This window comes from Prunus avium, chromosome 8, assembly GCF_965620075.1.
Source record: "Prunus avium chromosome 8, drPruAviu1.hap1.1, whole genome shotgun sequence".
NCBI lineage: Eukaryota > Viridiplantae > Streptophyta > Magnoliopsida > Rosales > Rosaceae > Prunus > Prunus avium.
This window is the reverse complement of record NC_142291.1, coordinates 31818805-31889693: the sequence shown is the minus strand read 5'-3', so window position 1 is coordinate 31889693 and position 70889 is coordinate 31818805. Positions and strand designations below refer to the sequence as shown.

The 70889-nt window shown below is 37.8% G+C and overlaps 5 protein-coding genes, 2 long non-coding RNA genes and 1 pseudogene across 8 annotated transcripts; 5 read left to right on the top strand and 3 right to left on the bottom strand.

The window, feature by feature from the left end:
• Nucleotides 1-13: 13 nt before the first annotated feature.
• LOC148292545 (uncharacterized) lies at nt 14-432 on the bottom strand. Of its 2 annotated transcripts, none has more exons than XR_015826627.1 (2): nt 213-432; nt 14-139 (listed from the first exon to the last, which is right to left on the bottom strand). It is a non-coding gene; the product is annotated as an uncharacterized LOC148292545 (long non-coding RNA). The 2 variants fall into 2 exon arrangements; XR_015826628.1 differs by having other exon boundaries at nt 14-61.
• A 23899-nt stretch (nt 433-24331) lies between these two features.
• LOC110772632 (sorbitol dehydrogenase-like) lies at nt 24332-26591 on the bottom strand. The gene is made up of 6 exons (XM_021977089.2): nt 26257-26591; nt 26038-26105; nt 25666-25902; nt 25124-25414; nt 24855-25042; nt 24332-24711 (listed from the first exon to the last, which is right to left on the bottom strand). Exons 1-6 carry the CDS (start codon nt 26393-26395, stop codon nt 24519-24521), a joined length of 1116 nt encoding a protein of 371 aa, XP_021832781.2. The 5' UTR covers nt 26396-26591; the 3' UTR covers nt 24332-24518.
• Nucleotides 26592-30097: 3506 nt separating this feature from the next.
• On the top strand, nt 30098-34393 carry LOC148292544 (uncharacterized; annotated as a pseudogene).
• On the top strand, nt 31099-33123 carry LOC110772642 (uncharacterized). The gene is made up of 2 exons (XR_002529130.2): nt 31099-31314; nt 32739-33123. It is a non-coding gene; the product is annotated as an uncharacterized LOC110772642 (long non-coding RNA).
• Nucleotides 34394-38263: 3870 nt separating the features above from the next.
• On the bottom strand, nt 38264-39829 carry LHCA1 (chlorophyll a-b binding protein 6). Its single transcript, XM_021977079.2, has 4 exons — nt 39528-39829; nt 39174-39276; nt 38724-39012; nt 38264-38620 (listed from the first exon to the last, which is right to left on the bottom strand). Exons 1-4 carry the CDS (start codon nt 39725-39727, stop codon nt 38469-38471), a joined length of 744 nt encoding a protein of 247 aa, XP_021832771.1. The 5' UTR covers nt 39728-39829; the 3' UTR covers nt 38264-38468.
• Nucleotides 39830-41743: 1914 nt separating this feature from the next.
• On the top strand, nt 41744-50674 carry ATATH8 (Protein kinase superfamily protein). The gene is made up of 16 exons (XM_021977078.2): nt 41744-42287; nt 42924-43099; nt 43801-43966; nt 44163-44215; nt 44702-44845; nt 44953-45057; nt 45155-45280; nt 45992-46192; nt 46600-46706; nt 46815-46977; nt 47136-47201; nt 47416-47509; nt 47982-48094; nt 48456-48526; nt 48925-49078; nt 49626-50674. The coding sequence occupies exons 1-16, from the start codon at nt 41957-41959 to the stop codon at nt 50055-50057; spliced, it is 2502 nt and encodes an 833-aa protein (XP_021832770.2). The 5' UTR covers nt 41744-41956; the 3' UTR covers nt 50058-50674.
• Nucleotides 50675-51437: 763 nt separating this feature from the next.
• Nucleotides 51438-54776, top strand: LOC110772636 (rhomboid protein-like protein). The gene is made up of 8 exons (XM_021977093.2): nt 51438-51664; nt 51757-51881; nt 52631-52691; nt 52819-52985; nt 53399-53504; nt 53605-53807; nt 53894-54031; nt 54305-54776. The coding sequence occupies exons 1-8, from the start codon at nt 51641-51643 to the stop codon at nt 54405-54407; spliced, it is 927 nt and encodes a 308-aa protein (XP_021832785.1). The 5' UTR covers nt 51438-51640; the 3' UTR covers nt 54408-54776.
• An 11117-nt stretch (nt 54777-65893) lies between these two features.
• On the top strand, nt 65894-67014 carry LOC110772620 (zinc finger protein ZAT10). Its single transcript, XM_021977074.2, has one exon. The coding sequence runs from the start codon at nt 66073-66075 to the stop codon at nt 66796-66798; it is 726 nt and encodes a 241-aa protein (XP_021832766.1). The 5' UTR covers nt 65894-66072; the 3' UTR covers nt 66799-67014.
• The last annotated feature ends 3875 nt before the right edge of the window (nt 67015-70889 follow it).

The following is a 70889-nucleotide window of genomic DNA, read 5'->3' as shown; positions in this document are numbered from 1 at the left end:
CTGTTGACATCACTGCCGCATATGCCAACAGCCTTGAGTCGAACTAAAACATCATGGGGTCCTAAAGAAATCCGAAGAGAACAAGGAGCACAGGAAATCAATTAGGCAAAAAGGATAACAGCACAAATAATAATTTGACCTGAAATGTGAAAGAAGTTGAGTTAAAAAACAATGATCCAATTAAAGCTTGAGAAAAAAAAACAAATTGGTACCGAGATTAGGGAGCTTGAAAGGTTGGATTTTGAGGGTGTTAACCCCAAGAAGCCAAGCAGCCATGTTCTCTTGTTCAACACCATCTCTGCTTGCATCTCCAATTCCATCACCTTAATCAGGCTTTCCTCCCTTACCCATTTGCTATCTTTGTTTTTCTGTTTTTGCTGCTTTGGATTAATTTATGCCAGTCTTTGAAGCCTGTGTTGAGAGATATAGATGGAGAAATGTGATGGCCTGCAGCTTTATTAAATCTTTACTATGGTCATAGGAACAAGCTTTGCTCTAGACCAGAACAGTCAATGGTATTGTTTTTGACTACGTACGTAAGTGGGTGGCTTGTTCTTATCTCATGCAAGGGTTTTCCTTTCCACATTCAACCATCATCAATTACGTCACTTTTGGCTAGATTTTTTCAAACACACCTAGATTAGTCAAACACACAGTACAAGAAAAATAACATGAGATAACACATTATTAACAAACAACGTGCGTAAGTTATGCGTTGTGGAATTAGACTTTCTACAACGTTCGGAGTGCGCGTGTTGTGTTATACCGCTTTCAACAACATGTATTTAGTGCGCATTGTAAAAATGGAATTTCGGGGATATTTTAACAACGCATCTTTGCGTGTTGTTGTAACTGAAGTTCAACAACACGCAATGCATGTTGTCAAAATTATATCACTTTACTACAATAAAATTTGGTTGAAAAACTATCCGAAATTTTTTGCGGGTGTTGTGAAACGTGTGTGTGGATGTAGCAAGAAAGACTTTCTGCGCATGCAATAGTAGATTGATGTAAGTGAAATATCATTTTTGGTGGGTGAAATGTTTTCACCTCCAATTCTTACACAAAGCATTAACTGCTTTGCTCTTGTAACTTTCCCTATAAAAGGGATCCTCAGCTGAAGAAGAAGATACACCAATCCGAAGAGAAAAGTGAGAGAAATTTTAGAGTTAGAAACTTTTATCCGAGAGAGAAAATTTTATCAATGTAATACCACAAGAGCAAATACAATCCCACCTTAATATTCAGCGGTACTTTCATACTCTGTCTATTTTATAACACGTTATCAGCACGATATTCTCTCTTCTTTACCTCTATATTTTCCCAACTAAACGCTATGTGGTTATTTCTTTGTCTCCTATCTGTCATATGTCTACTCTCACTTTACTACTACTACGACGACATGCAAACTTTCTTTTTTGTATTCTAACAATTTTTATATTGTTTCATGCAGGTTTGTTTAATTTATTTTTTTCGTATTGTAATTTGGAATGACGAAGTTTTATCACCCATCCTATTATTTTATGGGGCTGTAGTTCCATTGCCCATCACATTGTAACATATATTATTGTAATAAAAATGGTGGTGTGATTTTAAAACCCATCTTATTATACCTTGAATAGTGGCGCATTTATAAACATACCCAAAACTCATCATTACACACACTCAAAACCCATTTATAAACATACCCAAAACCCATCATTACACACATACCCAAAACCCATTTTGGGTATGTTTCTATGTTTAAATAGTGCTTGGGTATTTTTATAAATACATGTCTAGGATTGGGTATTTTTATAAATATCTATAATAACTATTACTAACCACTAACCCTTAGTAAGACATATATATATATATATATGATTTCTTTTATCCTACTAACATTTATATTCATTTATTTTAATAACTTATTATATATTGGATATATAAATGCCACAATGATATACATAACTTGGATGATGCAATTAAGCATTTGTAAATACCAGTGTGTAATGTGGTAAACCCAATATATAATATTTTATTAATATGCCATTTAATTTTGTTATTTTATTGCATTTTATTTTTATGAAAGAAATCATCAGTTAATATACATGAATAATGGGGGCTTGAAGTTCCTCAAACAATTAAAGGACTTGAAGTTCCTGTTTAGAAATGGCTTAATGTCCCAGATCTCTAATATGAAGTTTCGAGTAAATATGCAAAATATTTTTGGCCTAAAGTTCTAACAATGTGCAAACAGATTATTGCAAATTCTTATACATCTCATTTTCTTTTGAAGATGGCAAACTTAGCAAAGTTGGAATTTGCTTCTTTGGATATATTTGGGAACTATCTATCATGGGTCCTAGATGCCAAGATCCACCTGCAAGCCAATAGCCTTGGAAAAACCATTGTGGATGGAAGTGATGCATCCGCAAAAGAAAATACAAATGCCATGATCTTTCTTCACCGTCACATCCATGAAGCGTTGAAAAGCAAATACGTGGCGGTCAATAACCCACTGGTTTTGTGGAAAGCCTTATGTAAAAGATGGTGATCCTCCCGAGATCCAGATATGAGTGGACACACTTGAGATTCCAAGATTTTAAGTCAGTGTTTGAGTACAACTCGGCGATGCACAGAATCACCTCCCTGATGAAGTTATGTGGGGAGAATATCTCTGAGGATATGTTTGAAAAAAAAACCTCAGTACTTTTCATGTTTCAAATGTGCTCCTACAACAGCAATATAGGCATGGTGGTTTTACTAAGTACTCAGAGCTGGTATCCTGTCTTTTATTGGCCGAGCAGAACAATGAGCTTTTGTTGAAAAATCATCAATCTTGCCCAATAGGCTCAGCACCATTCCCTGAAATGAATGATGCGTCTTAGGAAGTGAATGCCACCTCCTCTCGTAGCAGTACTCACAGACGTGGGCGAGGAGGCAGGCGTGGCTACTGGCAAGGGAATATAAAAGATCATGGTGCCCATTCATATGGCTTGGGTCCAAGGAGCAATCCAGCCACAAGCGGAAAAAATACATCTCGGAAGAAAAAGAAAGCTCAGACAAGCCATGCGCCTAGAAAAGCACACCTTATTTTATATACCAGAACAATCCAGCATTTAATGGTATTTGCCTAGGTATGTCGGTGGCTAGTACTCATCTCATGCAAGGTTTTCCATGCCACATTCAACCACCATCCCTTATATCACTTTTGGCTAGATTGTTCCAAGCACATCAAGATTAGTCAAACACATTGGCTTCAGGAATTTTCATGTTTATCAAATACACAATTTAATATATATATATATACACACGTATTATAATTTGAGTGTGTTGGCACTAAAACTAGACAGGTAGTAAGTAGGCCAACTTAAAGATGAGGTGGATGTTGAAGGTGAGAACCCTCAGTATGTAGGAGCATTCGGTAAATAAATGGACATGCATACAGAAGACAAATGTACGTGGTTCACCCGAATAATGGGTTACGTTCACGAAGAAGTATGTTCTCATTATGATAATGTGTGTATACATTATACATAAGGTTAGACCCAAGGGGAAGAGGAAGAATGCCGAAGGCTGAAGGCCGAAGGTCGATGCCTGATGGCCGAAGGCCGAAGGTCGAAGGCTGATGGCTGATGGTCGAAGGCTGAGGATCTGGCTGAAGGCCAATGATCCGTGGGCTTATAAATGGGCTCGTGGGTAAACCCATGAAGCCACAGTAGCCTGCCCCAACTCTCCTCTTCTTGAAGGGGAGAGATCTCCTTTTATAAAAAAGGGAGAGTCCCCTCCTCTTGTGTTTTGTCGATGTGGGACTCCCTTCCTTTTGACTTGGGAGTGTTTGGGAGTGCTTGGCCAGATATTGTACAAACAGGAGTCCCCCAAGTTCCCGATTTAAGGAGGTACTTCTTGATTAGGGACTTGTAGTCATCAATGCACTGGCCAAGTAATGCTTCAACTCATTCTTTGCTTTCTCTTGTATGCAGCATCGGTGCGGAGTTAATGAATCAGTTGGCATAAGTGCTGGAAGTTTGGAGGATTCTCCATTAGTGCCGTTCGGCAGGTGGCATAGGCGTTGGAATGAAAATATGTCTCTTGGGAGGTGCCGTTCGGCAGGTGGCCTTGGCGCCGTAAGAGAGAGGATTCTTCATGAGGTGCCGAATCATTTGGGGGGATGTGAAGACATCGCACACGCCGAATGATGCAAGGGTGCTGTTCGGTTCATTTTTACACATGATTTTTCATGTTATTCACCCACTATTTTGAGTTAGTTCTTGACATTTTATAGCTTTTTACTTCTTTTTTGTGTTTTAATAGGTTTTACCTTGGTTTGTATGAAAATGAGCTAAAAGTGCATTATTTGATATAAATTCTGTTTTTGTTCATTTTCGTAGGTCAACTTCGTGGCCTTGGATCAGCATGTTCCGGTCCTTGGATGAGGTGATGATCTTCATAAGACTTGTTCCAATGGATGTTAACTACAACATATCCAAATTTGAGCTCCATTGGGCAAGTGTAGCCTATCCAGCTGATCGGACAATTGACGCTGGCTCTGGATGTTTGTTTTGGCCCAGTTTTCACCCCCACTTAATAGCATTTTATTTCTACTTGTTACCACACCTTTTGGTAACAATGGATTGCATTTGAGTGGCATTTCCTGAGTCAATTGGAGCCTTGGATTATACCTTAAAACAAGGTTTCATCATTTGCAAGGGGACAATGGGCAATAGCTTTAGAGAAAGAATAAGTTTTATACTAAAAGAAAAGCTGGAAAGGAGGAGAGAGAGAAGTCAAAAGGGATTGCAATCAGATTTGGGGGAGTTTTTGCAACGGGAGAGAGGGATTCCACCATTCTACACAATTGAGAGCAGATTTTGGAGCTTGGAGCTAGGAGAAAGCCAAGGTGCAGTCAAGAAAAGTGGAGAAGAAGACTTCCACCATTGATGATCTTGAAGCTTTCATCATTTTCTGAAAATCTGTAAACTCTTTCTAATTTCATTTTGAATTTGTGTTTGAAATGATTATGAGGAACTAAACTCCATAGCTAGGGCTTAGGTTGAAGCCCTAAACATGATTACCTTTTTGTTTTGATGCTTGAGTGTATGAATTTCTAGATATTGTTGATGAATTCCAATTCACCAAATTAATCTATCCTTGATGTATGTTCTTCTTTGATTGATCACCTTTGAAAGCATGCTTCTTGAGATTGTTGGGATTATGTGTATCTTCATGTTCTCCTAAGCAATAAATGGATGAAGTAAGAATCATCCATGTGAATTGGTTTCTTGAATACCTAATGTAAACACCATGCTATTAGGATTCTTGTGATGTTCATATTCTCTTTGAACTTAATGGGTTCTCCTTGTAATTGAATCGAAGTACGAACCATACCTAGGTTCGGTTATGGGGAGGGCACAAGTATTGTAGCACGAACCATGCACTTTACGTATATTAGAGAGAATCAATGCGTCTTGAGCCACGACCCATGGTCTTGATTGCGAACATCTTCATCAACACGTTTAGAGTTCATTACTTGAGTATTCATGAACTTGGGTAGAATTGTTTAGGGTGGATTCCGAAACCCTAGTGTTTGTTACATTTTGATTTCACATCTTGATAATTCATCTCCGCCATTCTCATTTAATTTCAAAGTCCATTTACTTTCATGCAATAGAAATAGGTTACTTCAAACAAATCAAACCCCCCCCCCCCCCCAATGTGTGTGTGAGTTGCGTGTTTGACACGTTACGTGTCTTTGTTACTAAATTCTATTTGTTTCCGTAATTGTTTTGGACTTTTGGTCCGCGTTGTGTTCTTCCATTTTCTGTGCTGAATTCAACCGTATAAAGAACGTGAATTTTGGACGTACGGTTGGAAAGTTATAGGCAAAACACTGGATAGAGGTCGAAACTGGAAAAACAGAGAAAACGACTCTGCCCACCGGTCGCTAGTGTCTCACGACCGGTCGCTCAGCACACAATTCTGAAGTTTCGACTCTGTACTAAAACGACCGGTCGCTTTTACCTCACGACCGGTCGCCAGACAAAAAAACGACCGGTCGCTCTTAACAAACGACCGGTCGCTGGTCACTGTTCACAGCACAATTCTTTTTTTTGTTTTTTTTTGTTTGTTTCTTTTATATTTCTTTTTAGTTTCAAATTTTCATTTGTGCATTGTGGTGTGTTAGTTAAGTGTTCTTTTTGTACTCGAATTAGAACTTATAGACAACCGACAAGTTCTTCGTGGGATCGACCCCGTACTTATACAATCTATACTTCGATAGATTCGTGCACTTGCGGGTATTTTTAATTGGTTGTTTGCACATTAAATTGTGTCCTTTTAGGAATGCAACAATTTTTGGCGCCGTTGCCGGGGAACTGGCACGGTTGCTTATATGTTTTGTTTGAGTATATTTAGAGTACTTAATTTTTTTTTCATTTTTTTTTCTTTGTTTGTCATTTCATTTTATTTGAGTTTGTTTTTGTTTTCTTCTTATTGCAGGAACATTTTGCTTATGTCCCTTCTGAATTTGGATATTTCATTAGATTGCACTGTAGAAGATATCCAAGCTCAAGCTTTGAGAGAAAGGAACATCCAACTAGCTGTGTCTACTCCATTGCCTTTTTCACTCTCGCCATTTTCATCATCACCAAGCTCACCAAAAGTCGAGTCACCTCCACCTTCACCAATGGCGGCAGCAGCTGCAAATGCGGAACTTACTATGCAAGAATACTCTTCACCGCCAACAACTGGACAACCATCTTGCATAGTATATCCCGCAAGCACTTTGGAAAACTTTGAGTTGAGATCGGGCATGATACATATATTGCCTAAGTTCTTGGGAAATCCTGGAGAAAATCCTAATGCACATATCCTAGACTTCGAGGAAGTGTGTTCCACAATAAAGATCGAAGGCATGAGTAGTGATGAGATAAGAATGAGACTTTTCTCATTTAGTTTAAAGGATACAGCAAAGGAATGGCTTCACTATCTACCTCCAAATTCCATCACAACATGGACGGATCTTGCTTCAAAGTTCTTGCAACATTTTTTCCCAGCACAAAGGACAAATGAACTCCGAAGTCAAATTACAGGAATTCTGCAAAGGCCGGGAGAAAGCTTCCAGGATTATTGGGACCGTTTCAAGAAACTTCTAATCACTTGTCCGCATCATAACATACAAGCTTGGCTTCTAATGCAACACTTCTATGAAGGACTTTTTGAAGCGGACCAAAACAATGTGAATGCAGCTGCAGGAGGAACTATAATGACCAAGACTCCAACAGAACTGCGAGCAATATTTGATCTTGTTGCTGCAAATGCTCGCCAATATAATTCAAGGCAAAGACCAGTCAGAAAAGGGGAATCCTATGATGTAAGTACCCTTTCTAGTATGGAAGCTCAGATTGCAAACCTAACCAACATGGTGAAGAAATTGGCACCGGGATCATCCAAGGTTTGTGCATTTTGCTCCACAATTGGTCATGACACTGAGGATTGTCCCTTGGCACATGAGGAAGCAAATGCAGTGGGTTCATTTCAGAGAAATCAGTGGCCTAAGAATGATCCTTTCTCACAAACATACAATCCGGGGTGGAGAAATCATCCAAATTTCAGGTGGAGTGACAATTCGAATGTTCAACAAGGGCCAACTCAACCACCTCAAGGTCAACAACATACTCGCCCACCTCATGGTCAAATGCACTACTACAATCCACCACAACCACCACCTCAACCACAATCTACAGGAAAATCTTTGGAAGAACTTGTTGCTTCCATGGCTAGAAACACAGATAGTTTCATCACTGAGACAAAAAGCTACATGCAGAGGAATGACACCCACATGCAGAAAACGGATAAGGCCATTTCCAATCTAGAAAATCAAGTGGGGCAAATTGCTCAAGCTTTGAGTCAAAGGGAACCTGGTATGATGCCTAGCCAACCAGAGATTAATCCAACTGGGCGTGAGCATGTTCAAGCAGTTACCTTGAGAACTGGTAAGGTAATTGGTGAAATTGATGGTTCTAAAGATTTGATTCACAATGTTGATGACATGCAGGTTGAACAAGTGGCTGAGCCTAAAGAAAAGGATGAAAGCAACAAAGAGAAAGATAAGCAAGCAGCTTCTTCATCCGAGTGGATCCCAAAGCATGAACTTGCAAGAAGGGCAAGAAAGGAGAAGGTAAGTCGTGAACCTACTGACGAAGAAATCTTACGTGCTCCTTTTCCTCACAGGCTTATGAGTTCCAAAAAAATTCAACAAGCCAAGGAAATATTGGAAACCTTCAGAAAAGTGCAAGTCAATATTCCTCTCTTGGATGCAATCAAGCAAATTCCGAGTTATGCAAAGTTTTTGAAGGACCTTTGTACCACCAAGAGGAGATTCCAAGATCATGAAACGGTTGCACTAACGGAAAAAGCTTCTGCTGTTTTGCAAAGGAAGCTCCCTCCCAAATTGAAAGATCCAGGAAGTTTTACAATTCCTTGCATAATTGGAGATAAATTGTTTGACAAAGCTTTACTTGATTTAGGTGCTTCAATTAATCTGATGCCTTATTCTGTTTTTGAAGCCCTTAACTTAGGTGATCTTAAACCAACTTCTGTCAGCATTCAATTGGCGGACCGATCAGTGAGATATCCAAGAGGAATTTTGGAAGATGTACTTGTGAAAGTAAATGATCTCATCTTACCAGCTGACTTTTTGGTGCTAGAGATGGAAGAAGCTCCTATTCCGGGTGCGGATCTTCCATTGATTCTTGGCCGCCCTTTCATGGCCACTGCAGATACTGTGATCAATGTTCGACAAGGAACATTGACAATGACAGTTCAAGGGGAAACAATAAAGTTCAAAGTATATGATGCCTTCAAACTCCCCAATGATGAACATGAATGTTTTCGTATTGATACATTGTGTCATATTGTGCAAAATACATTTAATAGTACTCATGGTACAGATTCATTAGAAAAGGTGTTGACACAAAATCCTCAAGTTGCTGAAATTGTTGATAATGAGTTACTTGAGGCTGTGAAATTCCTTGATGCATGTCCAGCCATACCACGTAAGTACACTCCAAATTTTATACCTTTGCCAGTCAATACTGAAAAACTTGTTCCTTCTCTTGACAGGGCACCCGAGTTAGAGCTCAAACCATTGCCATCCCACTTGAAGTATGTTTATTTAGGTAAAACAGAGACATTGCCCGTGATTATTGCTAGCAATCTCAATGTGGAAAATGAACAGAAGTTGATGCAAGTGTTAAGAGAACACAAGGGAGCAATTGGTTGGAGTATTGCGGACATCAAGGGAATAAGCCCAACAAGATGCATGCATAGAATTTTACTGGAAATTGATTCCAAACCCACAAAGGATGCTCAACGCAGGTTAAACCCAATCATGACAGAGGTAGTCCGAAAAGAAATTCTGAAGCTATTGGATGTGGGTATAATTTATCCTATTTCCGATAGCAAGTGGGTAAGCCCGGTCCAAGTGGTTCCTAAAAAGTCAGGAATAACTGTTGTAAGAAATGAGGGAAATGAACTTATTCCTTCTCGTGTCAAAACGGGATGGCGTGTTTGTATTGATTATAGAAAATTAAATACCGCCACCCGAAAAGATCATTTTCCATTACCATTTATTGACCAAATGCTTGAACGTCTTGCAGGTCACAGTTACTACTGCTTCTTGGATGGCTATTCAGGATACAATCAAATTGCCATCGCTCCTGAAGACCAACACAAGACGACATTCACATGTCCTTATGGTACCTTCGCCTACCGGCGTATGCCATTTGGATTGTGTAATGCCCCGGCCACCTTCCAACGATGCATGATGAGTATTTTCTCCGATATGGTAGAAAAATTTATTGAAGTATTCATGGATGATTTTAGTGTGTTTGGTCATTCATTTGATTCATGCCTTAACAACTTGTCTTTAGTTTTGCAAAGATGCCGGGAATGCAACTTAATTCTCAATTGGGAAAAGTGTCATTTCATGGTACAACAGGGAATCGTTTTAGGTCATGTGATTTCCAGTCAAGGCATTGAGGTTGACAGAGCCAAAGTAGATGTGATAAGCGGGTTGTCACCTCCCACATCAGTGAAAGAGATCCGATCCTTCTTAGGACATGCCGGGTTCTATAGAAGATTCATAAAAGATTTTTCTAAGATCTCTCGACCATTGTGTAGCTTGCTTGCCAAAGATGCAAATTTTGATCTTAATGATGAATGTTTGGCAGCTTTTCAAAGGCTCAAAACTCTTCTCACAACTGCACCTATCATTATGCCTCCAAATTGGAATTTACCTTTTGAATTAATGTGTGATGCATCTGATTTTGCAGTTGGAGCTGTATTAGGACAAAGAGTTGAGAAGAGATTGCATGCAATATATTATGCAAGCCGTACCCTTAATGATGCTCAGTTGAACTATTCAACTACTGAGAAAGAGCTGTTAGCTGTAATTTTTGCTTTAGAGAAATTTCGTTCGTACTTGATAGGCTCTAAAGTAATTGTTTTCACTGATCATGCAGCTTTGAAATATCTCTTGGCAAAGAAGGAAGCAAAACCAAGATTGATACGATGGATTTTGTTGCTCCAAGAGTTTGATATTGAAATCAGAGATAAGAAGGGATCGGAGAATGTGGTAGCTGACCACCTTAGCCGATTGATCACTAACTCCAATACCGAAGAAGACACTCTTCCTCTTCGTGAATCCTTTCCTGATGAGCAACTTTTTGCATTACAAATTTCTGACCCATGGTATGCTGACATTATCAACTTTCTCGCTACAGGAAATATACCAAGGGATTTGTCAAGAGGTCAAAAGGACAAATTGCTGAAAACCACCAAGTCATATGTGTGGGATGACCCATATTTGTGGAAGTATTGTTCGGACTCCGTGATTAGGCGATGTGTTCCCGAGACCGAATCTCAGTCCATACTCACATTCTGTCATTCGAACGCATGTGGTGGCCACTTTGGAGCCAAGAAGACAGCTTTAAAAGTTTTGCAAAGTGGATTCTATTGGCCAAGCTTGTTCAAAGATGCATCACAATTCTGTCTATCTTGTGATAGGTGTCAACGAATGGGTAACATTTCATCTCGAAATCAAATGCCTTTAAACCCAATTCTAATTGTTGAAATATTTGATGTTTGGGGAATAGATTTCATGGGTCCATTTCCTTCATCTTTTGGAAATCTATTTATTCTACTTGCGGTTGATTATGTTTCAAAATGGGTGGAAGCAATTCCAACCAAGACTAATGATGCGAAAGTTGTTCTTAGCTTCCTTCGAGCCAATATCTTTTGTAGGTTTGGAACACCGAGGGCCATCATTAGTGATGGGGGATCCCATTTTTGCAACCGATCATTTGAGACCCTACTCAAGAAGTATGGCATAACTCACAAGGTGTCCACCCCCTATCACCCTCAGACTAGTGGACAAGTGGAGATTTCTAACAGAGAGGTGAAGCATATATTAGAGAAGACTGTTGGTCCTACTCGAAAGGATTGGTCTTTGCGCCTTAACGATGCTCTCTGGGCCTACCGAACTGCTTACAAAACTCCAATCGGTATGTCTCCATTTCGCTTAATCTTTGGTAAACCTTGTCATCTACCTGTTGAGCTTGAACACAGGGCCCTTTGGGCAATTAAGAAGTACAACTTCGACATGAAGGAAGCAGGAGATATCAGAAGGTTACAACTGAGCGAACTGGATGAGCTTCGCAATGATGCTTATGAGAACGCAAAAATTTACAAAGAAAAAACAAAGGCGTTTCATGATAAGCATATCATTAGAAGGTCGTTTGAAGTAGGGCAAAGAGTATTACTCTTTAACTCTAGGTTCAAACTCTTTCCAGGTAAGCTTCGTTCCCACTGGACTGGCCCATTTGTTGTTACTAATGTCTTTTCCTATGGTGCAGTTGAAATCCGACCAATAGGCATAGGAAAGGAATTCAAAGTTAATGGGCATAGGTTGAAAATCTACCACGAAAATACTTTGCATCAAGAAGATGAAGTGCTTCACTTCATTGATATACATTCGGGGATGCAAAACTGAGTTGGGAAGGTAAGTCCTTAATAAAGTTTTCAACCCAAAAAAAAAAAAAAAAGAAAAAAAAAAAAAAAGAGAGAGAGAGAGAGAGAGAACGACCGGTCGTACATGCCTCGCGACCGGTCGCTCGTTTGGAGTTTCAGAAAAAATTGAATCTGCTTCGAAACGACCGGTCGCTTTTCACTCGCGACCGGTCGCTCGTTGTTTTTCTTAAAAAAAAAAAAAAAAAATTGAATCTGCTTCGAAACGACCGGTCGCTTTTCACTCGCGACCGGTCGCTCGTTGTTTTTCTTAAAATTGAATCTGCTTCGAAACGACCGGTCGCTTTTCACTCGCGACCGGTCGCTCGTTGTTTTTCTTAAAAATTGAATCTGCTTCGAAACGACCGGTCGCTTTTCACTCGCGACCGGTCGCTCGTTGTTTTTCTTAAAAATTGAATCTGCTTCAAAGCGACCGGTCGCTTTTCACTCGCGACCGGTCGCTCGTCGCGATTTTTTTTAAAAACCGTCTTTTTCTTTCCTTTCTCTCTTCTCTCTCCTCACTTCCTCTTCTTCCCAGCGACAGACTCACCCCCCTTCGACTTCTCTCTTCTCCCTCCCTCTACCTCCCTCACAACCCACCCTAATCCTAACCCAAATCACACTTTTCTCACTTAATTTTTCGAGTAGAATCCGTTTTTGGCATCTATTCCTTGAAATTTCAAGTGTTTTCTTCAATTTGAGGTGATTTTCAGTTAGGGTTACTGTAGCACCAAGGTAATTTTCGAATTTTTCTTGGTGTTTTCTCTTTGATTTTCTTACTCTAATGCATTCCTATAGTTGTTTTGTTTCTAATTTGTTGTTTCTCTTGTTTTTGTTTTGGGTTTGGCTTGTGTTTATCATTTGGTGTGATTTTCCTCAATTGGGTATGTTTTTCTCACTCTCAATCTCTTATTTGATTATTGTTGTTGTTATTTGTGTTTATTATTGGAATTTTGTCATTTTGGTTGAATGTTGGGAATGTTGTTTACATTTTGGAATTTTGGCTTAATTGTGCATTGTGATTAATATTGTGGCATTGTGATTAATTGTGATTAAATTGTCGACTCGTTCGAATTGGTGTATATTTGTATTGTGGCAAATTTTGGCTATGTGCATGCATTTTGGTTTTGATATTGGTATAATTGTGGCGTATTGCATGTTTGGGAATTGTGGCATGAATTTTGTTGTTGATTTGTTTTGTGCATATTGGTTTTTTTTCTCCTTAGATGTCTAGAGCTAGACAGGGTACCAGAGGGGGTGCATCTTCTTCACGAAGTGCACCTCAACCGGAAGAGGCAATGCTCACTGCCACTGTGGTTACTGAGCGTAACTTAGATCTTAGTCCCTCCATCCAAACCGCTGGACTTATTCAAGTCCGGCACCTTATTAGGGACCGAAACCTCCTACCCTTAGCTCACATCTATGCAAAATATAATGAATCAATTGTGCGTGAGTTTTATGCCGCTTTCCCTAGGGAAGAACTTAGACGTAATGCAGAGGTGCCCCTTAAGGTTCGGGGCAAAAATATTGTACTATCCACCTCCATTATCTCTGAGGTTCTTCAAATAAGTGACAGAGAGAATACTGTTAATTGGAGACAATTTTTGGGTGAGGATTTTGACATGCAAAGGGCAGCTGAAACACTTTTTTATGCTGACCCTGCTGCCTTTGCATCTCAAACTAAAAAGACTGTCCTCATTCAGGGTAAGTTGACACCCTACTTTGCCATCCTGTGGAGCTTTGTGCGCCACAACATTTATCCATCCGGCCAACAGTCGGAAATTCCATCAGTAGGGGTCAAGATCCTGCAAATTTTGCATGAGGGAACTTTTATCCTACCAGTTGTTGACATCATTTTTGAACGCCTGAAGGCTTGTGCACGTAAGAAAAGCATAATTTATTATCCTTGCCTTGTTAGCATGATTTGTGACCGCTCAGGTGTTCGGGCTCGCCCCACTGATATATATGTTGAGCCCATGGGTCCCATTTCGGACACTTCTGTGTCCAAGAGTATCTCTCAGAGGCGCCATGCACATGCATCTGCACCCGCACCTGCTCCAGTGCCGCCTCATATGCCACCACCACCACCACACGGGCCGGCCTCATTCCAGCCATTCCCGCCTGCTCCCACTGTCGACACTTCTGCTTGGGAGCCCTCTCTCCAAGCCATTTGGGACTTGCAGATGCTCCAGTATCAGCAGATGCAGCATATGAGCACTTCCATTGACGCCATTTGGACGCACCTCCAGATGCCAGGTCATCCCGGGACCTCTGCACATGTTGATGGTGATGATGTTGATGGTGATGATGATGATGAGACTGATGATGATCAGTAGTACTTTGAGCTTTGTACCCTTTTGAACTTTTAATTTATTTTGTTTTTGGGTTTTATTTTGAGACGGTTATTAGTTTGTTTGTTTCAACTTTTACTGTTAGTTCAACTTTTAATTGTTTACTATTTCTTTTATTTTGTGATTATCCATCCCAATTTTTCTATATGGCATTGTTTAGTATTAAATCTCCATCATTTATAAACATTGTTTCATATAAGTTTGGGAAGTAGGTTGCTTTATGATTTTGCACTCAGAATTTTGGCTCAAATGCTTATTTCATTCCAAAACATGTGATTCTACACACACACACACACACACACACACACACAAAAAAAAAAAAACAATAAATTTATGAATCACTTGTTTCTTTTGCATTTTGAGCTAGCTGAGGCTTCTGCTAATTGCCTCTGTCTGTTCTTGCTTGTAGAATCTGCAGCAGCTCTACATGATCTTCGTTCCTTTTCTGCAGCATCTCTACATGCTGGTTGGCGCTGTAGAGCCGCTTCTGCAGGTCCGCCACCAGAGCTTTCAGGGCCGCCACCTCCTCACTCAGTGCCCCGCACTCTCGTGTTCTCGCCAGTAGGCGCATGCCCAAATTTGTGGCCGAGACCGCGTTGAGCACGGTTAGATTGTGGGACTCGTCCACTGCCATCTGGTCAGACCTCTGCGCCACATGCAGGTGATCTGCAACTGTCAGTCTGCTGACAGTCATGCCCTCCGGCATTACTGCCCTTCGCGGCACCACCTCAGAGAAGTTTGAGGCCGAGCCATGGTGGTATGAGGAGTTTGGGAAGATAGGGTTTGGAGGAGCCCTTATCTGGGAATTTGGTGGTGCTAGTGACAGCTCAAGGTTGAGATCATCAAGGTGAGTACATGTGGATGCCATTGTTTTGTTTTTGGATGTTTTTGATGGTTTTCCTTGAGTTTGCAGAAAGAATTGCAGGGTACTCTTCCGCTTGCAGAGGCGTGGCTTAAATAGACATATGCAGATGAGAGGGAGAGCCAACGCCATTTCGGATTTCCCGGGCATGCTCGACCTAATCGCTTCAAGGGGGAGCACATTAACTTTCACTTTACTTTTCTTTTTTCCGTGTTTTTCTAGTGTTTTGTGTTTTTGCCTTTCCCTTTCGGCTATCACCTTTGTCTTATTTTAGTTAGGGAAGTGTGTTTTCCCTTTCGGCTGTCGTCTTTGTTTTGTTTGGGAAGTGTGCTTCTTTTTCTTTTGCAACTTCATTTCTTTTATTTCTGACAAAAAAAAAAAAAAAAAACAACAAACAAATACACGGAAAGGGCAAAGACAACCAGGCACACCACTAATACATTAGAAATTATTCTTTCACAGTGCTCGGTGTCTCGGCCATTGGACCTTTGAGTTTAGCCCTATGGCTATCCTCTTCCGGGGCTTCACGCACAGCCTCTTGGGGCTCATCACTCGAGCTCCCAAAGATCGCACTCTTAGCTTGAGCATACCTACTCTCGCGATCGGTTTTCTTGCGTTTACCCGGTTGGTCCAGGTCCTCCAGCTGCTTTCTCATGTCATGGGCGTAAACACTTACCATCTTTGAGAGATTTTGGTTCTCTTCCCGCAACGCCTCTAGCTGGTGTCGATTCACCTCCACTATCCTTGCCCTTTCCCTTTTTAAACTTTTAATAATACTCTGGCACTCTTCCACCATACTTCGCTCCGCCGCCAACTGACCTCTTAGCACCTCCACTTCATGGGACTTCGCAAGTAGGCGATGACCCACACTTGCGACTGTTGCGGTGCTTTGCACGCTTAGTGCCAGAGCATCGCTCACGACCCGGTTGTCATCCCTTGATCCCAGCACCCGTATATCCTTGGGAGTTACTAGATTTCTAGCAACTCCAAGGGCAACATCGTTGTCCAGCAGTATCGAGTCATTCACTGTCACGTGCCCCCGTGCAGAGGCAAAGTAGGGCATCCACACTGGTGCCACTGCTTGGCCCCGAGTCTGAGTCGGTGGAGCTAGGTTGAGATCCAGCGAGAATGGGTAGGAAGAAGCCATTTGAACTTTCTTTTCTTTTGTTCTTTCTTTTCTCTGTTGTGTGTTTCTGCGTTTGTGTGTTTTTCCCCAACTCTTTCTCTTCTTCTTTTATAGAGTTAGTTTCTACGTAACCCTAGACACGGCGCTTCTGCGTTTTGCGCGGCCCTTACGGCCTATCCCCTTAGGTCACCTCACCTGGTCCCCAACCCCTTTAATTACAGTTCTGCCTTTCAGCACTTTTGAGAAACAAAAGTCGTCACACCTTCCTATGAAGCCAATAATTCTGGCTTGGGACCGAGAGAGAGACCGCTGCTTGTCGACACGTCTCTCACTTTGTTTCCCGTGACTCACAGGTGCCGAGACTTCAGGGCCCACTTTTTTCTATTTTACTGAGTCCTCGCTCTTTGTGCTTCTGACTTGGTTTCTCTGTTTTATTTACTTTCTTCGCTTTTGGGCTTTCGTTTGGGTTGGGCTTTCATTTGGTTTGTGCATTTCATTGGGCTGGATTTCTGCATGTGTACGATTGTTGTTAGGGCTTACTGTTTGGTTTTGTTTGGTGTTGTTTTGTTTTGTTTCGTTTTGCAACCGTGTTGTAGTTGTTTTTCTTATTTGTTTTTGTATTTACTTGCTCTTTCCCTTTATTTCTTGTTATAACGTTGTTAATGCCTGAATTCTTTAACATTGAGGACAATGTTTATTTCTAAGTTTGGGAAGGGATAGCAAGTCTTTTTCGTTTCGCTTAAATTCTTGCTTTAATTTGTTCTGTTTTCTTTTCAGTTTTGAGTTTTTTTTGTTTTCAAGTCACTTTCCGGACATATATGATGAGATTGTGATGAATGTTTACATGACTTGATTGAAGATGTTAAAAAAAAAAAATATATATATATATATATATATATATATATATATATATAATTTGTTATTCACTAAATGGCATCGTTCTAGCATGATATGTTTGAAACCCTCTATGCACTTGCCATTTGTTTCATAATTCTCCAGTTGAGGGACTTGCATGATCCAAAGAATTGTATCAAGCATGAATTAGACTTGTATAACCATATAATGTGAGCTTTGAGCCTTGTGCTTCAATTCATGAGTGTTATACACATATTCTTACTTTTCTTGTCATCTGAGTTGTTGTCTGATCTCATTATTCATTGATTTGGTTGAGCACTTAAAAGTTACTCATTCTTGTGCAATTTGATTACATGACATTTGAGAAATGATATTAAGGCCCTCTTTGGACCGTTTGTGCCTTTCAAGCTAACCTTATGCATGCTTAAGCATGATTTTCCATTGTAACCACTTTGAGCCTACATGTATGCCTTTTCTTTCAAGTAACCAATTATTACTTCTAGCCTTAGCCTGAAAAACAAGAATTTACCTTTCTAAGGAACTCGTGAGCTTTAATTTAGATGTGTTTTTCATGCTAAGTTTGGGAAGGGTTATTACACCTAATTGAAAAAAAAAAAAAAAAAAAAAAAAAAAAAAAAAAAAAAAAAAAAGAGTACTTCACTAAAAGGGTGAAAGAAAAGAGAAAAGTTGTGGTTAAGTGGCAATGGTTTCAAATTCAATTCCATGTTTCTTGGTTGTTCGAATGGAAGGAAGGAGTGTGAATCATAATTAGTGGAGGTATAAGGCTTTGTGGTCTATTTGATCACCAAAAACTGAGTGAAAATCTCAAGCGTGATGTTTCAAAGTCTTTTAGTCAACGATTATATGCTCTTACATTGTGAGTTCCTTGGACTTTGTTGTATCCATATCCTTCATTTCTTACTCACCTTACACCCTTAGCCCCATTACAACCTATAATAAAGACCTAAATTGATCCTAAATGTCATGTGGTTGATTTGCACACATTTTTCAGCTTTTAAGTGTTTAGCATCCTTCTTGAGATCATATTCATGCATGTTTTTCATCTTGCTAATTTTGAGTTAAGTCCCGTATGGTTTAACTCTATTCTCATATTTATTATTGAGTGATGCATTGTAACCCTCTTCCGAGTGATTCATTTGTGAGAGGACAACTTTGGTGAGATTTGAAGTTACATTTGTGCTTGGTATGATTTTTGAAGTTGTGTGAAAACTGAAATTGGAGAATGAGTTCCATTTGGCCATCACACTACTACACTTGAGCATGTTGTGTTATGAATTTTGCCGCCTTGTGAATAATGTGTAAACTGAGTTTTTCTTGTGAAAACTTTTGAGTCGTTTGCATGAGTTGCTCTCTCCTTAGAAAGTGTTCGGAAAGTTTTGTTTCGAGTCTTGTTTTAATTTCTGTTTTGCTCGAGGACTAGCAAAAGATAAGTTTGCGAAGTTTGTTCGGTTCATTTTTACACATGATTTTTCATGTTATTCACCCACTATTTTGAGTTAGTTCTTGACATTTTATAGCTTTTTACTTCTTTTTTGTGTTTTAATAGGTTTTACCTTGGTTTGTATGAAAATGAGCTAAAAGTGCATTATTTGATATAAATTCTGTTTTTGTTCATTTTCGTAGGTCAACTTCGTGGCCTTGGATCAGCATGTTCCGGTCCTTGGATGAGGTGATGATCTTCATAAGACTTGTTCCAATGGATGTTAACTACAACATATCCAAATTTGAGCTCCATTGGGCAAGTGTAGCCTATCCAGCTGATCGGACAATTGACGCTGGCTCTGGATGTTTGTTTTGGCCCAGTTTTCACCCCCACTTAATAGCATTTTATTTCTACTTGTTACCACACCTTTTGGTAACAATGGATTGCATTTGAGTGGCATTTCCTGAGTCAATTGGAGCCTTGGATTATACCTTAAAACAAGGTTTCATCATTTGCAAGGGGACAATGGGCAATAGCTTTAGAGAAAGAATAAGTTTTATACTAAAAGAAAAGCTGGAAAGGAGGAGAGAGAGAAGTCAAAAGGGATTGCAATCAGATTTGGGGGAGTTTTTGCAACGGGAGAGAGGGATTCCACCATTCTACACAATTGAGAGCAGATTTTGGAGCTTGGAGCTAGGAGAAAGCCAAGGTGCAGTCAAGAAAAGTGGAGAAGAAGACTTCCACCATTGATGATCTTGAAGCTTTCATCATTTTCTGAAAATCTGTAAACTCTTTCTAATTTCATTTTGAATTTGTGTTTGAAATGATTATGAGGAACTAAACTCCATAGCTAGGGCTTAGGTTGAAGCCCTAAACATGATTACCTTTTTGTTTTGATGCTTGAGTGTATGAATTTCTAGATATTGTTGATGAATTCCAATTCACCAAATTAATCTATCCTTGATGTATGTTCTTCTTTGATTGATCACCTTTGAAAGCATGCTTCTTGAGATTGTTGGGATTATGTGTATCTTCATGTTCTCCTAAGCAATAAATGGATGAAGTAAGAATCATCCATGTGAATTGGTTTCTTGAATACCTAATGTAAACACCATGCTATTAGGATTCTTGTGATGTTCATATTCTCTTTGAACTTAATGGGTTCTCCTTGTAATTGAATCGAAGTACGAACCATACCTAGGTTCGGTTATGGGGAGGGCACAAGTATTGTAGCACGAACCATGCACTTTACGTATATTAGAGAGAATCAATGCGTCTTGAGCCACGACCCATGGTCTTGATTGCGAACATCTTCATCAACACGTTTAGAGTTCATTACTTGAGTATTCATGAACTTGGGTAGAATTGTTTAGGGTGGATTCCGAAACCCTAGTGTTTGTTACATTTTGATTTCACATCTTGATAATTCATCTCCGCCATTCTCATTTAATTTCAAAGTCCATTTACTTTCATGCAATAGAAATAGGTTACTTCAAACAAATCAAACCCCCCCCCCCCCAAATGTGTGTGTGAGTTGCGTGTTTGACACGTTACGTGTCTTTGTTACTAAATTCTATTTGTTTCCGTAATTGTTTTGGACTTTTGGTCCGCGTTGTGTTCTTCCATTTTCTGTGCTGAATTCAACCGTATAAAGAACGTGAATTTTGGACGTACGGTTGGAAAGTTATAGGCAAAACACTGGATAGAGGTCGAAACTGGAAAAACAGAGAAAACGACTCTGCCCAAGAACGACCGGTCGCTAGTGTCTCACGACCGGTCGCTCAGCACACAATTCTGAAGTTTCGACTCTGTACTAAAACGACCGGTCGCTTTTACCTCACGACCGGTCGCCAGACAAAAAAACGACCGGTCGCTCTTAACAAACGACCGGTCGCTGGTCACTGTTCACAGCACAATTCTTTTTTTTTGTTTTGTTTTGTTTGTTTCTTTTATATTTCTTTTTAGTTTCAAATTTTCATTTGTGCATTGTGGTGTGTTAGTTAAGTGTTCTTTTTGTACTCGAATTAGAACTTATAGACAACCGACAAGTTCTTCGTGGGATCGACCCCGTACTTATACAATCTATACTTCGATAGATTCGTGCACTTGCGGGTATTTTTAATTGGTTGTTTGCACATTAAATTGTGTCCTTTTAGGAATGCAACAGGTGCCGAAGGCCGAAGGCTGATGCCGAATCATTTGGGGGGGATGTGAAGACATCGCGCGCACCGAATGATGCAAGGGTGCCGAAGGCCGATGCCGAATCATTGGGGGGATGTGAAGACATCGCACACGCCGAATGATGCAAGGGTGCCGAAGGCCGAAGGCCAAATCATTGGGGGGATGTGAAGACATCGCACACGCCGAATGATGCAAGGGTGTCGAAGGCCGAAGGCCGAAGGCAGAAGCCGAATCATATGGGGGGATATGAAGACATCGCACACGCCGAATGATGCAAGGGTGCCGAAGGCCGATGCCGAATTATTTGGGGGAATGTGAAGACATCGCACACGCCGAATGATGCAAGGGTGCCGATGGCGAATCATTTGGGGGGGATGTGAAGACATCGCGTGCGCCGAATGACGCAAGGGTGTCGAAGGTCGATGCCGAATCATTGGGGGGATGTGAAGACATCGCACACGCCGAATGATGCAAGGGTGTCGAAGGCCGAAGGCCGATGCCGAATCATTTGGGGGGGATGTGAAGACATCGCGCGCGCCGAATGATGCAAGGGTGCCGAATCATTTGGGGGGATGTGAAGACATCGCACACGCCGAATGATGCAAGGGTGCCGAAGGCCGAATCATTGGGGGAATGTGAAGACATCGCACACACCGAATGATGCAAGGGTGCCGAAGGCCGAAGGCCGATGCCGAATCATTTAGGGGGATGTGAAGACATCGCGCGCGCTGAATGATGCAAGTGTGCCGAAAGCCGATGCCGAATCATTGGGAGGATGTGAAGACATCGCACACGCTGAATGATGCAAAGGTGCCGAAGGCCGATGCCGAATCATTTGGGGGGATGTGAAGACATCGCGCGTGCCGAATGATGCAAGGGTGCCGAAGGCCGAAGGCCGATGGCGCCGTAAGGGAGAAGTAGCTCCAGAGGTGCCGTACGGCATGTGGTCTTGAGAAGAGGCGCTGAATAAGTGTTACCCGTGGGGTGCCGTACGGCAATGCAAGTGTTGGGCAAGCTGGATGGAAGCTGATGCCGAATCATTGGGGGGATTTGAAGACATCGTGCGCGCCGAATGATGCAAAGGTAGGAGGTGCCGAGGGCATGGCTCACAAGGGTGCCGAAAGCACTCGAGAAGGAGAACGACATAGCGTTTTGTGTCGCTTCCCACAGACGGCGCCAAACTGTTGGCACTAAAACTAGACAGGTAGTAAGTAGGCCAACTTAAAGATGAGGTGGATGTTGAAGGTGAGGACCCTCAGTATGTAGGAGCATTCGATAAATAAATGGACATGCATACAGAAGACAAATGTACGTGGTTCACCCGAATAATGGGCTACGTCCACGAAGAATTATGTTCTCATTATGATAATGTGTGTATACATTGTACATAGGGTTAGACCCAAGGGGAAAAAGGAAGAATGCCGAAGGCCGAAGATTGAGGATCTGGCTGAAGGCCAATGATCCGTGGGCTTATAAATGGGCTCATGGGTAAGCCCATGACGCCCCAGTAGCCTGCCCCAACTCTCCTCTTCTTGAAGGGGAGATGTCTTCTTTTATAAAGAAGGGAGAGTCCCCTCCTCTTGTGTTTTGTCGATGTGGTACTCCCTTCCCTTTGGCTTGGGAGTGTTTGGGAGTACTTGGCCAGATATTGTACAAACAGAGTGAATTCAATACATCCTATTAAAACAACGTAATATTAATATATGTGACGTAAAAATGAAATTAAACTGAAATTAGATCCTATTATAATTAGAAAACTGAAATTAAACTGTAAAAATGGAAATTATCAAAAGAGAAAAGAAATGCACGCTTTGAAGACTGAAGAAAATTTAGAAAAGAACTAACTGATATAATCAATAATGAAAAAAAAGAAGAAAAAAAAGAGGGCCATGGTAAAAGTTTGCTTTGGGATAATGATGTCCCCAATGTCGTTGCGCCACTGCCACCAAGTGAGTAGCCAAATTCTCCAATGGCCCGATGCAAGGGTACGCCGATTGTTGAACAACGAAACACATGAAAGTCATCAATGTAAGTTGGTAATAAGAGATTTGTAGCTTAAGTGGAACAATTCCTGCACTTGTGTTCAAATTCCCCTTTTCTAATATCGTTTGGGTAAATAAAAAAAAGTGTGAGTCGGCCTACACAATCATGAGATTGGTAATTACATTTTCTATAGATTCATGACAATATAATAAAACATCATATTTATATAAATAACTAGGCAACATGTGTGCTGACCCTTTTTTATCTTTGACTTTGTATTTCTCAAACTTCTTAGGGTCGTTTGGAGTAGCCCAAGGGGTCAAAAGCCCCACCAAAATTGGCTTCAGGAGAAATTGGTGTGTATTAAATACATTAATGTAGTTTGACCTAAAGACAGTTTCACCTTTACTCTTGTACAACTTTAGCAATTGAGACTTGTAAAAATTACAATAATTTTAAATTGAAGCTTTGCAATTTAAAATTTTAACGAACCAATTATATATTTGTACTTTCTGAACGGGACTGGAAAGAAGATTTGGCTTGAGTGGGGAAAACTCCTACTACTGTAAAGAAGAGGGCCATGCCCATGGGTTTATAATGGATGCGATATGATTACATATGATATCCTCTAAATACCAAGCGGTGCGTTTTGTTTGAATTGCTAAAAGTTGCAATACTTGGTTAAAACACGACACTTGTACTAAATTAAATATTATAATATTAAATTTCCAAAAATGAAGCCTTTTCTTTTTAGCGTACATTTTCATTTGCTTTGATTTATGTCTGGATCAAATTCCTTAGCTGCTTAATTAGCTCTCCACTTGTTTCTCTGGACAAGCAAACAAACTTGAAGTATGTGATAATTCATTGTTCATCTATTCAATTCTTTATTTTACTGTAGTATTCATGGATAAAAACTTCTCTACATATGCGTGTGACTGTTACGTTGAAATGTATTTGGTCTTTAGGGTTATTAGTAGAGATATTAGATGTGCGATGTCGCCGGTGTATTCTCCTATATCTTGATTAACTTTTTGCGGTTACAGTGCATCCATCTTTATATATTAACCCTTTATGGGTAAATGTACCCAATTATTGAATACAATTATCGCTAATTTTAAAAATTAAAAAAAAAAACTTCACTACTCAAAGTTGTTCTATATTTTCTTTGCTTTTCAGGCCACCTTTGAGAAAATGCCCCATAAGGGACTATAACTTGGTCTTTAGGGCTCTTTCACCTCTACCCATGTGAGTAGAGGTTCAAAACCCCCAGACACTTAATGAATATTTGTGTAAACCCCCCTCCCCCAATCGCTTGTAATGAAACAAAAAAAAAATTCAGAATTTGAATTTTTTTTTTATTGAAATCTCCATAAAGATAAACATTAAGATTTCACATGGTCATCTAAGCCTCAATAGGTGTTTTTTCGTGAAGATTTGATTGTATTTGTGCGCTTTGGGATCACATAAGAACATGTTCCTTCTCTTTTTTCGGTCAATCTCCTTTTTCCTTTCAATAGTTGTTTTTTTACAACAGAAAGTACCCGACTAGATGGGTTTAAAATGGGCTAATTATAAGTACAACACCCAACCACAAACCCCAATTATTGGGCAAACAAAGCAAAACAAAAATTTCACCAAAGATTGGCTCCATTTCCTGAGCCAATTTTACAGATTAAACATGACCTTAATGGCATTGCCTCCACCAGCACTGATTTCAAATGCTTTTTCCACCTCCTTTTGAGAGAATCCAAGACGATGTGTTATCAGGGGCTTCACATCAACCTTACCACTTCTCAACAATTCAAGGCACAAGGGCCATGTGTTCTTGTATCGGAAAATTCCAATCACATTGACCTCTCTGTATTAAAATCAAGAAATCATAAATAATACAAATAATGTGTGTCACAAGTGAGTCATGTCTCATACCTCTATTAGAGATGTGACACCAAATACGATACTAATAGTTTTACAAACTTAACTAATAAATTAATCAATTTATACCTGGCAGTAGCTGAAGTGAGTGGGAGAGTCAGCTCTCTCTGCCCCATTCCCACAAGGCAAACTTTGCCACCGGAACCAGTAGCACTTAGAGCTGTCGCCATAGTTTTATTAAACCCTGCACAATCGAAGCTTACATCCACTCGAGTTCCCATAGCTTCTTTTATCTTAGCCACTTCTTCAGCAACCTCCTTCAAAATAATTTAGATAACTCATTGAAAAAAGGGTTGATGTCACCTTACAAACCCTGAAAATGTAACAACATCATGTACCTCGATATTTGTGGAAACTTTGACGATCTCATGTGCACCAAGAGCCCTTGCAACGGATAAACGATGGTCATTCACATCCGCCACGACAATTCTAGATGCTTCGAAGGCACGAGCAGCCAACAATGTAACAAGTCCTATAGGTCCTGCTCCCATGACCAAAACATTTGTTCGTGGACCGACATTAGCCCGACGACAAGCATGAACACCAACACTTAAGGGTTCACACATTGCCCCTTCCTCCAAGCTCACGTTGTTTGGTAGTTTAAAACACAGGTCTCCAGGATGGACAACCTGTAAAATAAAATATAAGAAAACATCATGTATCTCAAACACCTGCCTCAAATTTGAATTGCCCACTAAAAAGCTATAGTATCTCAAAGTGAGTGTTGTTGTTTGTACTATTTCAACTCACAGACCGACCTAAATGCATTTTAGACTGTAATGAGGGTTATAGTCCAGTCATGTGACAAGCTTACAACGCTCCACGTGTCATCTTGTGCTAGTTACAACTGGCATATAATATGCTGCAAATACATGAGTACCTGATTTGCCAGGCAACCATGAGTTGGAGGGGACCCGAAAAACTTCATCTCGGGGCATAGATTATATCGGCCTTGTTTGCATAGCTCACATCGCTTGCAATTGATGCCGGGCTCTAGTGCCACACGGTCACCAGGCACCAGATGCTTCACCTCACTCCCAACTTCCTCTACGAACCCAGCACACTCATGGCCAATTACCATTGGCTCTTTCACCACAAAATCTGCACATCTCATGTTCTGAAATAGTAACAAACAACAATCAAAACAGTAAGTCAATTAGGTTACAATTGACTAACAATCGAATTTCCGATGAAGAAGTGGGTTACAATTGACCAAGGCAGTGTGCCTGCAAGAAGGGAAAGAGGGGGGGACCTTGAAGTGGTGAACATCACTGCCGCATATGCCAACAGCCTTGAGTCGAACTAAAACATCATGGGGTCCTAAAGAAATCCCAAGAGAACAAGGAACACAGGAAGTCAATTAGGCAAAAAGGATAACAGCACAAATAATAATTTGACCTGAAATGTGAAAGAAGTTGAGTTAAAAAACAGTGATCCAATTAAAGCTTGAGAAAAAAAAACAAATTGGTACCGAGATTAGGGAGCTTGAAAGGTTGGATTTTGAGGGTGTTAACCCCAAGAAGCCAAGCAGCCATGTTCTTTTGTTCAACACCATCTCTGCTTGCATCTCCAAAGCCATCACCTTCATCAGGCTTTCCTCCCTTTCCCATTTGCTATCTTTGTTTTTCTGTTTTTGCTGCTTTGGATTAATTTATGCCAGTCTTTGAAGCCTGTGTTGAGAGATGTAGATGGAGAAATGTGATGGCCTGCAACTTTATTAAATCTATACTATGGTCGCACATCTGTAAATGAGCACACCTTATTGTTCTTATTATTTCAAAATAGACTAAGCACTCATTTTATAGGAAAAAGCTTTGCTCTAGACCAGAAAAATCAATGGTATTGTTTTTTACTACGTACGTAAGTGGGTGGCTTGTTCTTATCTCATGCAAGGGTTTTCCTTGCCACACTCAACCATCATCCATTACATCACTTTTGGCTAGATTTTTCCAAACACATCTAGATTAGTCAAACACACAGTACAAGTACAAGAAAAATACCGTACGATAACACGTTATTAACAAATAACGTGCGTAAGTTACGCGCTGTGGAATTGGACTTTCCATAACGTGCGGAGCGCGCGTGTTGTGTTATACCGCTTACAACAAGTAGTGCGCGTTATAGAAATGGAATTTTGGGGATATTTTAACAACGCATCCTTGCGTGTTGTTGTATCTGAAGTTCAACAACACGCAATGCACATTGTCAAAACTATATCACTTTACTACGGTAAAATGTTGGTGAAAAAACTATCCGAAATTTTTTGCGGGTGTTGTGAAACGTGTGCGTGGATGTAGCAAGAAAGACTTTATGTGCATGCAATAGTAGATTGATGTAAGTGAAAAAGCGTTTTTTGTGGGTGAAATGTTTTCACCTCCAATTCTTATGCAAAACATTAACTGCTTTGCTCTTGTAACTTTCCCTATAAAAGGGATCCTCAGCCGAAGAAGAAGATACACCAATCCGAAGAGAAAAGTGAGAGAACTTTGAGAGTTAGAAAGTTTTATCCGAGAGAAAATTCTATCAGTGTAATACCACAAGAGCAAATATAATCCCACACCAATATTCAGTGGTACTTTCATACTCTGTCTATTTTATAACACGTTATCAGCACAATAGTCTCTCTTCTTTACCTCTAAATTTTCCCAGCGAAACGCTATGTGGTTATTTCTCTATCTCCTCTCTGTCATATGCTCTCACTTTACTACTATGACAACATGCAAACTTTCTTTTTTGTATTCTCACAATTTTTATGTTGTTTCATTTATGTTTGTTTAATTTATTTTTTCATATTGTAATTTGGAATGGCTCAGTTTTATCCCCCATCCTATTATTTTATGGTGATGTAGTTCCATTGCCCATCACGTTGTAACATATATTATTGTAATAAAATTGGTGGTGTGATTTTAAAACCCATTTTATTATATCTTGAATAGCGGTGCAGTTATATTGCCCACAGTGTGATAACTTATATAATGGGAAAGTGTCGGTTCTACCACCCTCCAAATAGTAATAAATATTTGTTTTACTAGTGGGATTCCCTTAGTAATAACCATTACTAAAGGTTGACCCTTAGTAATAACTACTACTAACCACTAACCCTTAGTAAGATATATGATTTCTTTTATCCTATTAACATTTATATTCATTTATTTTAGGGTATACTGCCGAATTGCCCCCCGAACTTGGACATAACTCTCAATTTACCCCCCGACCTTTTTTTAGCAAATTAAAGGCTCGAATTAAATTTTATTATCAATGTTCCCCCCACCGTCAAAATTCGAACATTTCATCTATTAATCCGTCTATTTGACCCACGTTGACTATATGTTGAGGGTTATTTTCGTCATTCAGCGCGGATTGAATTAGCAACCTCTCTCAACCTCTCTCAACCTCTCTCACACACTTCGCACATCACTTTCAGATTGGTAGGGTTAGAAAGGTACCGATTCGAGGGCGGGAAAAAGGATCGAAGGTTGGAGAGGGATGATATCGAGGGAATCTGAAAGCTTTTTCATAAAGCTTCTTTTGGCTCTGTTGATTCGACACAACATGAGTCTAGATGTGTTGCCTCTGCAGGTGCGGAACAGAGGGCCTCCTCCCAAGTACAGTAAGTAATCGCTTTTCCCAATTTGAAATTGTTTAAGCTTGTGTGGTCCTTGGTCTGTCGGTTGTTTGTACATTTTGTGGTGTTGTCTGATATGCTTTTTTGAATAGGAAATACTTGTGGTCCCGAAGCATTTGTGTTGTTTTATCTGCCTAATTGTCAGTGGACCTGAGTCAATTTCAAGTTTAGAATGGTAGTTGGGTAGTAAAGATAAGTTGGTGTGATAAAATAGTGGTTTTATATATCTTTTTTTTTTTAGGTGATCCAGATTTGTTCTCCCTAGAAATTCACCATGGAGGTTATATTTTAGAGGGGAAGTATGTTCAGGGTAAGGTTACATGGGCAGACAACTGTAATGCTGACCACCTGTCGATGCTTGACCTGTTTGATGTTGCTATCTGTTTAGGATATGAGCATCAAAAAATACAGTACCACTACTGGAACAAAAGAAGGGGATTTGTTCCAATTAAAGTAGATGCCCATGTAGTTGAGTTTGTGGAGCATACACCTACCTCTAAAGTTCAACCCTTATATCTCTCATATAAGCATCAACCACATTTCCCAGAGAGCCAGGCATCTGCATCTACTCCACAATTGGGGTTGGAAGTAGAAGTTGAAACTGAAACTGATGTTGGTGAGTTGGGGAACCAGTTTGTAGAAGTGGATGTTGATTTAGATGATGATGGTGATGATGAGGCAGATAATGAGGGAGGTAATGAGGCAAATGACAGTGAAGATGATGAGGCTGAAGATGATGATAGTGAGACAGACATTGAGTTGATTGACTCTGAGTTTGAGCAGTCAGATGAAGAAGGGTTGAAGACAGTCTTGGAAGAGGATGATAACTTGTTTGATAAACATGTAGTTGATGAAGAAAATGAAGAATACAATGAAGAACCTGGTGAGGTTGATAGTGAAGACTACAATACCGACGAACTTGTAAGTCTTGATGAAGAATCTGATGAGGATGAAGTTGTGAAAAACCGTAGCCGCAGAAGAAAAGCTCCTAGGTTTAAGCAGTTTACAGAATTTGATTTGCTGAAGCCAACATTTCATTTGGGAATGGAATTTACGAACATGGAGCAATGTAAGGAAGCAATAAGGTATTATGCAGTTTCATGTGCAAGGCCATTGAAGTGGGTGAGGCTCAAATGTGAAGGAGATAATAAACAAAAGGTTCCATGTCCATGGATGCTGTATGCTTCTCATGTGGGGAAAGGTCCAACTACAAAGATTAAGACATATGTTCCAAGGCATACATGTGGAAGGAGGCAAAGAACCAAGTATGCCACTTCATCATGGCTGTCTAAGAGGTTTGATGAGGAGTTAAGAGATAATCCCAATATGAAAGTGACAGATTTCATGAAGTTAATAAGGAAACAATATGCCATAGATGTAACTGAGGCTCAAGTTTACAAAGCCAAGAGTTTTGCAAAACTTAGAATTCAAGGTAGTATTCAAGAGCAATATGGTAAGTTGTGGGATTATTGTGAGGAGTTAAAGAGCAATAACCCTGGAAGTACTGTCATTGTGAAGACTGATTTGCAGGGTGAGAATCCTATTTTTAAGAGGATTTATATATGTTTTGGAGCACTTAAAAAAGGATTTGTGGAAGGATGTAGAGCAGTGGTGGGTTTTGATGGGTGCCATATTAAGGGTTTTCATCCAGGACAGATTCTAAGTGCAGTTGGGGTTGATGGAAATAATGGGATGTATCCAATTGCTTTTGCTGTTGTTGAAGTTGAAAACACAGAGACTTGGAGTTGGTTCTTTGACATATTCTTTCAAGATGTAGGTATTCAAAATGGCAATGGGTGGATTTTCATTACTGATAAGCAAAAGGGTTTAGGGAATGCCCTTCATGCTTTGATGCTCAATGCTGAGCACAGGCATTGTGTGAGGCACTTGCACAATAATTTCAAGCTTACAGGCCATACTGGTAATGCTTTGAAGCAGAGGTTGTGGGCAGCAGCTAGGGCAACAACAATACCTGTATTTGAAGTTGAAATGGAGCAGATGTTGGGTCAATCCGAGGCAGCTTATAAGTGGCTTGAGGAGAGACCAGCTGCTCATTGGAGTAGATCACACTTTAGTACAGTCCCAAAGTGTGATATACTTCTAAACAACTTGTGTGAGTGTTTTAATGCTGCAATTCTAGAAGCAAGGGATAAGCCCATTGTTACTCTTTTGGAGAGAATTAGAACCTATTTTATGCTTAGAATGGCTAGACTTAGAGAGATAGTGTGGCCCCATGAGGTTGGTCCAAGGATATTTGCTATTGTGGAAAAGAATTCAATTGAAAGTGGCCACTGCATAGCTTCGTATGCTGGTGGGGGGAAGTATCAAGTTAATAGCATGTTGGGAGCTATGTTTGTTGTGGATTTAGAAAGGCATACATGTACCTGCAGAAAATGGGACTTAAGTGGAATTCCTTGTCCACATGCCTTGGCTGCAATAGCAAAGAGTGAGCACAGACCTCTGGATTTTGCGCATGCACTTTACAAAAGGCCGGCATATGATAGGGCTTAGGTGGCGTTTGGCCCCGCTTAAATTTTTTAAAAAGCAGCTTTAATAAAAATTTGGCATGAGTTGGGTGTTTGGTAAACCCAAAAAAACACGCTTATTTTAAAAACACTCATCATAAAAAGCAAAAACTCAAAGTCGCCAATACCCAGCTTTCAAAAGCTGCTTAAAAAAAGAGCCGGTTTTCTCATTAATGAAAGTTTCATTATTCCAATAATACCCCTAAATATTTCACAAAATGACAACGTTTATCCCTCTATAATCTCGCGACCTTCACACTCTCTGACCTTCACTCTCACAGACTGCTCTTCTCACTGTTCTTCTTCTTCCTCCCCCTGCATCTCAAAATTCCATCTCAATTAAGGAAGTTAATTGCTAACAACAATCAGCTACTCATCAGTGAGTTCATCTTCCCATTACATTTATGATTTTTGGGTTTATATATGTTATGAAATTAGGTTTTTTTGTTTGGTTTCTATGAGATTGGGGGCTTTGTGTTCTTGGGCCTTTAGGGGGAAGACACGGGAGAGATAGAGAGACAGAGAGACAGAGAGAGAGTTTTGCTCCTAGTTTTGTACTGGGTTTGTCTCTCCTTGCTTTTTGGCAAGGTTCCTCCCTAGTTTGGTCTAGGGTTTTCAATTGGCCTTTGGGTCAGATACTTCTCTCTCTGTTTCTGTTTCTCTGAAACATATCTGTCCTATATGCTTTTTTTTTCTCTAGATTACCCAACCATCATTGTTCATAGATTTATTACTCATTGTGTAGTTTGGTACGGTTCCAAAATCTCAAGAACAAAAGTAATCAAATAATTAATGGATTTCATCACTTTAGTGTATTTTTGCTATTGTTATTCTTCAGTGATTCTTCAATGTAATTTGGTTGTTGCCGCTGTTACTCATAAGCCTCTACGGTGAAGTGGTTGAGCAGAGACTTATATTTGGGCTGCGGGTTGGGTAGTAGAACTAGAATCTCACTGATATTGATGGTTTGCAATCATATATATATATATATATATATATATAGCCCAAGTCAAGTCCCGTGTTGATTTTTCCATTGTCCTAACCTTGTTGTCTTCAAGCTCAAACATAATTCCTTTGAACTACAAGAAAAGAGTGAAGAAGCCATTAGCTCCAGATCTGGTGGCTTCTCTTTTCTCAAGAATGAAAAGAAAAAAAAAATCCTATTCTTTGAAACTGCTATTCCATCTAAGTTGTCGTCCATTGTTGTGTTAGAAAATTTTTGGTAAATAAAGCTTTTAATTTTTAGTGGTCATAGTTTCAAGTTCTTCCTTATTATTATTTTTTGTTAGTGTCGGTGGACTTTATTATTGTGTTAGAAGAATTTTGATTGGGTAATGGTTTCAAGTTCTTCCTTTTAGTTATATTTTTTGTGTTGGTGGAAATATTGGCTAAGACTTTATGTTATCTTTGTCTCCTCGGGTGAGAATAGGCTAGCTAGTTCCTCAAGTAATATATGTTAAAGATTAGGAAAATTATGTAGTTCTTGTTCTTATGTCAATTGTGAAGGTGATCAATTTATTTTCATGTGTGGATTCGTCTTCTTGTTGGTTTTCTTTCATGAATCATTAGGATAACTCCATGCTTGGACTCTTTGTCTGTTGTTGAGATTGAGAAGTGGGTTTAAGGAAGTTTTCTTGGGAGTTGTTATCATTTTCAAACATATACCATATAGTGGATAATATAGATGAATATTCATATCTGTACGAAAAGGAAAGTTTGCTATTTTTATGCTTTCAGTATAATGTATATTGCGACAATTATTTGCTATTATCTATTTCTCATACTCAACACATATTTCTTTAGTAAGGATGGGAAAGAATGTGGGAAGTTCATCAAAAGCTCCAGCTACATGGAATAACCACAATGACACTTCATAATTATATAAGGAGGCATGCCCAACGTGATAGACATTTTGATGCTTCAAATGATATCTTAAGTGAAGAGATAGGTGAGGATGTTGATGTGCAACAAGAATTTCATAGTCTTCATGACAATGGAACACAAGAGATGGAAGCATTGAGAAATAGCATCGCTACAAATTTAATGAATGCATCTAATTAGCTTTTTTTTATATTGTAGTGATCTATTTGGGCATGTTAAAATTGAACAATTTTTGTATATTTGTTATGCTAACCCTCTACAAAGCCCTCAAAACACATTATTATTATTAATATAACAATATTTAGAACTATTTTTGTTACAATATTAATTTATAATTTATGGTAATATATGTGTGCTAATTGTAGATTACAATTTTTTATTACAAAAATGTGTAAATTAAAAAAAGAAAACAAATTTATGTAGTGAAGTTTGTTTTCTTTTTTTAAAGTAGAAAAAGAATGAAGAAAAAAACAAACAGTTTCATCATCATGTCCTTTTCGGTCATTATACATACTAAAAGCACTTCTGAAAAAAATTTACCAAACACTTTGACAACTCACAGCAATTTTTCACATTTGGTTTACCAAACGCCTAGCTGCTTTTTTCACAGCTGATTATTTTCGCAGCACAGCAGAAGCAACTTTTTTTAAAAGCACAGCAATGCCAAACTAGCCCTTATGAGGGCTATATATCTCCAATGCCTAGTCAAGCATATTGAAAAAAACAGGGCATGTACGTATCAAGCCACCTCTTTATCGCATCCAACCAGGAAGGCCCAAACTTAGCAGAAATAAAGAACCTGATGAAATACCAAAAGGGGCAACAAAACTTAAAAGGTATGGCATTGTAATGACATGTCGAAACTGTGGACAAGAAGGTCACAATTTTGCTGGTTGTCCCCAAAATGGACAAGTTAGAATTGTTCTTGATTTATTTGTTTACACATTTCATTTGTTGAAAATGGCTATGTTAACATGTGATTGGACTGTTTTTGCAATGTTAATATGTGATTTGTTGTTATTGACAATGAAGGGGCAACCTAGAGGTGCTAGAGCAAGAGGCGGTAGAAGGGGAAGAGGAGCTGTGAGGGGAAGAGGTGCAAGGGGAAGAGGAGCTGCAACTGGTACTGGAGGTGTTGATACTGCAAGTGTCAATGCAAGTGGAACAACAACTGCAAGTGGAACAACAACTATCAGGGACAGAGGTGTTATGAGAGGCAGAGGTGTTGTGAGTGAACAACAACAAACTCAGGCCAGACCAAAGTTTAATGTAAGTTCTTGGATTATTGTGGTATGTTTTGAATCAATCATTGCATCATTGAAGGCTTAAGGGATCTATGCTTGCAACAAGTGAAAAGATGAGCTCATGCCCCCCATGTCATAAGGAAGACCAATCTATTTGCTGGTTCACAACCTGCCCAAGGTTCAAGTTCCCAACTTGTGAAACCTTCAAGTTCATAAGCTCATTCACAACCTGCCCAAAGAATATTTGCTCATCAAGGTTCAAGTTCACAACCTCAACCAATGCTAACTTCTCCAAAAAGGCCTAGGTTAAAATCTCCAGCAAAACGAATAAGGCCATGGAGAGTTTAGTCAACAATTTGAAGTGAATGGTTGAAGAGTTATGATGTTTATTTTGGTGTTCTGGATCATTTTGGTTTGCAATCTATTTGCTAGTATATTGTTGAACTGATTTTTATTTGAAGTGAATGGATGAAGATGTATTTTTGAAACTGAATTTGGACCAGCTTTGATGTAATCACATGTGAATTCAAATGTTGTATTTTGGCATACTTTGAAGTGCAGTTCTTTTGGTGTGATAGTTACTATTTCAATGGTCAAAATGACAGCTTGTATTTTCATTCACCAAAACAATTCTTACAGTGATTACAATGGTCACAACACTCAGAATTGCCAATTAGACATCTCTTTCTAACCATTACAAATTGCCAATTACCCATCTATTTCTACCCCAAACACCCATCCCTTTCTAACCATTACAAAATCCCAACCACCCATCTCTTTCTAACCCTTATAAAAACTTACAAAATGCCAAGCAGTGCACCCATCCCTTTATAACCCTAAACCAAAATGCCAACTACCCATCCCTTTCTACACCTTCCCATTGGTGCATTTATCTTCATTCGAAATCAAGCACATAATAACCCCAAACATGCACAATGACACCCAAATCATGGGTTTTTCAGCTTTGAATTCCCTTTCTTTTTTTCTGCTTCCAACTTGTTAATTCTCCTCAGCAGTCCTAGAATTATTTGCTTAGATCTATTGCACATAACAGAGTCACCCCACTCCCACATTTGACAACGTTTCTGCAAACACAGAGTTTTAAAAAGTGGAAACTCAAAACTGCATACAATTTCCTTCTACTTCCATTTGGATAAGTGTAACTTTGACAATGAATCTATTGATCATTGTAATACGTATGGAGTTATTTTTTGAATGAAAATTCTTTATTATGTGTTATCTTATTATTGGGAAAGAAGAAAATAGTTTTACTTATCATAAAGCTTCAGTTTACAAATGAACTATATTGTTGATAAGGCGAATTTGAAAATAATAATAAAACAATAGAAAAGTTGATATAGATCCAAATTCCCATTGAGGAGTTGAGTTTAATTCTCGGATTTGGTGACTTTGATCTAAGTCCTTTGACTTTTGTGCCACATAGGATTACATTTATTTTATTTTTTTAATTTATGTAATCTTTTTATTCATTTATTTTTAAAATCATTTTTGTTCCAATGTTGCCCCTTATAACTTGAATCAGATAATAGTAATTTGTGTCATAATAATTAGCTATTTACAACATTTGGCATTGAATAGAAAAGGAAAATATAGCAAACATATCCCAAAAATCACGTTTTTACCTACAATCATGCTCCTTTGAACTCTAAATGTTTTGACAAAGGAAAAAACGCATTTGTTTACTGTGTAGATATATTGTCTTGTTGCCTATTGCATAGGTATATATGTGTTTTTTTTTTTTCCTTCATATTTTCGACAATGTGTAATTTATGTTCTAATTTTTATATGTAACATAAAATTTTATTTGTATATTTTTGTATCTAACTTATAGGTAGTCTTCTAATTTATGTTCCTAACTTATAGGTAACACGATTTATCAAGGAAATAATTCAAAATTTATATTCTGAAATGCAATTACAAGGAAATAATGCATTAAATTTATGTTTTCAACGTGTTTTCCTTATTTACATCAAAGGGTAAAATCGACACAAAAAAAAAGTAATAAATGTCAAAGGACCTACATCTAAAACAAAAAACGTGTGGACTAAACCCAATGACAGCTAATCGTTTTGGACCTAGATCTAAGAAGCCCATAAAACAATGATATTTAGTATGACAACGTGCAAAGACTGTTGTTAAAAATGTAACAACAACGCACATACAAACGTTGTCAATGAGGTGTTCAACAACATGCAACGACATCGGCTTCAACAACGTGCGCTGCATGTTGTTAATACCCTTCAACAACGCACAATGCTCGTTATTAAATGGCTTTTTCTTGTAGTGACATGGGCTTTATGAGAAATTATCGTGTGTGTAAATACACAATGTACTATATGTACATGTATTATAATTTGAGTGAATTTAATGCATCATATTAGAATCACGTGTGGTGCATCGGATGCATTGAAACCCTAAAAAATAGTTACCAATATTTTTTTTTTTTGTCTGAACCACGAGGTGGTCCTGGATGGGCCCCAACTATGGGTTGCACCTTTAAGCCTTAACCACAACCCAGACTAATCCCCGCTCACACCAGGTTGGCCCGTAAGGGGTAAAGTGCTGGCCAAAGTGGTGACTCCATACGAGAGCAGGGATCGAACCCCTGACCTCTCTTAAGGAATGAGAGTGCCGAACCATTCACACCAACCACCTTGGTTAGTTACCAATATTTTTAGTACACAGCTAAGGTAGACATATTTGGTACTTTCATATTTGAATCCACCAAACAGATACCTTTCCATAATAAGCATCCATCAAATCCTATAAATACGCTTTACATTACAGTCCATTCACACATCAACCAAAACCCATCAAGACACAGTCTCTCAATAAACTTTTGTGTGTTTTTTTTCTTCAAGTTTTTCAATGGAAGGAAAAGCTGCAATGCGTTTGACATTGGTGCTTGCTTTGGTCCTCATGACATTGTTGGCTCCAAACCAACACATTGGTGTTGAGGCTGTGCGCACAGTTTTCACTCCAAGCCCAGCCCCTTCTCCTGATGCGTCTACCTGTAACGAGGCTGATTGTCAAGCAGACTGTATTGCTCAGCTCAAGGCACAATATGCAAGTTCCCAATGTGTGGAGGTTGATGAAGGAGTCGTTTGTGTGTGTTTTACCAGCTAATTGTAATGCAAGCATTAATAAAATAACATTCTCCTATTCATCGATGGTCTTTATTTTGTTTCGATACATAAATTACAACCCTTCTCATAGGGTTCAATGCCCCCAAAAATCATAATCGTCCTAAACACATTTATCTATGGGTGCTTTTCTGTCATGCATTTCAAAACACGTCTCTTAGGGCCAGTTTGGCATTGTTGTGCTGTGAAAATAATCGATGTTATATTTGCTGTAAGAGAAATCCGTTGTGAAAGAAATCAATTGAGCGTTTGGTAAACTTTTTGTCAAAAGTGTTGTTGGTACAATAATCAGTTTTGAGTGTTTGGTAAATTTTTGTGTCAAAGTGTTGTGAACTATGTATAATGACTAAAAAGACCATTATGTTGAAATGACTTTTCTGTTCAAGTGTTTGGTTAAAAAAAAAAAGAATTTCACTTTCACTTATATATTTCTTTGTTAAATATGTTTGGTACATGTAGATATCCCTCCGCCTTTGACAAGAAAAATTAACATAATATGTCTATTACTTGATTCTTGTGGTGTGTAGAGAGTGCTTCAACGATCCAACAAGAAAAATTGAACGAAGAGAATGAGAAGAGTAGCTATGGCATGAAGAACGTGGAAGAGAAGGCGTGAAGATGAACGATGGGAAGTAGAAGAACGAGGAGAAAGAGCCACGATCGTGAAAATATATGGGGTTATTTTTGGAATTATGAAATTTTCATTAAACTCGAGCGCCTCTCAAAATCGATTGCCGCATAATCAAAAATGAAAGCAACTCTGTACCAGCTTTCCCTAATTGCTTTCTCTCAACAATTATTCACAATATAAGTGATTTTTTTTATCTCTTACCAAACAAGCTGGGCTTTCAAAAAATTTAAAATAATCACTTATGGCCCCAAATAAATAGTGTCAAACGGGCATTCAGTCAAATCTCCCCAAATGCAAATTAAATAGAAAGTCATCATCATAAGAGTAACATTACTAATTAGAAAAGTGATACTGAAAATGGAAAATATCAAAAGAGAAAAGAACCACACTGAAGAATAATGAAGTAGATTTAGAAAAGAACTAACTGATATATTCAATAACGATCTTAAGTACAGTTCTTTTAGATAGATCTAAGATACGAAGGGGGATGGTAAAAGTTTGCTTGTAAACTCACTCACACATGCCAAAGACAAGATGTTCGGATTCATTGCATACGGTTACATGGAATTTTAATTTTTACAGTGGGTGTAAATCAAAATATTGCATGGGATAATCAAGGCAAAATCCCCTTTGGAATAATGACGTCCCCAATGTTGTTGTGCCATGGGTCAGCCAAGTGAGTGGCCAAATTCTCCAAAGGTCCGGTGCCAGGGTACGCCGATTGTTGAACAACGAAACCCACAAAAGCCAACAATGCAAGCCGGCCTACACAATCATTAAATTAGCTAGTAATTAGATTATCTACATATTCACAGTCTAACAACATAAAATATCGTAATTACAAGAGACTAGGTATATGTGTACTGACCGTTTTTGATCTCCTTGACTTTGTATTCCTCAAACTTCTTAGGGTCCTTAGAGTAGCCCAAGGGGTCAAAAGCCCCACCAGGGTACTTTTTCTTCTCAGGGTCCTTTTCCATGCTGCGTTGGTGCTCTACAAAAGCAATGGAAAGGAACTCGATGACCAAAATTGTAGGCAATGTGCCCCATGGAACTGGGTTGCCTAAGTAGGTGGCTTGGCCTCCTGGAACGGCAGCCCACTCTTGTGCCTTTACCCAGTTGCCCAATCCCAAAGCCTCTGGTACTAGAATCCCTGGCTGCAAAAGTTGTAATTTGCAAGTTTAATTAGTCCTCAAAAGTAAATAAAATTCAATTTTAAAAAAAGTAAACAAAATTGCAGGATTTTTTTTTTTTTTTTTTTTAAGGAACAAAATTGATCGAATTTTTAATGAAAATGTTTGTAAGTTTTAGTACTTACAACAGCAAGCATAGCCCATCTGCAGTGAATGAGCTCAGACTCCTTGAACCTCTCCAAGTTTTCTGGCACTTCTCCTAGCCGAAGTGGGTCAAATCCAAAGTCACTGAAACCCCAACAAGCAACAAATTAATACAATGTCACAAACTAACATAAACTCCAAAGTATTGGAAATATTAATATAAATTTTCTCCAAAGTAATTAGCATGCTAGGGTCACCAAATTTCGTTCACCAAATGACCTCGAACTATTTAAGTTATTCAAATCTAAATTAGCTCTGCACCTTATTTATATCTAACAAGATACCAAACATATTTGATGACCCTATAACATTATTGAATTGTTATATTTCGTTACCCGGGTGCAGAGCCATCGAGATAAGGAGGTCTCGGCTGGCCGGGCATCCAATCAGCGGACATGGAGAACCTGGAGGAGGCATTGGCACCAACACTAGGGAGCTGGACTGCACTGGTGGCAAATTTAGACTTGGAGGATGAGAGGACTGAGGGGAAGGCTGTGGTGGCGATGCCACAGCTCATCAAAGTGTTGGCAGCCATTAATGAAGAAATGAATGCCTGCAAGATTTTTGGTCTGTGGGAGGAAGAAGAAGGGGAGACTTAGAATATGGGAGGTGGAAGGAGTGGCAAGGAATACTAGTAGTAGAGGGTACACAACTTGTGGGAGATATAGAAGAATCCAAATGTGGATTGTGATTGGCTAATGCTGCTTGCTTGTGCTCTGTTATTGGGCCACGTGGATTCTGTCAATCCAAATAGGTGGCCATGTGTGGAATATCCCCAGTTGATAGGTCAAATCTTATATGTGTGGTGGAGGTTGAGTTCTGCATGAAAATCTAACCCATATGCAAGCACAGAAGTTAAGGGTGAAATGGTAAAATGCTTAGCAAACGGAAGACTGAAACTACCCTTGCCATTGAATTCTCTTTGCCATTATCTTCAATTATGCATCAAGAATTCAAGATGAAGAAAAAGCAAAGTGCTAGCTTAGTTAAAATGGAAAACACAAAAGAACGCGCATACAATTCTTTGACTAATTAAAGTGCTAAGATTAGTTGTTTACACACATTGATTGACATGGATGTTTCGGTGAATTTCATCGAATCTCTACGATTGAAATTCTTTCATTTATAAGTAACATTTTAATTTAACTCAATTCTTTTAGGTCCAAAACATCCTCAACATACCTGTCATGTATACTAGTGCGCATTTTACATTGTCATTATTGTTCAAAAAAAATTTGCTGGAAGCATATTAAACTCATTTAATTAACCCAACAATGTCCCTATATGCTAATTAACTAATATAATCTTTTGCCATTTTAGTGTGAAAACTCCCAAAATAATCGTGTCACGTTTAGATACATATATAGTTGATTTGGTGGGATATATAGTTTTTTTTTTTTTTTTTGTTGTTGTCAAAATTGCGGAATTTATTGAATTGAAGAAAAATACGCAGCAACCCCATGTGATGCTTTATTGCATGTGCTGATTTGGTGGGATAGAGGATATGACTCGATATGATTCATGATCCTAGTTAAACATTCGGCGATTAAACAACGTGAATTGAATAATGTCTAATCTTGCTATGACCAAATGTATTTGGATTACAAATCCCATCAAAAGATTGAGATTAAGTTGGATGAGTAGCACCAAATACATCATTGGATTACCGTTAATCAACCTGATAATCCAATATCCAATTCTACTAAATATTGCAATTCAATCTCAGTAACAAAATTTTGAGAAAAAAAAATCTCTGTCACAAAAAATGACATACTGTTGGGACTGGTCAAAAAGTAAGATTTCTCAAAAATGACATATTCTTCTAACTAGCCTCTCTGCATGCGCTTCCGTGCCTGCGAGAGGCTTTTTTTATTATAAAAATTTAAATTTATTTTAGAATTAAAAAAGATAATGGATAGTTGTGTTCCATAAAAATAGGATCTATTATCTAATTTTTCTTTTAATTTTATTTTATTTAATATGAAAAAAGTATGAATTTACCATATTATCCTCATTTAATTAATAATTTCAATTCTTAATGTTTGCATTAACAAATGGCATTTTCTGGTATTTTGAATGTTTCACCATTTTTTACCTTTTGCTTTATATATACTAGCCCATTGCCATACGCTCACGCGTGTGCCAATTGGTTTTCTTTTTTTAGTTTTTAGAATTAAGAAAATATAAAATGGGTAGTTATTTTCCACAAAAGAAAGATCTATTATCTGATTTTGTTTTTTATTTTAATTTTTTTAATTGTGAATTTATCATATTATCCTCATTTAATTAAGAATTTCAATTCTTAATATTTAAATTAACTAAGGGCATTTTCTGGTATTTTGAATGTTTCACCATTCTCTGCCTTTTGCTTTATATATATAGATAGATAACGGAACTATAAGTTCAAAAAGTAAGATTTTCTTAATTATCGATTGTCTACGGTCGTGAGCTTGTCTACGTGTCAAGGTGTTACTGGTCAGGAACAGACTGGAAACCAACCAACACCCCCGTGCCTAAAAGCTCACAGTACACACCAAAGCAGCAGATTAAGTCCATCTAACCGGTTTACCGTGGCCACGAGGCACCCGCAACGCTTCCCCCATTGCCACTCGTTCTTCTCTTGTTCGTCGTCTTCATCATCGTCACTGCGATAAGTCCACAACCCAAAACCAATCACATCCTTAAACTAACCAATTAAACAACATTAACAACTAATTAACCGCCATTTTCCCGTCACGCAGCAGCTCTCGCTGGCAGGCCAGTAATGGCGACGACAGCGCTAGCAGCATCGTTGTCGCTGTCATTTAAGCCGGTGTGCGTGCTGAGGTCGACGGGGGCCTCCAAAACGACGTTGAAGAGCAAGCGCGCGAGGCAGGGGCGAGCTCTGGGGGACTTCGGGCACTTGGGTCATGTGGTTCGCAAGGATGTGGAGTTTCTGAAGCGAGGGATTGGGAGTGGGATTCAGTGGGCTAATAAGGCTTTTCGAATTCCAGAGGTTTCCAAAACCCTAGACGACATCGTGTGGCTTCGCAACCTCGAAGACCCCAATGCGCCTCCATTGCCAGCTCCTTCTTGGCCTCAACCTTCCTATCCAGGTTAAGTACCATCTTCTACATACCTTTTTTTTGTTAAAGATTTGCAAGTTTGGAAATGAATGAAGTTCCCACTGCAAATTTTGTGAATTTTTTTTATTTTGGCCAAGTGGAGTGAGTGAGTGAGTGAGTGTGGTGGGTTGACTAAGGGATCAGAAACTATAACATAATTTGCTTAATTTGACAGATTGGTTCTGATTTCATTAACAAACAGCTGCAAATGTGTAAAGTCTCACCCTTTTATATAATTACAAAACTTTGACAAAGTATAAGATTAATCACTTGTTATTCATTTTGTCAAGTAATTTTGTCAGTCCTCCCATCAGTTTTTTTTGTGTTAGGACTAGATTGGTCTTGTCTTACTAGGTGTCCTCTGATTCCTGTTCTAGGAAAAATAAGTTTTGTTCTCAAGTAATCATGTATCCATACCATATAGTGTTTTGCCAATGACATTCTAATAAGGATGGAAAGAACTCAAGTGTAGCAAATTTGGGTTGCCAATATTTTTGACTGAAAATATATTACCCTCTTCGTATGATTATCTAATGCTTAAATTATCATTTTGTGTGATCCCGTTCGAAACTTGGAACTTATACCTTGTTTAGTTGAAATTGATGTTGGAAATCTATCATCTGGCAGAACTCTCTGGTGTTGATTTGTTCATGGCTGATCTCAAGGCTTTTGAGGCATATGCTCTATACTTTTATTATCTGTCTAAGGTTTGGTCTAAGCCACTTCCTGAAGTCTATGATCCAGAAAGTATTGGTGATTATTTCAGTTGCAGGCCCCATATAGTGGCCTTCAGACTTCTCGAGGTAGGTTCAATATCTAATAGATAATTAACTTTTAGGTATCCAATACTTTGTTGGTGTGCCCCTTCTTAAATTGGTGAGTTATCTAGTACTAAGTTTCCTTTTCTAGAGGCTCTTCCAATGGCACACTTTTGGATCTAAGTTCTACTAAACTGATATTTGGCACTGCTAGGCCTGGCCCACTAAGTTGGCTAGTTATTTGGTTCCAATCTTTTATAACATTTCAAGCATATATTTATTGTAGTCCAAAATTCTCTATCCCCAGTAAATTTAAGGTCTTCTTTCCTTTTTATTATTTCTAAAATCTGTTTATATTACTAATTAAAACACCAGTTTGCTAGAGTTCTTATTTTAATTGCATCCTGTGTAGGATGAGGGTGCTTGTAAGTCAAATTACAGGAACTATAGTTAACATTGTTGACACTTTTCCTAATTTTTTGAGCTCCCTCATAACAGTGTACCAATCTTGACTTGTAAAATACTGTTTTTTCTTCAAAGATCCACCACATCTTCTCAAATTGTGGAACTGTAAATTGGAAAACATAAAACATGTTCTTGGGTTATACCTGCCTGTTAGATGTCTATCTTTTTTCTGGCTTGTTATTTAGTTCAGGGTCTGCTATCTTATTGTTATGCAAAAGCTTTTATTTGGGCTATTTGATAAAATAAATCCTTATTGGGTTCCCTATGTTGTGTGTTGTAAGGTATTTTCCTCCTTTGCTTCTGCTGCAATCAGAATTCGGACCTCTGGGATAAAGAAGTTCTTAAGACCAAGTTCAGATGAGGGAATTAATGAGAACGTATCACAATACAATTTTGGAATGGTGTTAAAAGAAACTATGCTAAACCTGGGTCCCACTTTTATCAAAGGTGAGAAAGTCTATCTAGTTGAAGTTTTTCTGAGCATTAGAGCTCCAATTCTCATCTTTCTTGTTATGTTCTTTAAAAATTTACTCTATCGTTATTCTACATATTGCTCTTCAAATTATATGCTAGGACTTCTACTTTCCCCTGCAGTCACAAGATTGCCAATATGCTAGTTACATGCGTTTGCTTGCTGATGCAGTTGGTCAGTCCCTTTCCACCAGGCCAGACATTATTGGTGCTGAAATTTCCAAGGTTAGATTGTATAGAACTATATCTTCTATTTTTGTTTTTATTTATTTGAATATTAGTACATTATCTGCCACCAATGTGAAATCATATATTTATAACACACTTCTATGTATTATCCGTCAAGTGTAAAGGTTTAAACTTTCATGTGCATTCAATGTCTTTACTATGTCAGTATAGCAAACGAAAAAAAATAAATTTACTAAAAATGATCCTATTCTTCTCATCCTGTTTTGCATTGATATGTGTGGACTTTAATCTAATGATGTTTTTCTTTGTGGTTGTATGCTGGTGCGCTTTTGTCTTTATGTAAGTCGCATCAATTATTACAATACCATTTTGTTTGTGGTTTCTTTTTCCTCAATGTGAAAGTTCTTCTGAATATTATCTTTTTTCATGCAAGATATTTTGTTGTTTCCTCATCTTTTCCTTGAAATAACTCGACATGCTGGATATTTTGCTCATCTTGTCTTCTTTGGTTTATGATTGCAGGCATTGTCTGAGCTGCATGATCAAATTCCTCCATTTCCCAGGGAAGTGGCTATGAAAATTATCGAAGAAGAATTAGGATCTCCTGCAGAGTCATTATTTAGCTACATTTCTGGGGAACCTGAGGCTGCAGCATCTTTTGGTCAGGTGCATATAACACATACATATGTGTGCATTTAATTGATGTAGAATTATTTATAATTATTATGTTTTCGAGTTTATTTCTTATTTGCTTGATGTTTTACACATTCTAGGTCTACCGTGGGCGTACTCTTGATGGATTTGATGTTGCTATTAAAGTTCAACGGCCTAACATGCATCATATTGTAGTGCGCGATATATATATTCTTCGCCTAGGGGTTTGTAAAAGAATCGATTAATCTTGTGTTGGTGAATTGTAATTTCCTATATATGTTTTTCATTAAGCTTGTACTCAGTTGTACATAACCATTTCAGCTTGGGATATTGCAAAAGATAGCGAAGAGAAAAGGTGACCTGCGCCTGTATGCTGATGAGCTTGGGAAAGGTTTAGTTGGAGAGTTGGATTACACTTTAGAGGCTTCAAATTCTTCCAAGTTTCTGGTAATAATTGCATATTTATTTGAGTTTAATAACTATAATGGTTACCAGGAAAGGTAATTACAAAGTATTAATTAACCTTTTCTTTAAAAGGCTAAGAATTGCATTTCAAGTTACACTTAATGCTACCTCATCTTGCAGATATGCAGTTTAATAATTAAGTTTGCAGGAATTGGGTAAATTATAGGACAGGTTAAATGGTTAACCTCCCAATCCTGCTCTAAATGGGATGGGGTTGTTTACAGTTTTTACTGGTAATCAACATGACATAGGGTCATGAGATTCCAACCATCGACTGACATCAGTATTAGATAGGTGAATAAAATTGTTAATCTCCCAATAGTTAGTTATTTCCCTAGTGTGATGTACTTCTTATCACAATGTTGTTTCAGAAAGAGAAAAAAAAACATTTTAAACAGTGAAGGGCTAGTTTTGGAAACAAGAGTAAAGCAAAGGAGAAAGAAACCTTGATGTGGACCTTTATTATTTGGAGGTTAAATATTTCTTTGTTTGAAGTTATGTTGAGGGAAAAGTTGGGTAGAATCCAGAATTGGTTGTTACATTTACTCGTTTAGCATGGAAGTGAAATTCTTTTGATAACATATGAAGCTCCCTTTTTCTGTGATAAGACATACTCGTAAAAGTTTATTACTAGTTTGTTTCTAGGTTAGATGCTTTTTTCCTATTACTGACTGTTTGTGGCTGTCTGTACAGGAAGCTCATTCCTCCTTTCCCTTCATGTTTGTGCCAAAAGGATTTCAACAATTAAGTCGAAAGAGAGTTCTGACTATGGAGTGGATTGTTGGTGAGAGTCCAACTGATTTACTCTCTGTATCTGCTGGAAGCTCTATTGATAATGGCTCTGAATATTCAGAGAGGCAAAGACTTGATGCCAAAAGACGTCTGCTTGATTTGGTATGCAATTTGAATGGCAGGATTCTACTTTTCTTAGGTTCTAGTTAATTCCAGATTCCTGGTAGAAAGCCTATGTGATAGCTATTAGCTATCAATTTTGTCAGAACTGACTTGAGATTTGAGGGGCCAAAATAATACTGTTATGAAATATGACAAAACAACCTTAGCTTAGGGTAGTGGAGAAGAGATATGGACATCCTATTTTAATTCATTTGTAAGCTGCCATCCTATATTGAGTTCAATGAAAATAACATTGAAAATGTGGTTTCTTAACTTAGTGAATTAGTGATTCCAATAAAAGATGTGTCAAATTATTATTCTGAGTGTTTCAGTTTGTAGTATGATCTCCCTATATTATGTCATCACAGGCAGCTGAGTGACAGATTATTGTGGTTTGACTATTGTAGGTTAAGAAAGGAGTGGAGGCATGCTTAGTTCAGCTCCTCGAAACAGGCTTATTGCATGCTGATCCACATCCTGGAAACCTGCGTTACACATCCTCAGGACAAATCGGGTACCTCTTTGACTGTCACTGTGTAGAAATAAGCTTTACATGCTATACCCAAATATCTAAGTGTGCATATATAGCTCATTTCACTTCTACTGGTGACTTCTATGTCAGGTTTTTGGATTTTGGCTTGCTTTGTCAGATGGAAAAAAAGCATCAATTTGCTATGCTTGCATCCATTGTGCACATAGTAAATGGAGATTGGGCATCCCTTGTTAATTCCTTGACCGAAATGGATGTCGTAAGGCCAGGGACTAATATCAGGCGTGTAACCATGGTATCGTATCAGCTTCTTTGGTTTCAGTTTTATGTACTGTCTTTCTATTATTTCTGCTTCTGAAAAATATGTTTTTTATTTATTTATGAAAGTCAATGAGATTGTACTTTCTTTCTTAACTATGGAAACTAACTTGTTGAGCTGTAATTATGATTTAGGATCTGGAATATGAGCTGGGAGAAGTAGAATTTAGAGATGGAATTCCTGATGTGAAGTTCAGCAGGGTGAGAATCATGTCTTGATCTCGTAAATATTGGTAACTTACAAGTATTCTTCAGCATGAAATATCATCTGAACAACTTGGAAATTGGCTTATCTGCAATCTGTAATTGTGTCTTCCTTCAACAATAGCTCCTCTGCCTGTAGTAATGATACACATAATATTACTTGCTTCTTTATATTTACTAAAGGCTGATTGTAACTGTAATTTTTCCGAAGGTTCTGGGTAAAATCTGGTCCATAGCCTTCAAGTATCATTTTCGCATGCCACCGTACTATTCACTTGTTCTACGTTCTCTCGCTTCCTTCGAAGGTAGTGTTCACTTGCCTTAGGGCATCAAATGCCATTTGCATATACTTTTTGTATCTGTATTTTGTAGGATACTGGTTATGTTGTGTTACTTTTACATGCATCACTATCCTATACAATCACGATCATGATGTATGATTACTGTCTGGATGCCCTGTATGCTGCCTCAAGATAGTGATCTAAGCAAGTCTGACACAATCACTATCTTGATTGTATCTTTCTTAATCAGCAAGCTGATACAAGGACTATCTTGATTGCAAAGTATTATGAGACCAGAATCAGTTCTTGGTTTCAGACTTTTTGCTTCATATCTTAATCAGCAAGTTGCCCAATATCAATTTGTTTCATATTTTTCTGATGCTGGTTCTAGCTCTCTGTGTGATGCATCCAACCCCTAAATCATCCTTCACTTTTCAATGTTTTTATAAAGATTGTTTAGCTCAATAGATTTTACGTGTTTTGTCTGTTGTCCCAGGATTAGCTGTAGCTGCCGATAAAAACTTTAAAACATTTGAAGCTGCATACCCTTATGTTGTTCGGAAACTTCTTACTGAAAATTCAGCTGCAACAAGGAAAATTTTACATTCGGTAAGAAATGCTCAAAAACCATAGCCTATGCTCTTAGTTTTTGTGGGTTATCACATGGACTTGCAGTACATCTATATCTGTTTGCACATACTAATGGCATTTCTTTATTTCTTTGCATACTTAGAAATGTAAAATCTATAGTGTAAAACATGTTAGTTTAGACTTGGTAGGTATTGGTATCATGCGAACCAAATTTTGGACTCTCCATTTGATGTCTCCCATCCTTCTGAGTTTTCACAAACTTCTGTTTGATAATCAAAGGCATAGGGGTAGGTTTTTTGGAGGACAATCTATCCAGTGAGGTTCCTAAATCAAAATTTTAGCATATTTGTTGTTGATTTACTTGATTTGTTCGGTTCAGGTGGTTTTTAACAAAAAGAAGGAGTTCCAGTGGCAGAGGCTTGCTCTTTTCTTAAAAGTAGGTGCAACTAGGTATGTTAAATTGTATCTCTTGAAGTCCAATTCCCAAGGTACAAGTTTATTCTTTGAATATGTCTTGGAACTTTAAGAACTTCAAAAAATTGGTCAGATGCAAGGCCCATGACTCCATGAATAAGTAGAAAAGAAGAAGGGAAATTACTTTTCTGTTAGCAGCTACTGATAATTTTTTTTTGCACTCTTCTGTTGTTTTTGGTGTGGATAGTCACAGTAACAGCTTTTAGGGTTTGCATGGGATGCTAATCATCCTCACAATAGGATACCTTATCCATCATTACCAAAAATCTTATGCTGGTCCTTTTTGATAGCCTTTCTTAGTTCACCTGATAACTTGCTGGGGTTGCATCTCTTCTGTACAAATAAATATTCATGATTCTTATATTTTTTTGCAGGAAAGGTTTGCATGGGATGATAGCATCAAAAGCTGATTCTTCCCTTGGCTATTTACCACTAAGGGATAGTGGTGCAGTTGATGTTGCAAACTTGGTCTTGAGGCTTTTACCATCCAAAGATGGTGTTGTGCTCAGAAGACTGTTGATGACTGCAGTGAGTCCCCTTATGCTGGTCCCTTTTTCTCGTTGTATTTATAATATTGTTAAGATGACTCTCTTTATCAATTATCACACAGAAAATGTGAAATATACCCCTATTATGGATATAACACATTTAATGTTAGGGTTAGAGGCTAAAAGGATAGTATGGTAATTACACATTATCTCATTTCTAATTGGTTTCTACTTTTACTCTCGTTTTCCTCATTCCCTTCTCTCACTATCGTCTTTAGCTGCTATTAGTTTCATTTGAGGTGATAATTCATCTTGTTCTCAGTTCACTTTGATGGTTGCCAATGGCATCATATTTTCTGGTATTGCCTACCTTTTGGTGTAGCTCTCGTAGGACAATGGCTTGCTGATCGAATTTGGACTTTATCTTGCATGAGTAAGAATGAAATTGTCAAATGGAGGGTTAAGTAACAATGAGATAGGCAGATGGAGGGTTAAGTACATGTGAAACATGATGCTTTTTACCCATGATCTATCACTTGTCATCTTATCATATGAACTAAAACCTCATTGTCAATTGAATCTAATAGGATGGAGCTTCATTGGTCCAAGCAATGGTATCCAGGGAGGCAAAGTTCTTCCGCCAGCAATTTTGCAGTGTCATTGCAGACATTCTATATCAATGGATGTTTGCAGCATTTGGACGGGGCATTGCAACAACTCGGTATAGTTCTGATCTGAGATTGGCAAGTGCGCATGACAACAGAGATCTAGAACCATCTTCCAAAACTCCCATTTATGATTACCGTACCATCTTCAGAGATCGTCGGCTCAAAGTGATTTTCTCAAATGTACTAAACTCTGCAAGGAAAAATCCAATATTGATGCTGAGGTTCTACTGGACTTCATTTGTTATGTTTACCACAGCTTTAGCTTTGGCTTGCCATCGTGCTTTAGTATCCTTCTCTGAAGCTTACTTGAGCCCCATATCTTTTGCTCGAAAGCAATATGCGATCCCATGATGCTCATATTCAACTCCCACAGAGCCATTTTTTGGAGAAGCTAAGATTGCAGGCTTCCACTCGCAGTGTTCTTTGGAGCAACTGATAGGAGGATAAGAGGGATATTGGTATTTTCACTGCTTGAGTTGGATTAAGGTGTTTAAGGCCGCACCAGGCCTAGTACTTGCATTGAACTCAGGATCCTATGCAAAGCTATCATTTCTTCAATCACCATTTGTACTTACAAAAACAGATCCGCAAATGTGACGATGAAGGCGGATCAAGGACGGCATTGCAAGCTGTCGAGAAGTGTAAAATAGTGAGGTATGTGAACAGTCCATGTCTAACCTAATACATATGTTAAACGGTGAGAAGTATATACAGATTTTGGAGCACGTTTTAGGGTTGAATACATGAGATGGCATGTAAGAGATTAACATCTCATTAATGTTTGTGTAGATGGTGGTAGGCATGTCTGCAAATAGAAGACATGCAAAATATTGGATTCTTTCCCATGTTGTAACAGATCTAAACTGTTTTTCCCTTCTCTTTTTTTTTTTCGGTAGTTGATATGTGAAAGCAAATTCTAATCCATCTTCTTGTTGAATGATTGCAATCACATGGCTGTTGAGACAAAAGTCTATAGTTCACGATACTATTGCGTAGAAACTCAAATTTCTTCATGGCAAGACCATATACATAAAGAGATGCCTTATCACTCTCTTTTATATCATATGTGACGTTTTAGCATGCAACATGTTTGTGAAACAATTCCTCTGGAATTATTTTAGGCATCGTTTTCAAAATTTTAATTCCAAATTTTTGGTGAACGAAAATAATAGTTGAATCTTCCCAGTTCAACACGATACATACAACATCTCTATTTTATTTTTTTCTTAAGAGCGGGTGAATTTAAGAATATGGAAATTGAAGTATACTCTTTTAAAACTAATTTCTTTTTGTTTTTAGCTAAATTGACTTGAGTTGAACTTTCCCAAATTACATTTTGGGTTTTGTGGTTTGGTACATTTTCTGTTTTGGTCTTGTAATTTTGCTTAGTGTTTTTTTTTTTTTTTTTTGAGGAAATAGTAAGATTTCATTCAACTATCAAAGGTTACAGACTCGAGCGAACAAACATTGTTTCATCAAAACCTTGCCTAAGAAAACCCAGTGGAAAAAATCTAAGACCTATCAATCTCAAGACTTACATATCTCAATACTTATAAATCTAACATTATTAAGAAAAATAGATGTACATTTTGAGCTGATAAACAAAAATGCGGACCTCATACATACTCGTATGTGGCAGTTGTATATTTTCATGTTAAATTTCATCTATTAATGTTGACGAAATTGACTAAAAATGAAAAACAAATGTACATTTAGGAAACCTTGTAACTCAATCCAATCTGAACAATGGTCGCGCCTTTACCCAATCACACCAATTTTTATATTAATATTCACCGCATGTTTCGATTCAACTCCTTCGCGGATCGGACTGATCCACAATTTGTACAATTCCCAAACCTTCCTTGCTAAACCCAAACTCTGATACTCCGATCTCAAATCACCGCTCCAAATCCAACGGTCAACGACAACGTGCCATGAGCACTCCATCACTCTCAGGGGTAAGCAAAACCCACAATTTCTCTTCTCTCTTTTCTTTTCTTTTCTTCTGATTTGCGTTTTTCAATTGAATTTCTGCGTGGTGGGCTTGCAGGGCGCGGGTGCGTTCTCTGGGTTCACTCGGCTATGCAAGGGCTTAGCGGTGGTGCTTATTGGAGGACACATTGTGGTTCAGTTTCTCCCTCAGGCCGTTAATTATCTAGCGCTCATTCCCGCCAGGTTTCGTCTTTCTCTCTATTTTGGTGTTCAATTTTGGGTTGGCTTTTGTGTTGTGGGTTGGCTTTTGGATTGGAGATTAACCAAAATGAATAGTGAAATAGTGCATAAATCTGTGTTTCCAGTGATGGGTTTTGTGAAACTTTTGTGAAAAAGGATGTTTTTAAGCGTTTGCTTTTGTGTTGATCTGAAACTCAGCTCAGGTTGTTGGCCCTGCTTTAGTGGCATTGGGATTATATGATAACCCTTTGTATGTAATCTCTGCAGTTTTATCTTAGATGGTCCTTTGACTAGTTGATTACAGACTTTGTTTTCCCTTAGATTCTGGATTTTGCAAAAATTTAGAAGTTGATTTTGTAGTGAAGCGTAGTGCCTTCTCCTGAAAAATTTGAACCAGATGATGCATTATTGACCCCAGTAGTCGTTGCACCTCTCTGTTTAAGGCTGTTTGGGCTTCTCCCATTGGTCTCCCCATTTCTGTTCTTTAACATTTTATGCCTTCTTTTTTTCTTTATAATTTTTTTTTCTAACGGAATTTCATTCTGAGTAATGTAATAAGGGACTTATAATCATAATATTTTGGGGTTTGGGGTTCATCACATGATTAGTTTTGCATATATTTTTTTTAAGAGAGTTAATTTTGCATATCCCTATGCTCGGTCACTCCAATAAAGAGCGAGAGCAAGCTCACCTCTTTAGATTTGGAACCTCTTACCTGCAACTTAATTCTAATCCAAACTTCTGTGTTGTAGGACTATTCCTTTTGTCTGGAACCTCCTAACAGCCGGTTACATTGAGCAATCAGTATACGGGGTATGTGCTTCTTATTCCATAAACAGTTTTTCTGTGCTGTAGTCATATTTTGCCTGAGATTTCTGTACCTGACAGATTCTCTATGTTCATTTAAGAAATAGTACTGACTTTTACACTTATTTAACAGGTTGTTGTTAGCATTCTTGGTCTTCTTTTTATTGGGAAGCTGCTTGAACCTGTGTGGGGTTCTAGGGAGTTCTTGAAGTTCATCTTTGTAGTTAACTTCCTAACTTCCATATGCACCTTCATCACTGCTATTGCTTTGTACTACATTACGATGAACGAAAATTACCTGTAAGTACACTACTAAGATAGCATTAAACATTCAGAGAAATAAAAAGTTATGGGGATGCCAGTGATTCATATTTTTGTCTTTCTTTCTGTCTCCCTACTTTTTCAGCTTTATTACTTTTTTTTACCTTGTATTCTGTAGCATGTTGATTTGTTAGAAATAGGAAAAAAAAATATGGAATTTGTTACACTTTTTCCCCCTTTTTTCCTTTCAAGCTGATTTATTGGCAATTCAGATCTAACTCTAATAGCACACAAATTTTGAAACAGATCATTTTTTAAACTGTGAACGCATATCTTCCATTGTTCATGTATGAAATTGTATATAATAATGTTTGTACATGTGTTAGCCTGGTTTGATCATTTATTTTATCTCATGCATAATATTGCTACTTTCTTTTGTTCATTTGTGCCAGCTACCTGCCTCTTTCTGGCTTCCATGGGGTCCTTTCAGGTTTCTTGGTTGGCATCAAGCAAATCATCCCTGATCAGGAGTTGCCTTTATTGAAGATAAAATCTAAGGTGTGGACTTTTGAAAATGGTGTTTTAATGAAAATTTCTGCAGGTTAATTAATTAATAGTCCTATAACCCCCAATTTGCTGTTGTTTCAATTATGTGCAGTGGTTGCCATCTCTCTCACTATTGTTGTCCATTGCCATAAGCTTCTGGACAGCACAGTCAGCAACATATCTTCCAATTTTAATATTTGGCACCTATTTGAGCTGGATTTATCTCAGATACTGGCAGAGGAAACCAGAAACTAAACTCAAGGGCGACCCAAGTGATGATTTTGCATTTTCTACTTTCTTCCCTGAATTTTTAAGGTAAATAATTGTTATTATTTTGAAACTCTTCAAAACAATTTTCTTAGGTTGCCATTTTTCTAAGTATTTCTTGTTAATTGTCGCAGACCAGTCATTGATCCTGTTGCATCTATATTCCATCGGATGCTCTGTGGAAGATTTGACACTTCCAGCGAATCCCAAGGTTATACCCTTGGAGGCACCACATTGCCTGGATCCGACCCCATCGAAGCATCTAGAAGGAGGTAACATTTCTGTTCTCAATACCACAAACAGTTTTGGTATTCATGTTCACTAGATGGTATGATAGTCTGCAAATAAAATACACATAAATAAATGTGCAAATTAGTGAAGAGGTTTGTACTGTGACAGAATTTCTGTAGCCCCCTTCGGGCTTCAATAATGCCCGTAAGTGTATCACTATTAAAGAAAAAGGAATTTATTGCTCCCTTCCAGCATAATCAAATAACTTTAGCGGGAAAAAGAGTGTTCATTTGTGACTGAACTGCCTTTTGCAGAGAAAGAGGGGCTCGAGCACTTGAAGAAAGACTGGCAGCTGAGAGGTTGGGTGCAGCACAGGGTACAGAAGAGTCAGGAAGAGATGCCACGGAGAGTGTTTAATTGCTTCTGTCAACCAACTCAAGTGTGTCCGTTCTGTTAGAACTTGAGAGGTTCTGTGGTATTTGAAGAGAAGGCTTTTCCCTTTTCTTATTCATATCTCGCTCTGTGGATTCTAGAGGATCGTTTTGCTAGCATTTTTTCTTGGACTCTACCGTAATGGTACAAAAAAGTTGTCTACGCACAATGATTGGTGTGTGTTCTTACTCAAAAATACGTAGAATAGATATTCTAAAGAGGCATATCTCCCGTTGGTTTTCATTTTGCTCTATATCCTGAGTGGAACCTTTGCTCCTTTAAACAACTGGGGCCATTTTGTCATGTTGTACAAATACATATCTGAGCAGAAAGTGTTTTATCTTCGATCTCAAATCAACCATGTTTTATGGATGTTTATTCCTGAATTATAGTCTCATGTGGGGTAAAAGAAAAATATACAAAACAAAATCCCTTCAGAAAAATATAATGAAAATTAATTAACATTAAATATATAGGGCTGGTTTGAGTTTCTCTAGCTTGGAACATGAATCAAACAGTTCCCTCTGAAACACAAATTTTAGCATGTCAGAATGTAAGAGAATCTAATAAGCATGGCATAAGGAAACCAAGTACCTTTAAAATCTTCAAGTTACACTGTAAGAGAAATAATATGAAGAGATTAATCAAGCTTTTTATAGTTGAAAACTTGGCACAATCCAAATTGGGGGGGCGATTGGCCATCTTAAGGTCATGGCATCTGTCTTGTAAGGTTGCAAAAAGCTTCGACTTTTGATGTTATACACACCAAAATTACGAGGTTTACGAGTTTCATCAAATATACATTCATCCTCATGGTTGAAGTATATTCAATTTGGCTGACATCCTAAAACATAAATATCAAAGAATTATCACCCAAAAAGATAGCAGTATCATCCAATGTCTTTTTCTAAATCCACTTGCATTTTTCAAAATCCAATTTGAAAACCTTGAAGTTCGTTGTCACACGTTTGCAGGCTTCATAGTCAAAATCAAAATACCTTAGGAGCATTATAATTTCCCCTTCGTTTAAATTGACTATATATGTCTTCTTATCATACAAATGTAGTTTCATCTCTTGTGAGATAATCTGAGTATGACTGAGTAGTTATATCAAAAGATAAAAGTTTGATCCAATGATCGACCGCATAAAATTTATTCTCAATGGAAACAACTTCTTCAAATCAACTTATACCATTCATCAACAAAAGTCCACGTTGTGTCTTTACCAAGTCTAATAAAAGCCGCTTGACATTTATCCTTGACCCTAAACCCTGAACATCTATCCTGGTATATGACTGTTGAAATTGCAGCTTTGAAAACAGAATTGTTACAGTTTTCAGCCTATGCCTCTGTGTGCATACACCATGGAAGATTTAATTGAGGAAGATGAATGATTGAGTTTTCTTTCTTTCTCCCCCCTATAACCCTAAAGAATGAATTTATTAGGGTTATTCTAAAATTCTTCTCTACCACTATTAACCAACCTTTTGAAGACTCACAAAATCTCTTATTTGGCACTCTTACTTACAATTCCAGTAGCTTATCATCCACGACATTGTATACTTTCCATATATTATTTTTGCCCGTAGGAATTAATTTAAGAGCAGTGGAGGAGAAAGACGACAACTTGACATCTTAAATGCAAACGAACATAGAGGCATGGAAAATGAAAGATTTGCAGGACCCGTAATAGACTCTACCGCTAGAGCACCATAGGGAACACTAAACAAGAGAGGAAAATAGCTATGGACAACCAAATCAAACCATGCAACAACTATGAGCGTAAATTTCATACCATTGCGGCATTTGAGGATCACTCAAACCATAAACATCCAATGAACAATGACAAAGTTTGTGGTGTCTATAAGGCTCACTTCCACACCTTCAGCGACTATGAGAAACCAGCTCCCCAAGAACAAAAAGGTATAATCCATTAATTTCCAATTCTAAGTTTAATTTGGAAATTATAACTTTAATTTCTTATTATGAACACATCTACCTGTTTGTTTGGTTTCTTATAGTTGTAGAAATGTGGAGGCTGGAATAAGCTGAAATGAGCGGTGATGGCGGCGATTGGGTGACTTCAGAGTTCCAGCTTCAGAGTTCCGGCCATCCACGAAGCGATTTCAGAGTTCATACCATGCAACAATTAAAATGACTTCAGAGTTCCTGTTGTCCATGAAGTGGTTGATTTTCGATCTTGAAGATCACTTTCTACTTAAGTTTAGTATATGAGTTATTAGTATTAGTTCAACAATTAATTGCTAAATTTGTGTATATGTTGCTGGATTGGTCTATATGCTGTTGAATTCTTAAATATCTTGCTGAGTGTTTCTTAAATTTGTGTATGCTTAATCTTTGCTGAATTTGCGTATGCTTGATCATTCCTTTTCTGATTTTTCGGAACATACATGAATTCAGCAAACGCTCAAACATACACAAACTCAACAAACACCCATCAAGACATTTAAGAATTCAACAATATATAGACCAATCTAGCAACATATACACAAATTTAGCAATTAATTGTTGAACTAATACTAATAATGCATATACTAAATGTAAGTAGAACGTGATCTTCAAGATGAGTTCAAATGGATTAGAAACCCTAAATCGGCTAGCAGCCCAACCCATTTGAGCCCGTCTAGGTCCGGTCAAGAGAAAGCTTAATTATTTGGGTGCAGCCTCCCTAAGAAGATCTTGTATACACTTGAGAACGTGCAAAACCATATATTGCAGTAGAGTTTTAGAGTAATGTTGTGACTTTTTCATGTGTTTGCTATTGAGTTGATTGGTTGGCCTTTTATAACATGGAAATCTTGGGCTCCAAATTCCATATTCCAAGATTTTTTGCATGATTGACAATCACTCCATCATGAGTTTTGGATGAATTTCTATACCGTTTCACCAAAAAGGAAAGAATAATTATTTCTATGCCATGTGGATTAGGCAAACAAATAGCAGCCCAGGAAAGCGAACCCATAACAAAAACCAGCCCAATAACACAACTATGCAGCCCAAGATGAGTATTTCATTTTTTCTTGAAAACGACGGTCAATGACAGATAATTGTTGTCCCCTTATGTTCAAAATTTAAAACAAAAACTTGGTTCTTGGTGTTATTGTTCCAAGAATTAATGTTTAAATTCTAGTGTCAAGTTAAAGAGATTCAAAAGGTACCCGAATGCTTTTTGAGAAGTGAGAACAATCATGACCTGAGTGAATTCTTTTGAGAGCTACTTAATGAAGGATTGTAATACTTATTTGCAGGAGATGACCCTTCTGTAGCAGTAGCATGCAATGATTAAATATTGTCTGGCTACAGGTGGAATTTTTGTGGTGCATCGGCTGTATCGGTAGAGCCGATTACATGCCAAGCACGTGCCTTTTTTAAAAAACATGAGAAACCTGCTGCTAAGGTCAACAGGTGAAACAATTTCACCTACGCATTACAGTCGACATCGTCTTCTTCCTTAAACTCATCTGGTTCAACTTCAAACTGATTACAAATCCATTCCGCTGATGTCGTCAACGGTCAAACTCTTCGCCCGCCCACCTCGTATATCGATTGAATGTAGTACCCGCTGGAATGGGCTTCAAAGCTCCTAAACACATAAAGAAATGGGCGATCTCATATCAGGCCGGTGACACACTTCAATGTGCGACATTGAAGTTCTATATCAGACAATTCCAACAAAACAAACTAAATTAAATACCTCCAATTTGGTGACCATTACATCATGGAGGTTGGACCCACCATCAATTCGGTATCTGCAGATGAGTTTTGGGCAAGTAGAGAGAAGAGTTGAGGAACTCGCTTAAGCAGAGTCGCCAACATCGGCTTGGGTTTTCTCATGGATGACCTCAATTCGGTGAGCATTAGCTTCTTGTAGATGCATTTTGGCCAAGCACAAACAAGAGTTGGACGCGCTTAGGATGGATTTGGGCAAGTGAGAGAGAAGAGTTCCTGGCGAAGCAGAGAGAAGAGTTCGTCGGCAAGCAGAGAGAGTGGGCAAGCAGAGATAAGAGTTCCTAGAGGCGCTAAGGATTGGATTTGGGCAAGCAGAGAGAAGAGTTCCTGGAGGCGCTTAGGATTTTCGATTTGGGCAACCAGAGAGGAGAGTGCGTGTCGTCTTCATCCTCCAAACCTGCCTTTCTCAGAGTCACATGCGACTCATGTGTTGAATAACAAAGGGCTCAACAGGTTACTAAGTCATTGAATCTCATCCATCCATTTTTAACATGCAAACTCAGCCCTTGGATAAGCGGTTGTACCGGTACAGCCAATGCGCCACAGAATTTTCGTTAAATCTATGATGAAAGATATGCTCAAGAAAGAAAGAAAATTAAGGAAACCATGTGTTAGAACTTGAAGTACAAATTTGCTCATTTAAGATTGATTGTTTAAGTTACAACTTGAATTAGCAAATATAAGTCAATTAACTACAACTTCAGAACTTCTGGTTCTGGTCATGGTTGAAGTATTTGGCTAACATTTGGAAACTTTTAAAGCCAACACAGATATTGAAGAGTTATCACCCAAAAGCATAGCAGTATCACTCAATGTCTTTTTTTAAAGCCATTTGCAATTTTCAAAATCCAATTTGAAAATCTTGAAGTTGATTTCATACGTTTGCAAGCTTCATGATCAATATCAAAATACCTTATGACCATTATAAATTCTCTGTTGTTTAAATTCACGCTATATGCCTTCTTTATATATAACTTTAGTTGTTTAATCTCTTGTGCAATAATCTTTACATCTGAGTATAACTGAGTAGCAATATCAAAAGATAAGTTTGGTCCAATGAACGACCGCATAAAATTTATTCTTAATGGAAACAACTTCTTCAATCAACTCACATCTTTGATCCAAATGATTTCATGTTGTGTCTTTACCAAGTCTAACAAAAGTCAATTGACATATCTCCTCATATATGACTGTAACAATGCATTTGTTTGAATTTAATATTGGGTCTGCTGAAATCGCAGCCTTGGAAACAAAATTGTTACAATCTTCAGCCCATGCCTCGCGATATGGAACATTTAATTGAGGAAAGACGAATGATGGAGTTTTCTTTCTTTCTCCCCACTATGACCCTAAAGAATGAATTTATTAGGATTATTGCAGAATTCCTCTCCACAACAATTAACCAACCTTTTGAAGACCCACAAAATCTCTTATTTGGGACTCTTACTTGCAAATCCATCACTACAAGGAAAACTCCTTTTGGCGACCACCACCTGCAGTAGTTTATCATCCATGACGTTGTACACTTTCCATATATTATTTTTGCCAGTAGGAATCAAGAGCAATGGAGGAGAATGATAACAACTTGACATCTTAGCAAATTGTTTTTCATGAGCCCTTGCCACACAGTGCCATGACATACAAACAATACTGGATCACAGATAGTCTAATGGTGACGCTAATCTCTCAAAAACAGTTTGACATTTTAGAAGTTAAAAACATAAACAAATAGTAATAAATTGTATAACAGCATGGTTCCACATATTTGAGTTCATCATATTTGTATAAATTAAATCCAAAAAAAACACCGAAAAAGGTTACGCACTCCTCACGACAAACCCCTCGATTTTAGAGGTCTAAAAGTATGGTTCCACATATATGAGTTAGTGAATCAATCAAACAAGATTGTTATGTTATAGAACATTAACTTGTTTTTGAGTTTGTTTACAAACTAATTTGAGTTTTATTTGCCACTTTGAATTTTTATAAGTAAAAATAAGATTTTCAAAGCTTTAGGGTGAAGAGAATATCACAAGGAGTTCGTAGGAATTTTCAATATATTTTTCAGACTTTTAATGTATTTACTACGAATTTTAGAAGTTAAATGCTAGAAAATTCATATTAAATTGAATGATTGACACTTGCATCGTCTGAGAAGGCCGCATACTGTATCACTGACGCGTGCCTACGAAAGCACCACTTGTCTTTTTTTCTTATTTTTGTTCTTGTTTATCTTTTAAAAATTCATAAAAAATTAAATACAAATTAGAAAAATACACACACTCATGACAAACCCATCGATTTAGAGGTCTAAAAGCATGGTTTCACATATTTGAGTTCATCATAATCATTAAATCAACCAAACAAGATTGTTATGTTATACAACATTAACTTGTGTTTTATTTTGTTTATTAAGTAATTTTAGTTTTATTTGCCACTTTGAATTTTTATAGGTTAAAATAAAATTTTCGAAGCTTTAAGGCGAAGAGAATATCACAGGAAGTTCATAGGAAATTTCAGTGTATTTTTCATACTTTTAATGTATTTACGATGAAATTTAGAAGTTAAATGCTTGAAAATTCATATTAAATTGAATGATTGACACGTGGCATCCACTGGGAGGGCAGCAGATTGTATTACTGACGCATGATGTCCTATCAAAGCGCCAGTTTGTCTTTGTTTCTTATTTTTGTTGTTGTTTATTTTTAAAAAAATCATAAAAAATTAAATAAAAGTACACCGAAAAGACCATGCACTCGTCACGACAAACCCATTGATTTTAGAGGTCAAAAAGTATGGTTGCACATATTTGCGTTCATCATACTCATTTTGGATGAGATCCAAGGGTGTCCATCGCCGACAGTAGTGACTAATCCCTTTCGCCGCGGGAGCTCTCTAAAGGAGGTAAACAGCTGGCCACGAAATGCGCTCCATTCTCATGGACGGGGATCGAACCCCCAACCACATGGTTAAGGAATGAGGTGAGCTACCACCACACCACATCTCATGGTTCGTTCATCATACTCATTGAATCAACCAAATAAGATTATTAGTTTTAGAGCATTAACTTGTGTTTTAGAGCATCTCCAATAGAGATGTCAAATGCCGTATTTTTAATTCGAATTTGATGACTTATGTGACAATTTGACATTTTGTCAAACTTTATACTCCACCCGATGTGTCAACTTTACTATTATTTTATTATATTTATTTTCTTCCATAATTGTTATACAGTTCTATCTAAACATATTTTAGAGTTCTATTAGGGAATATTAGTCAAACTATCAAAACATATACAGTCGAACTCTATAATGAGGACCGACCTTTGTTCTACTTGGACCGACCTTAGTGTGGCTAAAATAAAATATATAAAACAATGGTACAACTTAAAATAAAATTGTTACATCAACAGGGTCTAGTTTAGTAGAAAATGACCTTGACTTGTAAATAAGAGGTCTCAGATTCGAACCCTCATGGCATTTTGGTTGTGTGTGTGTGTGTGAAAAACCCTTATTCCCTGTAGTTTAGATTACCGATTATACTAAAAAAAAATTAGAAATTATTACGAGTAAAATGAAACTTAATTAGGTAGCCAAAACCCTCATGGAAGTGATTATGAAAGGCATGACTTCAGCAGCCTGCCTTGCTTGTACCTTCTTTCACTACTAGAATAATATCTTATCTTGTGCTAGTCCAAACTTGTACGGTAGTGCTTTGTTGTTATCGAGTGTGCCAAAGTTTGAAGCCACTCTCTCACTAAAGACTTGGACCACAAACTAACGTATTTCTCAATTTCTTTGGCTTAAGTACTGTACCACTAGTTTAGCTCTCTCTCTCTCTCTCTTTAGTGCCTTTATGGTTCAAGTTCTATTAAGAAGATTTAGAACTCCATTGCATATCCTATACTAACGTAAAGTGGGTACGGTTCGGACTGATTTAGTGTTTTGAATTGTTTAGAAAAATCTTCTTTCGATAGTAGTTGTGTTCATTTTGAATTTGATTGAATTGATAAAACTAGTCTAAACTAATGAAAAGAACGAGAGTCGAATTTTCAATTGAGTTCATTTTGAATTGATTGAATTGATAAAACTAGTCTAAATTAATGAAAAGAACGAGAGTCGAATTCTAGAAGAAGGTAGTCTTTTTCATTGAGAACTAGTCTTTTTTGTAAATACGTATCAAAATATACGAAAGAATGACGGGTGATGGGTTACAAAACATGAGTTAGTGTGAACCACTGGGGTCTTTGGTAAGAGTGGATGCTCAACTACGAAAAGTCGCAACACGTGGCACAATGAGGCATCAGCAGCTCCCACCTGGCACTTTCTCAGATGCTCCCAAAGATGGACGGCTTGATGTGGTTGTCGGTTATCTAAAACTGTGGAACTTAAGACTACACAGGCTGCCACGTGGCCATGATTAAAGAGATAAGCGCGTTGCGTGTCGTATGCTTGACGGTTAGTTGCGCGTCGTCGAAGCCAATCTGCATAGTCCACTCTACCTCCTTACTGTGCTAAGCTCACTGACCATTGATTTTACACAAATACCCTTGCAGCATAGGCTTGGAAATAAGAGGAACAGTCACTTTTTTTTTTTTTTTCTTGTTGGATATTATTCGAATTCCAAATTGATTCAACAGAACCCGACTTAAAAGTCTAGTGATGTTTTTTTAAATTTTTTTCCACAGGGCAAAACATTATCAGGAAATATAAGAATTGTCACGAATAATTCTCACGGATAGATAAACGTAAATGTAGAGATTCTGAAATAGGTTAACATTTTAAACAACTCAAAATTTGAGTCGCTCAAAATCCGTTAACAAAATGATAAAAAAACATTAAAGAGAAAAGTGATGAATTAACATATCATGAATAGTTGAAAAAGAAACGAGGAAATGATAAAGGAAAGTGGGTTGAAGCAGCCCTAACAAGTAACATGAAATAGTAAAAGCGTGGAGTCGAGATTCAATGTCTGTCTTGTCTAGTCTTCTAAAAAGATTAATTCTCTCAGTCTTCGGTCGTGAAAGTTGAAAAATAGGAAGGGTAATTTGGTAAGCTTGGGTTGTACCGAAGGGGCTTGGTTTTTTCTAGAAAACAACGAGGATAATCATGGGAATGATTAAAGCACACGTGGCTAATAATGCATGTTCCTCGCAAGATTTAGCTGTCTTTCCAGAAGACCAACCAAAATACCATAAACTACAAACCAAGCAACGACCCTAAATGCCAGCACTCAAGAGAAGTCCCAAGTCACAAGCTCAAAGCCTGCATATGGAAAGTTCAAAAAGGTAACGAAACGGACCCACATGCTTATATTATATATACGTGTGAAGAGCATGAACCAATCAAATTATTACGAGCCGGAGAAATCGGAGGAATTATATAATGATACTAGAGTACAATTATATATTGTATATATGTTATAATATGGGTGAAAACGATAATGTTAATTTTTTTTTTCCCTTTTAGAGAATAGTATCAATAAGAGTGCAGTTATTTCCACCTTTGTCTTATTTCCCCACCCACCTTATCTTTTCACCAACCATATAATTTTTTTTTATTGTTAAAAAAGACAGCAACACTCTCTTTATTTGCACATTGAAGATAATAGCTTCTTATTTTTCCATCATATAATGGAAGATAATAGCAACACTCTCTTTCTTTGCCTCCCCTTTTTTTGTAGCAAATTGCCTAATTTATCAAGCACCTTTTCATTGGCCATTGCTTCAACTGCAATTTTTTGCTTCAGTTATGTGATTGTTTTATCAAATGCCTTCTTTTTGAGTCTGAGAGAACGCTAAGATTGTGTTTAGCCAAATTTATATGGTGGGTGGGAAAATAAGGTACGTGAGCAAATTATACTATTGTACTACATTATAATTACTAGAGAAATTGTTGTGGTCACACTCATGATATCAACCCCAAATTGTTTTCCACAACATATGAAAATTCAAAGTTTTAGTTCTTTCTTTATGGGAAATTTTAGAAGCTAGCATTCATCCTCGATTTCTCACGTCACCGCGCACGTAAGCTAAGACGTAATAAGATTGTGTGTGGGGTAGGTTTCCGTTGAGTAAAACCATTAAAGGGGCGGTTTTTTTTTTTCTTTTTTTGACTTTCTGCTTCTTTTTACTTACCAAGGAAAGAAAAACACTTTTTGCTTTCCTTAAGCATAGTATCGGAATCATAACTTCTTGAATTTAACCAAATATAATATGTAAATGATAGGATAATACCTTATTAGAATAAGCAAAATTTATAGTGTTACCTAAACATGAGAAAATAAAACACTAGAATATCAATTCAAGTTCAAATTCGTAAGATTTATTTTGGTATCTACAACATTACTATTGTTATAGTTGTTGAAGCCTAAGAGCATCCGTAATGGTGAGGATCATTTCAATTTTATTTCAATAAATTGAATTTTTAACTTGCAGTGGTAAAGTTCAGTTCATTTCATAGGTCAATATGACTCATCATAATAACTTTACAACCTCTCTCGTACATGGACAACATTACTTTTTACTTTTTAATTTTTTCATTACATTTAATTAGTGTAAACTAGCCGTTACTTTCTTTTTTGATTCAAAACAATATATAATCACTTTTGATTATAAAAAATAAAATAAAATTACATAATCACTAAAACATAAAAAGGAGATCTGATAAGAATGATGAACCATTTAATTCAAATATGATTTATTTGATCATAGAAGATCTTTTAAATTTAGTAATTCAAATCTGATGAGTCATTTATACGTATCCTCCACGATTTTCACATTGCTCACTCGCTCTTAGGCGACTCTATTCCAAGTAAAACTCCTATTAATAAGAAGGGCATGCCAATTGATTAAGTTAATAGCATTTTGCAAGAAAAAATAATCAACTTTGAATGGTTAAATCTACTTATATAGTCAAGACTAAGCCACTTAAAGTGTTTTTTTTTATTTTTAAATCTTGATGGCCGAAGTATTTCAATTCTACATCTAATTGCATAAGATTATATACCAATTTTAGCTAAAACAAATTTTATATACTAATCTTCTAAAAGAATTTTCATTCCCCTCTTGTAAATTATATCAACATGATCAATTGGAATTTGATTTGGTGTCTACAGTATACCCACAATGAGGTCATAATGTGTCTATGTCACTACACTCTAAAAGTGAAACCTTTTCTTTTATTTTTGTTTTTGATAAGTACCCGTGATGTAGAAATTCAATAAATTGTTTTTAGTGTGCTAAAAATCATTTAATCAAAAATAATAATTAGTTCCTTTCTTGTTAAACACAATGACATAATGCTAATTTTAGGGACACTTCCCTTTCCCATTATTTTATCCATCTTTTCTAGGCAAAGTTGTGAGTCTAATTGGTTTGTAATTACCAAAATTACCAACTGATTACCAAAACAAAAACTAATTAAAAAATTACCAAAAAACTTTATTTAAAAAAAAAAATATTGAACCGTGTTGCTCACGCCCTAAGACCCAAGTAAAAGTGATTTGCTTCGTTTTGTGGATGCAAACGAAGCAAATCAAAGCAAGCATACAATTGTTTGACTTGAAAAAGTCCAACCAAAAGCTCTGAGTCACCGCCTCTTCACCTCCCTCTCTCCCTCTCTCCACTCCCACTCCAACTCCACCTCCTTTTTCTTTTTTTTCTTAGTTGACCGACTTCACTCTGCCTCACCAACTCTTCCCAAAACCCATATATAAATACCACAGCTCTCTTCTTCACTCTCCACCAATATCCCAAAACAAAAAAAAACCCAAAAAAAAACACCACCCAATATTTCACCAAATTGAGCTCTCTCTCTTAAGCACACACCTTTTTCTTGCCCACTCAAACCAGTCTACATCTTTCTCTCTCGGCCATCGTATTATTTCAGGCACGCCAAACATGGCCTTGGAGGCTTTGAAATCCCCCAGCACCCCTTCCCCTCCCTTCTCATCTTTTGACGAAGTGGAGGATCGCCACCTCAACCAGTCCCAGGAGCCATGGGCCAAGAGGAAGCGCTCTAAGCGGCCACGTGTTGACGACCCACCAACGGAGGAAGAGTACCTCGCTCTCTGCCTCATCATGCTCGCCCGCGGCACCACCGCCGACGCAGCTGCTGAGCTGCCGCCTCAGCCGCCGGCTCTGAAGCTCTCTTACAAGTGCTCTGTCTGCAACAAGGCCTTCTCTTCTTACCAAGCCCTCGGCGGCCACAAGGCTAGCCACCGAAAGTCAGACTCTTCTGCGGCAGCCGCCGCAGTCAACTCCACCGACAACCCTTCAAACCCCGCCGCCACTACAAGCGGTAGGACCCATGAGTGTTCTATTTGTCACAAGACTTTCCCCACCGGCCAGGCCCTGGGCGGCCACAAGCGCTGCCACTACGACGGCGGCAGCGGCGCCACCAGCGCCCTCACCACGTCAGAAGGCGGAGGCGCTGGGGCCTCCAGCCACAGCCACAGTCAAAGTCAGAGTCACCAGAGTCAACGCGGCTTCGACCTGAACCTTCCGGCGTTGCCGGAGTTCTGGCCGGGGTTCGGCGGCGACAAGAGAAGTCAACTATCTGTCGAGCAGGAGGTGCAGAGTCCGATGCTGGGGAAGAAACCGCGGTGGCTGTTGAGTCGAGATTGATTTGGGAGAATATTTACGTGAATTACAAAGCTCAATAGCCATAGCCTAGCTGCATGTTTTTACTTTTTTTTTTTCTTAATTTTTCTTTTGATGAGTTGTTGCATGCTGTACAGAGAATTCAATTCGTTCATTGTTTTGTGAACAATGGTTTTAGTCTCCAATTGGTTACTTAATTAATATCTTATCATCAATTCGATTTGGGTATTATTTTTTACTCATCGTTTTGTTACATAATCATAATGAATTTATCCTTTCTTCCGAGTATACCAAAACAATAAATTTGGTTAATCCTGAGCTGTGATCTTTTTCTTTAATTTTCATTTTTAGTAGTAATTGTGAAATTTAGATTTTGTTTACAAATAATATTCTAAACTACTAAAAAATTAATCTAATTTACGAGAAGCATGGTTCAAACTTGACTGTAGTACAACACTTTTACTATCTTGATCAACTGACCTAACCCACGTTTGTTGATTGCTATTTTCGATTTTCAAGTCAAGGTGTTTAGTTAATTTGTTTTTGTGCATTTAATTTTCTTCTTTAAATATGTTAATTAAGGGGGTGGGGTGTGGTATATTATTAGAAATGCAGCGTGAACAGCGCAGGCACAACAGGCAAATGCATGCACTAGTACTGGGGATGGCGGAGAGAGAGAGAGAGAGAGAGAGAGAGAGAGAGGTGTAAAGCCAAGTGCATAAATAAAAACAGACATGCACGAAGGAAGACAGAGAGACAAAGTATAAGGCCAAGGCCAAGGCCACCACCAGGAACCACATGTTAATAATAGGCTGATGAAACCCATGGTAGCCTCCCATGTGGTTCATGCCTTTAATGCACATGTCGAAGAGCATCATTTTGCAATATGATATGCTATATATTATATTAATGCAATTTAGCTTTTGCGTGGCTTAATTAGGACACTTGTGATTGCCTACTATTTTAATGATTTTGAGTATAAATTCACATGGACTATGTAGTTTTGCAAATATAAGGAACGGAGGTAGACATTTTTTTTGTTGTTTTCCAAAAATAAATGGTGGCGTACATGATTGGTATGATTGAGCAAGGAAATGATAACTACTTTTTCTTTCCATTATTACTCTATAACGTAATTTGATGATCATAATCGTCTACTTTCTAGGTTGTCATTGCCTCTCTTAAAGAATTAACTAACCCAAAAATCGTTCAATCATATAATTGTTATCGGATAAATAGATGAACCAATGTTATATTAACCACTAAATTGTCACACTGTCGATGCATGTTCCAACATACGCATCACACACTAAATTATCACACGATATTTCGATTTTTCAATTTGATTGAGTTTACAAAGAAACGAGTTTTGAAGGATGACCTCAAAAATGAACAGTTTTGGTTATCATAAAACATTGCATGACAGAACAGAAAGGACAATAAATAAATAAATAAATGTAGGAAAAAAAGAAGATAAAAAAGGAAGGTAACTAACTAGAATTTCTCATATGATTTTAATAATTTAAAGATGTTCATACGTGTAGATGAAATGTTTGTACGTATGTTGTTGAAGATACATTCAAATATAAATAAATACCTTGCTTAATGCTTTTTATTATTCTCCACCGTACTCATCTCATCACACAAACGCAGTCGTGTTGACGCACCCCACTACTACTCTCCTCCAGTGTGTACGCCTTCAGAAGCTGAGCAATGAAAATGGCTTATTCCTACAGCAGTGTGAAAGCGAGGCTTTGCCGTGTGACCAAAGCTGCTTCCTCCAAACGCGGTCTTGAGTCTTGACAATAAAGCCGCTTCATTTTTTTCGTTATTTTTTGTTTTGTAATTGCTTTGTCAATGAATTATTCTTCTTCCCTTCCCTACTCAAAAAAACAAGAAGAGGTCATGTCCCTTCTGGAGTAACCTGTCATCAATTCGACTTAAATGTTGGTTTTACAGGTGCATCTACTATAATAATAATCGACATGATTTATATATCTCTATTTGGATGCCACTGTTCTGGTAGGTGGTGCTGTCAAATTCTTAGTTTACTTATTTGAACAAGAACTTCAGTGATTTGGCTCATGCTTAACCGTTGTCTCTTTCTCGGCCTTTCGATCCCGAATGCACTGAAAAAACAAGAATTTGTTTAATCAATGGTTTTAAATCGATACCTAGTAACATATGTATTTTGTGCAAAACCGGAATCAGGAATTATATCTATAGGGTAGGTTATAATCTTCGTTTTCTTTTTATTATATTTGGATGGCTGACTGACTTTGTATAAGGAGTTGTCGTGGTGGAGTGGACTGAACTAATAATTTTCACTAAACGAGGTGAATTTACTTGTTAGTCATGATTTTAATTCTCAAAATTTAAGAGGTATAATACAAGTCAAGAACTTCATTATGTGGTTGTAAAGCTTACCTAAAAACTGCTTTGGGGTTCATTTGGAAAGAAAAAGGAGCTCTTTCACACGCAACGGGAGGCTAGAGAATGAAGCCTCTAGCTTGATGGGGTTGCTTCCTTGAACAGTTTAGAGATACTTTGGAGACACATATTCAAGAAGATGTTTGTGTTTGATTGCGTGACGGAGGTATACACACAAATGCTTTTGGTGGAATCTTACAAGTACGACAAGCTAATCCATTTCGTTAAGTTAATCAATTTTAATTACCTTTGCAAATCATATCAATTAAGAAGAAATTAATCTCCGATAATCATGGTATTAAATTACTTAATAAGAAATTGATTTGATAATGAAGGGATTGGTGGACATTGAAGAAGAGAAGGTCAAGACGAGAGGAACGTGAAAGGAAGAAGACCAGAGACCATCATGAACTCCCCTTCACATTTTGCACACTCATTTAATATTTTTTCATTAAAGTATTAATTAATATTATAATTATTTCTATGCCTCTCTGCAGGTATGTGACATTAGGCAAAAGATGGCCAAATGAAACAAGACAATAATAATTAGGGCAATAATAAAATATTGGGCACTAGCTTGTACCCACTTGGATTTTTATTTTATTTTTCTATTTCTAAAAAAAAAAATTGTCAACTCAGAACCCAGAACAGTAAAATTGAACCAATCACAAAGACTAGTCAAAAGTTAATATTAGGGATGGCTATGAGAGCAATTGGGATCAAAATCACACTTCTCTTGTCTTATAAATATTTTATAATCCTATTTAGAACCCAACTGTTATATTGGACTATTTTATAACAACAGTGGATGAGGTCAACAGCCATCTTTCTTTGATGGTTTGGAAGTGAGAGCCATTTGGTAGGCAAAAATTCAATCACCCAAAAACTGCTTGTCGGATTCAAAGATTTGGTCTAAAATAGTTGGAGGTGGCAAAAGCTGTTGAGTGTGGTTGGGTCATCAGCTGAGACACAGTAAGCAAAAGTTTGAGACATTGTATTTGGTCTTGACCATGATATTAGGCATATGTATTGTTAGTTAAGTTCAAATTTGACTTTTTTTGGTATATAAAATCTCTGTATTCAACAGCACTTTCCTACTCAGTTCCCTTAAAAAGGAATAAGCCGCACACATGTCCTTACAATTCATCCAAGTTTTAGCTTCTTTTATCGTACTTAAATTCAACGTTGGTTCAAGTATGACTGCAGGAGGGAGGATTTGAATTTAGGATCTCTTTCCATGTGGAAAAAACAAGTATCGAGAGATTGCTGCATATGTTAGAACTCCGACAATTGGTTTTCATTGAACTCTTCTCACTGAACTTAAACCTCTTTGATCTTATTACATTATGATTTTTTGTTGTTTTAATAGAGATCTTTGTTCAAATCATGATGAGCTTCTGTTGCTTGTAGTTTTTGGTTTAACAGTACATAATCACACCTAAAAGGAAGAAAAAGATTAGAAACAAGAAACTCAGAACACAGTGGCCCAAGTCCAATCCAGTCTAGATCTGGATTAGTTGGGCAGCTTGGTCTTGGGATAAGTTGGGGGGTTGGGTTGCAAGTTCTTCCAATCCAGATCCAGCCCAAACCTAAATGGACAAACCCAAGTCTACCCTAAATTCCCAATAGAAAATCAAAACTTGACCCAAGTATCCAACTGAGCTCAAACTCATCCAGCAAATAGC

Coding starts and splice junctions, on each gene's coding strand:
- LOC110772632 (XM_021977089.2), bottom strand. CDS start 26,395: ATGGGAAAGGGAGGAAAGCCTGATGAAGGTGATGGCTTTGGAGATGCA. Junction 26,106..26,256: donor TTTCAAGCTCCCTAATCTCG/GTACCAATTTGT, acceptor GGATTTCTTTAG/GACCCCATGATGTTTTAGTT. Junction 24,712..24,854: donor CTCACTTCAGCTACTGCCAG/GTATAAATTGAT, acceptor ATTTTAATACAG/AGAGGTCAATGTGATTGGAA.
- LHCA1 (XM_021977079.2), bottom strand. CDS start 39,727: ATGGCTGCCAACACTTTGATGAGCTGTGGCATCGCCACCACAGCCTTC. Junction 39,277..39,527: donor CTCGATGGCTCTGCACCCGG/GTAACGAAATAT, acceptor TTGGGGTTTCAG/TGACTTTGGATTTGACCCAC. Junction 39,013..39,173: donor GATGGGCTATGCTTGCTGTT/GTAAGTACTAAA, acceptor CAACTTTTGCAG/CCAGGGATTCTAGTACCAGA.
- ATATH8 (XM_021977078.2), top strand. CDS start 41,957: ATGGCGACGACAGCGCTAGCAGCATCGTTGTCGCTGTCATTTAAGCCG. Junction 46,978..47,135: donor ATATCAGGCGTGTAACCATG/GTATCGTATCAG, acceptor ATTATGATTTAG/GATCTGGAATATGAGCTGGG. Junction 48,095..48,455: donor CAAGGAAAATTTTACATTCG/GTAAGAAATGCT, acceptor TGTTCGGTTCAG/GTGGTTTTTAACAAAAAGAA.
- LOC110772636 (XM_021977093.2), top strand. CDS start 51,641: ATGAGCACTCCATCACTCTCAGGG. Junction 52,986..53,398: donor ACGATGAACGAAAATTACCT/GTAAGTACACTA, acceptor CATTTGTGCCAG/CTACCTGCCTCTTTCTGGCT. Junction 53,505..53,604: donor TATTGAAGATAAAATCTAAG/GTGTGGACTTTT, acceptor AATTATGTGCAG/TGGTTGCCATCTCTCTCACT.
- LOC110772620 (XM_021977074.2), top strand. CDS start 66,073: ATGGCCTTGGAGGCTTTGAAATCCCCCAGCACCCCTTCCCCTCCCTTC.